Source organism: Thermobia domestica, chromosome 2, assembly GCF_964235325.1.
Source record: "Thermobia domestica chromosome 2, izTheDome1.hap1.1, whole genome shotgun sequence".
NCBI classification, from domain to species: Eukaryota; Metazoa; Arthropoda; class Insecta; order Zygentoma; family Lepismatidae; genus Thermobia; species Thermobia domestica.
Window position 1 is genome coordinate 108,612,270 of NC_137455.1, and position 69,417 is coordinate 108,681,686.

The following is a 69,417-nucleotide window of genomic DNA, read 5'->3' on the forward strand; positions in this document are numbered from 1 at the left end:
TCAGCTAAAATTCATAAAGGATTATTTGATGTCAACTATATCTCAAGAACGATTAAATGGACTAGCTTTGGTAGCCATTGAAAATGACATACTTAATGTAATGGATACGGATGCAATAATAAGAGATTTTGCGAAATTGAAAGCCAGAAAAGTATCAAAGCTTCCAACATGAACTTTTCAGTAACAAAAAGAAACCGAAAAATTAAGTTAATTATCACAATCGTGTCACTAGAAAGTACTATTAAATATACTCTTAATGAAGCATAAAAGCATACCTCTTAGTTAAAATCAAACCTGTGTTAATGGTAGACTTGAAGCTCAAGAGTTTTATTGTGACATCTTAGGTATATATACATCTTAAATGTGTCTTGGGTTTATTTAATAAAAAATGCTATTAATTATTAAAATTGAAACATGGACATTCAACTTAGAACCATTTACTTACAACTATCTTTTGTATAATCGTAATAACAAATTTCACTGAATTACTTTCAGAAGAATATACTAGGACACATAGACATAGATTGTATCTTCAAGTTACAGCTTGCTTGCGGTGCAATATGAATACATAAACAAATACTGAGCTATTTATCGACACTTGAATAAATAACCTGTGAAGTGTGTATCGATTATCACCAATTAGTTTATTTTTCCTTTATTATTAGATAATGAAATTGTCGTTCCAGCTGTTTTCGTAATTACAGGAAGACAAAGCAAAATGTTATTAGGTCTACAGAATATTGAATCTACATCGATCTGGATTCCACAATACACTGTATTACAAATTATGTATTATCTGAATGTTATTTATTACTAGATACTTCATAACTTAATCTGCATATGTCTGTCGTAAAACAGTGTTCTAATAATTTTCTTAGCATTTCATTATCATTACTGGTATTCTGTCACAATGTCTGTCTCATAGGTGCATACTGAATGATTGCGTTGATTAAGTACAAAAAAGTTTTTTATTTTCTACGTTTATGTTACATCTTTACCTCTGTGCTAGTAAATTAAAGATAGGACGCTAATTTCGTATAAAATGGTTCGGCCTATTGAACATTCTGCACATAAGAAATAATGAAAAGCGTTCACATGAGTGTAAGATCGCTAAAATCTTGCATCTTGAAAGAAACGGGGCGTGGGATGGGGCTAAACTTTGAATTGAATCCCAGGAAGATAGTGACTTAAGGCCATCGAAAAAGTTTGTATTTTATAAGATACAATTGTGTTGCTATTATCAATATGATGTTTTCTTTCTCGACAATCTCGACAGTTTCCCATGAGCCTTAAATTATGATCTTGCTGGAATTCAATCCACCACATTTCTCTCCCTGTTTTTTCTTACGACGCGAGATTTTGGCGGTCTTACACTGTACTGTACATGGTACTGAAAGAAAACTTTGAACTACAATCAATCAATGAAAGTATTCAGTTAACAATATATTTGAGAGCTCAGTCTAGTGCTAGGAGTCTTGACTTTGATTCCATGCAGCATTTAATGAGTTTATGTCGTACAATCACAATTTACATAGATTTTATCTGCTTTTTATTATTATTTCCTCTAACTTCTTTCATTCCATCCTTTCTTTCACTACATTTTACTTTCAGTATAATCGTTCCTGAAGGTGAAAGATGACAACCATAAGACACAAATATAAACATTTTAATATACTGTATATCATGACTTGAAAACGCCTTCTTATTCGTCCGTTTTATCTTCGTCTTCAAGTTTATATTCAGTTAAATCTCTTTCTCCCATACGAAGTTTTGATCAAACTTCATGAAACTTGGATATGTTTTCCTGCGTGCATTATTTCTATAAGTATCATATTTCAAACAAGTAAATCCCCATGTTAAGTGGGTTTGCATATCCAGACTCCTAACTATGAAAACATTTACAATCACGCCGACCCCAATCATTTCACGGATTCAACCTGTTTTATATAAGTTATTAGGACGTAAAATCGAGTCTGATTTATTTGGAAAATACTTTTATACATTGCAAGAACTGTAACGTCAAAATGTTCACTGCAAATTCATAGTCGTATCAAAATAAATATGAGCGAGTATGGGGCAGAAAACCCAAAAGGTGATCTGCGAAATCATGCAAAATGGTCGAGCAATTGACGAATTGGGTCAATAGTCTATCAATCAAATGTTATATGTTCAAATCTAGTAGAAAATACATAGTTTTTTTTTTTTTTTTTTTTTTTTTTTTTTAGTTGTGATCCTATTTGCATCCGGAGACTGAGAGAACATTTCTTTGATTAACTCTGGCAACTCCTTTTCTTTCAAATTCGATTAGAACAGAACATTACGTGAATTACAAATCTAATATCCATAACTAAAAACAAAATATAGTATGTTCCATATTTCATTATTATTCTCTGATTTGTAATGAAAAGCTATTTATAAGCAGTGGTGATTTCATAAGATTTTCCCCGAAGGATTGCCAGTATATGAAGGAGGGAGTACTGATAACACTCTGGTAGGGGCTAGTTCACATTGAGTATGATCGAAGGTATGGCCCCGAAGGGAAATCTCTTAGCTTGCAGAGTCTCAAATTCTCCCTCAGGTGACCCTCTGAAATCATAACTGTTTGAAAGAATTTCTTAACAAATAGGAAATTTTTAAGAAACGACAAAATTAAACAGAAACAATCAAATGACAAGTAACAACAATAACGTTTGTTTCTCGATCTTATTTTGAAATGACAAAAATCATAACACATACAAAATTATAATAAAAGCATAAAGAATTATAATACGAATTAAGTCAATATTATCGTGTAAGTTATCGATTTCTAGTCGGATTAAAACTCGAATTTTTTTCGGACTGCACTTTAAAGTAAGTTTTGTGTATAGGACTCACTCAGGGAAGTAATGCTATCGGAAGTAGGAACTAAACACACGGTTCTGATTGGTTGGCGTTATCCGCTTCTTGGCACGTAGTTTACATATAGCAGAAATCAAACGCTTGCTGCTGTCGGTCCTCTTGGCCGAGCGTGCTAGCGCAACGGGCTTGTAGCGAAAATCTCTTCTGGTTTGGATTCAAACCGTGCCCAAGGAAAGTTTTTTTTTTAATTTTCATAACACTTTTTCCATTAAAATAATATGAAAATAATACTCAAAAAAGTAATTTACTTCTTTTTGTGGATAAGTAGTAGTAGTAGTAGTAGTAGGAGTAGGAACGTGTTAGAAGCCCCGCAGCGCTCGTTTTGTTCTACCTTGACCCCATGATATAAATTTAGTGACAAAACAGCTGGCTGGCTAGGGTAGCGCCCGAAAAAAGTTACTTCCGGGAGTATTACTCTCCCGAGCAGATCGTCTTCATCTTTAATCCTTACTGTAAAGGTATATTTAACTTCAATTACTTAATATTTTACTAATAAATTTTATTGTAATATTTTTACTATTGAGTGATGTATATACTTCATTTCCCAAATTGAAATCTCGGAAATGTATATTGGACTAGTCAATATTCTCAAATAAATTATCATTTAGTTTACGTAAATGCTGCATCGCCCCGTTTTGAACTTCGTACTTTAACTAATAATAATAATAATAATAATAATAATAATAATAATAATAATAATAATAATAATAATAATAATAATAATAATAACAATAATAATAATAATAATAATAATAATAATAATAATAATAATAATAATAATAAAATCAGAGTCGATTAATCGTCTTTATCACAAGCTTTCGGGAGTAGTCAATAAATGATTTCAACGAAATCAAATGCTACTCATGCTTTCTATAAATATACCTATATTGGTCTCTATTCGCAACTCTATTTAATAAAATAAGATAGGAACACGAACAGAAATTTCGAGAACAGGTGGGAAAAAAAAGTACTATGGTGAAACTTGAACTAATCTTTAATAGTGACTTATGATCTCTACAAGCAAACGCCTTAGATCACTCGACTACACCAATAGCTTGCTATCGTAGCAATCGTGTTCCGAGTAGCACTTCTTGTTATAGAACTGTATGTACTTTTGTGTTTCTGAAGTTGAGGCCTATTTTACCTTATGTAATATATTTATTGAATTTTTTTGTTTACCGTATTTGTTATTTTGACCGTATTCGTTATTTGGTAAAGTCTACTTACGAGCTGCAAGTATGCCAGCTGCAATCAGCAGTTTTAGAAAGTGTAGGATAATTCCTTCCAATCCACATGTCTTCGACGACAGTAACTTCTTATCTGTTCAAAGTGGTGTCATATCTACTAGTCCTACTCCTGCAAAGTGATCCTCTTTCTTTGCAACACAGCAGTGACACTAGCTCTACCAGGCATAAGACTATCCCTGAACAATCCTGCCATTTTTCACAATGTGACATACGACCTCCTAGAGTATTTCCAGGTCCACCCACAAGTGGTAGTCAAAGTGGACAAGGTCAATAATCACCTCATCTCCATACCAGCACGTATTGTCCACACAAAATCTGCAATTTCTGTCATGAATAAAAGGAAGAAAAAACGAAATACCTTGCGAGGGCACCGAACCCTTCAAAGCAGAAGAAAATGACTAGCCATACACCAAAGATGTATCCATCACCTTGTGTAGAAAGTGCAGACGAAGTGGTATTGTCCACGCTGTTCCTCTCATTTCCACTGACGATGGCGAAAGTGCAGACGAAGAATATGTTTATTGCTCCGTTGTTTGTCGTGCAGACACATCGGAAGAGCAATGGATTTTATGTTTTGGATGCTTGAGATGGGTACATAAACTTTGTGCCGGAACAGATAAAGAAGTGTGACAAACACACAAATACGACTTCTGTGTATACGTAGCTACAACTATACTTTTCTTTCCTTCATTTGCATTTACTATAATTTGTGTAACATAACTAGTGCTAATAAGCCACATTTATCACCTATTATTTGAAATCCTATCCGAAATTGGGAAACCAAAATGATGACTTCTTACTTTTGCATAGTTTCATAAAGCATCATCTACAAGGTTTCAATATCTATCTTTGGAATACATCATGCCCTGCTTACTTTCATTAATGTTTAAACTTTGTTTTTCATACCTGATATCATGAGTTTTGTAAGGGTTATGCACGTGGCATAACTCAATTGCTTAGGTATCCGAATATGTAAACTTTTCATTAGTTGATTCATCGGTCAATCACTATAAGTCTGTTGGCTGTGCACTAAAATCGTGCTTAATACACGCACGCACACGCACACACACACACACACACACACACACATATATATATATATATATATATATATATATATATATATATATATATATATATATTGGCGAATCCAAGGGGGAGCTATAGGGGCTATAGACCCCCCTTGACGCTAAGGTATATACTGGATAAAAGGGCTTCAATTCTGCTTTACACTAGATAAAGCGGCAAATTATGGTTTAGCTCCTCCCTTGATCATATCCTAGATCCGACACTATATATATATATATATATATATATATATATATATATTTGTATACCTTTCGAGTCCTCGTCTAGAGACATAAATGCACCATGTGGCAACGTCGCAGATAAAGTACCATAGATTAAATCTACCAATCTATCAAATATTTATATCGATTCTTTCCAGATGGCAGCTGAAGTCGATATTGATTGACACTAGCATCACTTATTAGTGTAACAATCGCTTCAACTGCTTGTTGTATTCGTAGAGTAATGCTAATAGCTCCAAGTTAATCCGCGACGTTGATCCGCAAATCATCGTATAACATTTTCGTTTTATTTTGGCCTGCATAATAGTGCTTTGTGGTCCGTGGGTGCCATTTTTAGAAAACCCGCTATATATTTATAAAGACTGTCCCATAATTCGTGTCTAACTTTAATTTCATAGTACTCAGAACTGGTAAACGCTAGAACTGTGAAATTTGCAGGCAATTTAGAGGAAGGTCAGAAGATTTGTTTAATAGCAAAACGAGATCGCGGGTATTATTATTTACGGAGTTACAGGATCAAAGGTCAAAATGCGATTTTTTCCTTATGGGATTTCAATGTTAAATAGTAGTCTTACATGCCATTTTTTTGAACATCCATCTCCGGTAGCAAAAATTGGTATATCGACATAAATTCTGATCCGAAACAATGTGATAACGAGAAATTTGGACAATCGTGACCCGGTGACCTCTAGCAGGTCATCTGTGACCCTTGAAGAAAAAGCTCCCTTTTCAACAGCTTATTGTACACAACTAATTCAGTTGAAGATAATATTAAAAACACATATGCACCAAGAATCTACTGAACATCCTTTTTAGCAAAACGAAGAGGTCAGCAATATCATCAGAGGTCAAAGGTCACGTAGTTAAAATGTCATATTTGATATGTTAACAAATAAGAAACTGTGACATTGGAAATAATGCTTTGAAGTGCCATAGAACACATGCATAAAGATCCTTCCAACGAGTGTGTATTGGCATAGGGAAATGGTCATCATAAGAGATCAAAGGTCACGCAGTTAAAATTTCATGTTTGTTGTGTTAGCAACTATGAAACTGTGACGTTTGAAAAATGATTTGAGCTACCATGGAAGACATGCATAAAGGTCCTTCAAATTGGTGTATGTGGGCATAGGAAAAAGGTCAACAATGTCATAAAAGGTCCAAGGTCACGCAGTTAAAATTTCATGTTTGAAGGGTTAACAAGTATGAAACTGCGTTGGAAATAAGGATTTGAGCTGCCACTGGACACATGCAGAAAAGATCTTCCAATTGGTGTGTGTGTCAGGTCAACAATATCGTAAAAGGTCAAAGGTCACACAGGTAAAATTTCATGTTTGATGTGTTAGCAAGTATGAAACTGTGACGTTTGAAAAATGATTTGAGCTACCATGGAACACACGCATAAAGGTCCTTCAAATTGGTGTATATGGGCATAGGAAAAAGGTCAACAATGTCATAAAAGGTCAAAGGTCACGCAGTTAAAATTTCATGTTTGATGGGTTAACAAGTATGAAACTGTGATATTAGAAAGAATGATTTGAGCCTCCACAGGACGCATGCATGCTGCACAAGACACAAGTCTTTCCAATTGGTGTGTATGAGGATAGTAAAAAGTGAAGAAAGTCATAAAAGTTCAAAGTCACGTAGTTAAAATATCACGTTTGATGTGTTAGAAAATATGGAACGGCGACGTTTGAAAAATGATTTGACGTGCCATAGAATACATACAGAAAGGTCCTTCCAACGGATGTGTATGGGCACGGGAAAAAGATCAAAAACGTCCTTAAAAGTCAAAGGTCACGCAGTTAAAATTTCATTTTTGATGTATCAGCAAGTATGAAACTATGATGTTTGAAATAAGGATTTGAGCTGCCATAGAAAATATGCATAAAGGTCTTTCCAATTAGTGTGTATGGGCATAGCAAAAAGCTCAAAAATGTCATAAAACGTCAAAGGTCACTCAGTTAAAATGTCATGTTTGATGTGTTAACAAGTATGATATTGTGACGTTAGAAAGAATAATTGGAGCTCGCGTAGAACACATGGATAAAGGTCCTTCCAAGGGGAGTGCATGGGCTTAGAAAAAGGTTAGCAATGTCATAAAAGGTCAAAGGTTACGCAGTTAAAACATAATAGTTTGTGTTAGCAAATATCAAAGTATGACGTTTGAAAAGTGGTTTGACCTGCCATAGAATACATGCATAATTAATGGTCAACAGTGTCATAAAAGGTCAAAGGTCACGAAATAAGTTTATAGTTCGTATATTGCCAAGTATGAGACGGCAATGTTTGAGAACTAATTTAGTTGGTGTGGTATATAAAATTAAGAATATTTATTTGGGCTCTCGGAAATCTTTTCTTTTAAATAACAAGAATATTTAATTTTAGGAAGCCATTATAGAATGCGCACTATTGTGTGCAGGATACTCTAGGGCATAGTGGGTGCAGGATTTTCTTTCGTCTAGATTCTAAAAAACATTATTTGGGTAGCATTTTCTAATGAAAATATCACATGTAAATGCAAATCAGTCAGGAGTTCTCCAAAAATAAAAAAATAAAAATAAAAATCCTGAGAACAGACTGTACTACAGATTGTTCGTTATTTCTTTGTATTCATATAAAAAAGAATAATGCATTGAAAATAAACTGTATCCAAGCAATGCATTGTGTTGTGAAGTTTGAGGGGAGAACAAAGATGTCCCGTATTCTCATGAAAAATAAATATGGCAGCCTTAATATTTCCTTGATGCTTACCCGGGAAATTGAGAAAATAAAAATAATTCCACTGGAAATAAATTGCTTCCCCATATGTAGGAAGAGACGCACTCTTATCGTTTATTTATACCCTTTCGTGACTGAAACATAAACACGGCCTGTTTGTTTTGAACTCACGTCAAATAATCAGTCTGTTTCGTTCACAAGGGTGGTTTGGTGTTGCTAGAATGATAATCTGGTTGGACAGAGACAGTGAGGCAGTGGAGTGTGGAGTTGAGCTTAAAATTAAATGAGTTTGTGAATCTTGAGTGTTTGGGAATATTGTGTGTCTTGTGAGTGTGTAAGAAAATAAAAGCTGTTGTAGCCTATTTCTTATTTTCCCTATACTCATAGGTCTACGTGTTTGGAAGTGTAATTGTGTTTGGAAGTGTAATTGTGTTTGGAAGTGTACTGTGTATCTGTGTAATTGTGTAAGTCACAGTTGATATTCTAACAAAGGAACAACGTGCCAATTTGCATACAGTTCTTAGTAGGAAGTAGGTTACAAAAACGCGGAGAAAGGCGTTTGCACGGTGGGGTGTGAAAGTAAGCAATACCCAAATTCTTCATCTTTGCAAATAGTTTTGGAATAACTGTTTTAGAAAGGAACATCTTTCTCAGCGACAACGAAAGGCAGAACCACCTGCAAGGATTTCTACCGAGGATACTAAACGCAAAGTGGTTCGTTCTGTGCTTAGTTCACCAAGAAAATCAATCCGTCGCCGGAGTGTTACATCCAACTTTAAAAGAAGTTCACTGAGTAGGATATTGCGTACAGGCGTACAGTATGAAGATTGTAAATAAATTACATGATGATTATTTCGGTGCCAGAATTTTATTTTGTAACTGGTTGATAGACAAATTAAATGAAAATCCCATATTTTTATTTCAACTTATAATGTCAGATGAAGCTGATTTTTTTTAAATGGAACAGTGTCTTCGTCACATGAACGGTTCTTGGGACCCAGTCCACCGGCGGAAAGAATTGAACGCTGTGCAGATCAAAGGGGTATTACGGTGTGGATGGGACTAACAGCAACTGGTGTAATAGGGCCGTTTTTCTTCAAAGGAAACGTTAATCAACTTACATACCAAAATATGTTGCAAGAGTTTCTTTTCCATGAACTTGATCCATTAAATCTTGATCCACACAATAATATGTGGTTTCAACAGGATGGTGCTTCAGCACATCGTACTAGGGCAACATTGTAAATTTTAAGAGGAAGGTTTGGAAACCGTTTAATAAGTATAGTTTCTGATGTTGAATGGCCAGCTGGTATTCCTGATCTAACCCCATGCGACTTCTTTCTATGGGGCTTTCTTAAGCAACAAGTTTATAAAACGCCTTCAGTAACACTTGAAGAACTTCGACGATCGATACAGCGTGCCGTTGAACAGATAACTCCAGACACTCTTGAAAAAATCTTCACAAAGACACTTATACACAGAAAGAACTTAAGTTTAGCACATCACGGAGATCACGTGGAATAAATTGCAAAGTACTAAAAAGATTTACAGTCTACAAGGACGTCAGTGTTTGTTGTAGAGGTAAGACAATATTTCAAATATTTCTGTGCAGTAAATAGCTATTAATATGTTTCAATAAGAAAAAAACATTTAGAATGCAGTTTTGCAAGGCTAAGTAATTAACAAAAGGTGGGAGTCATACTATGTTTAATTCATTGTTTTAAAAATCACAGAAACATACCTACCATTGCCTGCAGCATTTGAATTACAAAATTAGGCTCCTTCACCTTATGGCAATATTGACCTTTTCATTATGGTCATGTGCACCCCTTGGAAGGAGCTTTCTGCATATGTTCTATGGAAGCTCAAATCCGTATTTAAAACGCCACAGTTTTGTACTTGCTAACACATCAAACATGAAATTTTAACTACGTGACCTTTGACCTTTTATGACATTGTTGACCTTTTTCCTATGCCCATATTCACCAATTTGAAGGACCTTTATGCGTGTGTTCCGTGGTAGCTCAAATCATTTTTCAAACGTCACAGTTTCATACTTGCTAACACATCAAACATGAAATTTTACCTGTGTGACCTTTGACCTTTTACTATAGTGTTGACCTGACACACACACCAATTGGAAGATCTTTTCTGCATGTGTCCAGTGGCAGCTCAAATCCTTATTTCCAACGCAGTTTCATACTTGTTAACCCTTCAAACATGAAATTTTAACTGCGTGACCTTGGACCTTTTATGACATTGTTGACCTTTTTCCTATGCCCACATACACCAATTTGAAGGACCTTTATGCATGTCTTCCATGGTAGCTCAAATCATTTTTCAAACGTCACAGTTTCATAGTTGCTAACACATCAAACATGAAATTTTAACTCCGTGACCTTTGACCTCTTAGGATGACCTTTTCCCTATGCCAATACACACTCGTTGGAAGGATCTTTATGCATGTGTTCTATGGCACTTCAAAGCATTATTTCCAATGTCACAGTTTCTTATTTGTTAACATATCAAATATGACATTTTAACTACGTGACCTTTGACCTCTGATGATATTGCTGACCTCTTCGTTTTGCTAAAAAGGATGTTCAGTAGATTCTTGGTGCATATGTGTTTTTAACATTATCTTCAACTGAATTAGTTGTGTACAATAAGCTGTTGAAAAGGGAGCTTTTTCTTCAAGGGTCACAGATGACCTGCTAGAGGTCACCGGGTCACGATTGTCCAAATTTCTCGTTATCACATTGTTTCGGATCAGAATTTATGTCGATATACCAATTTTTGCTACCGGAGATGGATATTCAAAAAAATGGCATGTGAGACTACTATTTAACATTGAAATCCCATAAGGAAAAAATCGCATTTTGACCTTTGACCCTGTAACTCCGTAAATAATAATACCTGCGATCTCGTTTTGCTATCAAACAAATCTTCAGACCTTCCTCTAAATTGCCTGCAAAGTTCACAGTTCTAGCTTTCACCAGTTCTGAGTACTATGAAATTAAAGTTTACACACGAATTATGGACAGTCTGTATATATGTAGGGTGTCCATAAAGTCCTTTGTCACCCCTAAAACTCGAAAACGGTGAAATATATATTTCATCATTCCAAAAGTACCACGTACTGAGGGAAACAAAGTTGCCCCAGGATCCCTCGGGGGGTCCCAGACGGGGTACAACTCAAAATTTTCAAATCGCAAGGGTGGTCAAGTAGTATACCGTTTGACTGCTATTTGCAAAAAAAAAAAAAAAAAAAAAAGATGGAATAAGTTTTGATGCTCTATAGTAAACCTGTACAAAATGGCGACAGGTCAAAATGTTAATATAGTTTGCATTGAAAAGTCTCTCAGTTCACCTAATTCCTGTACTTTCGGACATGTTTCCATAGCCGTTCCGAACTTGTATCATCTTCATTCTTTTACCAATAACTTTCAAACCATATGGTACTTGACCCTTTTCCTATTCGCAAATTTTTAAGTTGGACATCACTTGGGAACCTGCTGGATTCTGGGACAAATATTTGCTGTCCTTTACAAATAAGGAAATACTTCTTTTAGCGTTTTGACATCTTATGTTACCGGTATACTCCGTCATTTACGCAGGGTTGGTATTGAAACATAAGACTTGTTCCATTTTCCTTCTTTTACTAATAGCTTTCAAACGATATATTACTACTACTAAATACTACTTGACCCCCTTGCCATTTGAAAATTTTGAGTTGGACCCCGTCTGGGACCCTCTGAGGAACATTCGAGCAACTTTGTTTCCCTCAATACTTGGTACGTTTGAAATGATGAAATACGTGTTTTTCAGTTTTGATATCTGTTGAGCCATTCCAGATTTCTAGGGGTGGCCAAAGACTTTTCAATGCAAACTGTGTTAACATTTTGACCTGCCGCCATTTTGTACAGGTTTACTATAGAGCATCGAAACTTATTCCAGCTTCCTTCTTTTAACAATAGCTTTTAAATGATATACTATGCTACCTACCGTCTCCCTTGGGTACTGGCTTCCAGAGTAGTCCCTAAAGAAATAGCTGATAACAACCTGGTTCAGAGCCAGGCCCGTATCCAGGGGGGTCTACGGGGGCCGCCCTCCCCCCTAAATTTTTGCTGGCCCCCTCTAAAATTTTCAAGGTAGACTTGCGAATGAACTATAATATGGTGATGAACTATGATATTGTTGGATCGGGCCCCCCCCTAACTTCTGCCGGGCCCCCCTAAATTTTTGGGCTGGCTACCGGCCTGTTCAGAGCTCGTGTCCTATCCAAGCGCAAATTGACAGTAATAAAATAAAATAAGGGATAGGACATATGTAGCCTCAGTGGTTCGGAAACTCAAGTTTAATCGTTCTTACTTTTGTACACACACTTGCGTATATATACCTACAACTGGCAAGCTGATAATCCGTAAACATTCTCACACACACACAAATAAAAAAGAGAATATTACCTTCAGGAAATTCCTATTTATTGAATAGATGTATATATATGTAGTAAACGAGAAGATATTAACACACAAAATTTTCACTTATTATAGCATGAATGCTTGAGCGAATGACACTGCGTACACACTTGAGAAATATAAAACACTTAATATCACGAATATATATATATATATATATATATATATATATATATATATATATATATATATATATATATATATATATATATATATATATATGGTAGATCAAAACGCTGAGAATATAGCCCTTTGGTTATTTTTGTAATCACATTCATTAAATCACTATTCACGTTGAAGTTGGGCTTTCACTGCGAAAAGGGGCCATGAGTGTGGGGATTGGAGGAAACACTAACTTCCGACAAGGCTCTGCAACTTCGTCCACTTTTCCAGTTGATGCTGTAATTATGATTCCACAAAAACTTTAATACTTCTTCATAGCCATTTACATACTAGCACATAAGTAAGTTCGTCTGCATTAGATTTTTCGTTTCTCCTTCTCCTAATACCAAGCGCCAACTCCTCGTTTCTGCCAACACCTGGGAAAATCCCGGTTGTCCTATCTCTGGTTGGCAGTGTATTTTAAAATTCAATAAGAGAAATACAGAAGTTTCTATACCCATACATTATACAAATATAGTTATGATATATTTAATAGCTCTGGCAACACGTGTTTTAGTTTCGTGGGAGCAGAAAATTAGAGATGCAATTAAATAAGTGTTGCAGACCAACTTTAAGAATTCAGTCCATAACTGATGGATTTTTCACCTCATAGTTCGATACAAAATAGTTTAGTAAAAAAGAATGCACATTGGCAATTGCGGAGATTAACCATTTTGTCTGCAGTTCATACAGACCGTGAGCACTGTTCCCACGATAGTTAAGATAACAAAACGTTAGTGCGTGGGACTGTAATGGTACGCTCACCTGCTTGCAATATAACAATTTCGTGTCTAAAAAGATTTCGAAACGTTATACAAATTAGTCTCAGTAGGGAAAATCATGATTTGGTAACTTCACTCAAGAAAAGAAAAAGTTTGCTGCTTCGAAGCACTCTGTTAATGATATAAGCGTATGGTTCAGAAAGAGTGATTTCTTTGTATTATCGACGGCGACAGTGAGTCTGGGGAACACCTGCAAGGAAAGAACAGAGTTTCTCACCAGCTCAAAAGCGTTCAGAGCGAAGCAAGAAAAATAACTTCTCCTTTTACATGAATAAAAGAATACTTTTGCATGATGATTAAAAGTTAAGAAAATTCACAGTCTGTCCAAAAAGATGCGACGTTGTGGTCATGCTGACGGTCATAACTACTTGACTCGCCTTGTCATTTGAAAATTTTGATTGGACCCCGTCTGGGACCCTCCGATGACCCTGGGGCAACTTTGTTTTAATCAATACGTGATACTTTTGAAATGATGAAATGCGTGTTTAGGTGTTTTCTCGTTTTGACATATAGACCCTATTTAACCGTTTTCGAGTTTTAGGGGTGGCAAAGGAATTTATGGCAATCCTGTTTTAGAGATAGATAGATAGATAGATAGATAGATAGATAGATAGATAGATAGATAGATAGATAGATAGATAGATAGATAGATAGATAGATAGAAAGAATACAAAATAAGAATATCATTGTAAAATCGAACCATAATAGATTGATAAGATATATCCAAGATAAATTTCATAAATTGAGTTCAGAACGCACATAAAAAGAGTGATTTTACACGCACGCACAAAATTGATCAGTTTACTCCGTTCTACAAAAAGCACGTATTGTAAATTTAAATACATTTTTCCACACATTAAGAATATTCGGTTCGGTGAGAATGAAATGTCCCCTTTGATGTCTGGTGGGAAACTCACTTCAGCAATACAACACAAAATGGACTAAGAACATACGGCTAACGACACAAACTCAGTATACATTCAGCAAACATACTAAGGTGTATCCGGAGACTCAGGAGATAGTGTGTTGTTGAACAGGTTTTAACATTGCGCCATGAAGAACATTTTTCTTCACGAATTCATGTTTTGACAAGTTTATACTCATGTGTGAGTTGATATCGGCCAACAAGGAGAGCTTCGTGACTAAGCGGTTAGTGTGCGTTCCTTTGGAGTGGGAGATTCGGATTCGATTCCCGGCGGAAGTTATTGTGGTTCGGATTCCACGTTAATCAGTAAGTCCACGTCTCATATTGCATCGCTGCTGAAAACAACGTTAAGTTCAAATCAACCCAATCGACCGGCAAGGACTTCCGCCTAAATATGTAAGAAGTAACTACGAAGGTTTCCTGCATCTTATTGTCACTGTTGATGAAAAATTGGCCTGTTACAAGAATCGTAAACTGGCAGAAAAATGTTTGGATTTATTATCAATTTCCAGGATGGTTTCCAAAACCTGTAGAACGTTTCCTTGCTTGTATCGGTGGTCTATGATGGGGGTAATCCATAATGTGTATCTTCGTTTATGTGAAACTATTACTATGGACTGTTATAGTACAGGATTCGATTAAATACACCGCAAAGTTGTCCTTAAGCACACAGCAATGGTCAATAAATGCTATGTCTTCATGTTTCACAAAAATGCACATCATGTCACTCGAAGGGCGCTGCATTCTCTCCATGATTTGTACTCCTTCATCACCCACCGAATTTCCTCAGTAGCCTAGTTTACTAGTAATTCTGCCTGAATCTTTGGCCAATAGTGTACCATAAGTTAAAAACGTGCTTAATTAAAAGCTCTATTTTTTCTGTTCAGACCGATACTTAATATATTGCAGACTAAAGGGAGACCCTGCCCTTAGAGAAACTAATGTTCAGTAAACCAGAAAACGCCACAGATTCCCCTTTTCTTCATATTTTTAGAGGAATCTTTATAATTTTCAATAATGACTTTAAAAACAACTTTTGCGAATCTTTCCTACGAATATTGACAAAACATTAAACAATCTCCATTTACTGGGAAAAGGAGTTCGTTCGAAAGAAAAAGGAAACATGAAATTAAAACCAAAAACTTAATTTTTAAAACAAAATCTCACCTTATCCCTTAACCAGGCGCGATCTTTTATTTACCGTTAATAGGCGCGTGGGGGTAATTTTTACCCCCAAAGTTATTTTACTTTTTTCATTAAAGTATTGTTTAGATTTATTGACAGACAAATTTATGGCATTACAGAGATTATTACCAGCCACCAGAAATAGGTTTTGATATAAAATATTAGATAACAACGAAATAAAAAGAATAAAAATAAACTTGCTGGCATTTTATCTCCTTCTTCGTATTTTTTGGATGCATTTTTTAAGTTACAACAATAAAAAATAGGCAAATATTAGGATAACGAAGTACGCTTTTTCATCAAATATACACCCTGATATTTGTTTAACTTTAACAGTAGTTCGATTTTAAAACCATAAAATACTTTTTTTTATCACTATTTTCTTTGATAAAATCTAGTTTCTGTATATGCAGTTTATTACAATGTCTTGGCTTTTAGGATTCCAATTGAGATTTTAGCCTTTTTTTTTTATTTTCCTTTATAGCAATAATTTCGGAGTGAATAAAATAAAATATTGTGAAGTGTATATAAATTGAAGTGTATATAAAAATGAAGTGTATATAAATGAAGTGTATAAAAATGAAGTGTATATAAAAATGAAGTGTATATAAATTGAAGTGTATATAAAAATATTGAAACATCTACAAATAAATGTTTTATTTCTTGTAGTTAATTGAATATTGACTAATCGATTTAAGTTTGTAATTAAACAGTAACAACTATTATAATATAATAAATCAATAGGTTTACAAATTGAATTGTTATCACTAATTCGTAAAGGAAAAATTGTTGCTTTGTCATAATCCACATCGTAAACATTAACTGATATTTGTTGATCTGTAAATATTTATAATAGCACTACAGACACCAAAATATATGAAAATATTGTATGGGAATCTCTTAGTATAGTCAAAATTAAAATTTATAACTATTATTCCAGAAAAGAGCGTGCCTACTTATGTTTATTCATTTTTTCAAACTCTGCAAGACATTATTTTCTGTTCTGAAACCAGTATGTGTTAAGCAGAAGGCACTTGGCTTCAGCTAAAATGTTCCTTTTTACTCTGGAGATTGACCACTAAGGCACTGATCACACCCGGGTTTCATGTGAGAAGCACACATGTTGGCTCGACACTTGAAACAGAAACTTTTCACTTGCATGTCCTTTTTCCTTGGGCACCGTACACAGCCTGATCGGCCAGGGATTGTCATGTCATAGGAATCTTTAGGCTGAGGGTGAGGGAGCTCAATTTTTGCAATCTTTGCTGCATTTTCACGCAGACATCTTGGAATGTTTGTAGTAGCAGTTCTTTTTACAAGTTGCGATTTCACCAGGCTCATGCCGATTTCCCGCAAATACAGACGCCTAGCAACATTATTTTCTGGGTTATTGAATAAGAATATTACTTGCCCATTTACTCCAGCTATGTCAAGCAGACGTTAGAATAGAACAAGTGGCCATCTTCTGCATCGTCTTGCAACCGAGTACGTTGAACACATCTCGTCCAGCGTGTCGACTCCCCCTTTCGTGCGATTATAGGTGGTGATGATCTCTGGTTTCTTCTGGTCACCAGTCTCAGGATCGACTGCTCCATCGTAGTGCATGGTGGACAACAAAATAACACTCTTCTTCTGGGTCACTTTGTAAGAAACTATGGTCATATTAGGGCTAAATCCAAATAGACTACTGCTCACTTCTCGAGTTTTCACATTGGTGAGTTCTAAAGGATGTTCTGGTTTATTTTTGCGCAAGGTACCAACATACGTTCTTTCTTTGTAAAAACAATTGTCAACTGTTATATTTCGGCCAGTGTTCTCTATCGGTCTTACCAAGCGCAGAACTATCTCTTGAGGACGATATGACTGCACATACGGTTCTTCAGGTTGACATCCATTGGCATAAGCAAGAGTGAAGATTTTCAGACCATACTTAGCTGGCTTGTTGGACATACATTGCCTGAAACTACAGCGACCTCTGAAGGGAACTAGCTGTTCGTCTATTGTAGTGTACTCTCCAACAGTGTAATATCTTTCACCATTTGCAACAAACACCTCAAACACTTCTCGGAAAGCTGCAAATTTGTCCACTTCACGTCGTTGCGCACGATCGTAAATGTCATCAAACCGTATACACCGTAGCAAGAACAAGAATCGCTTTAGACACATAGTAGTGTAAAAGATTTCGATGTCAAAGCCCTTCTGGTCCCACAGATCTTCGAGATATTGATGACCTCCATGGAGAGATCCAGCTAGAAGTAGTAAACCAAATACACTTCTTATTTCTTCACAAGATGTCACGATGGCATATCTTTCTTTCTCGTAACTTTTCTATGAATTTGTTGGTATTTACTGTTACAATTCTCACAACAGAATCACCTATAAAAAGTGAAAATGTCTCAAGAGCAGATTTCGCGTTCTTAGCTTCTGCACATGGTCCAGGCAACCGTAGAACAATGTTCACACTTCTTGTCCTAATATTAGGGCCAGAATACGGGACTTTCTTCCATCGCGTAGACTTGTCTTTACCAACGTAATAGTTTCCGTCTTCATTTACGAGGATATCGCTCTCATCATTGTCACTGGTCTCAGAGTTGGTATCGTGCTCTGATTCACTCACGTGGTCTTCTTCGTCGTGGTCAGATTCTTGATCAAAGTCTTCAGTTTCGAACACTACTGATGAATTTGGCTCTTCCTCATTCCACGTCTCCAAAAGCTGCCGAATTCGCTCCTGTTCCTTTTCATAGGCCATAATTTCCACGATATCTTACACGAATCATTTCAACTACAACATACCGCTGTTCAACACAGACAATCACTGATGCAGCATAAGATAAGAAGTTCAGGAAATTAAACAGCAGATGTCTCCATTCAACACTGATAAAAATAACTTATTGTTGCAACAATGAATGATAAAAGCAAAAATTTAGATAAGAGAAAAAAAGAAAATGACATAGGCCTACGTTACTAGGCTCGTGGGGGTATATTTTACCCCCAGTGACTTTGGAACGTATTTTCGTCACGATTCTTTTTCAACTACTGAGTTGAATGATTTTGAAGGCAAGCTTATACCTTTCTACAAAGGTACTAGGAGGGCCAGCAATGTGGCCAACCAGCAAATGTCTATATCACAAAATGTTCACACCTGGGAGTAAAATTTAACCCCACGCGCCCAGTTAGGGTTAAGAATGAAGCAAAATGGCTGAGTTAGCGAATGATAACACGAAATCTTCGTAGTCAATCAAGCGATGGTGCAAACACCGACATCTATTAGCATCGTTGCATGCAGGCAAGCTTAGTTGAGGTATCAGGGTCTCCTTGTGTCAACACAGCGCAGAATTTACGTTTTAGTTTGCGTTAATCAGCAGAGCTGTTTTAATTATTATTAACTTTCAGTTGCGTTGTGGTTTGCAAATTTTGCATTGACTGATACGGAATGAGGCCCATATTAATACATGTCGCATTATTTTAAGGCACATAATATTATATTAGCGTGTCACATAAAACGACTGAGACGTTTCCCATTTATAGATCGGATTAGCCTAATTTAATATATTTTCTATTTACTAAAACTACACATTACTATGTATATCTTGCTCAGCACTATCGATATTACTAGAATATATCGAAGATCCATACTTCTTTACAAAGATTTATATGAGTTGCCTCATTTCTTATGGCCTTGCGTCAATGTAAGACATTATTTGCGTTTTAGTTTACGATACTCGACATTTAAGGCCTTATGCTGAGTCGTGTTGACGTATGATTAGCGTCATATTAATGTCCTGACTACTGCTGGAAACATATGTTAGTCGAACTCTTTAGTACTGTACTAATCACGCTTCAGAACGACTGTGCGTAAGGCCCTTAGTTTATAATTATTTGTTATATTATTTGCGGTACGATGCGATCTGCAAATTTTGCGAAGACATTTATAAAATTAAATGCCGAGGTGTGTTTAACTAATATTTTCACAATTATGTTCAAGTAATCCTAAAGTTGACTTTGTTACCCTCAACTAAGCAGAGATTTTCGTAGTGGCAAGTAATCCTCTGAATAGAATAAAGACAGGAAAAATATTAACAAAAGTGTTTAATTATCTAAGAAGAAAAGGAAGAAGAAATACTCGAAAGTGAGACGTACACGAGGAGTTTAATCAACGCGTGTGGTAGGGAGTACTGTCTGACCGGGGAGTGAACAAGAAGAGCACGTGCAACATTTTTATTATAGGTAAGATTATGTACTTATTTGCTTTATGGTATAGACTGTGAGAGAAATTATTGTTGTAAGAAAGATATTAAAATTTATAAATAAATTTAAACGGATTTTTAGCAATTTTAAAGCTATTTTTGTGAGCATACTTGAGACTGCACTTTTGAAATTGAAGAAAATACCTTAAGCATTTTCCTTTTAATCAAAATTATATACGTCCAGATGAAGTATCAAGAGCAGTTAAAGTGAACTTGCATTAATAAATTAGCGTTTTTAATTTTAATTTAGGAGAGCCGGTATTTAATACCGGGACTTCATATGATTCTAATGCTATTTAAAATTCCAGATTCATGTCACGTATCGACTAGTAATACTGGGACAGATTTATATAACGATATAAATCATTTCTTCGTGCTTCTGACTTGTGTGTGCAGGGAGCCGCGGTGAGTCAGTGGTAGAGGAGTTCTGGTTCAATCTCAAATTGCTTGCAAGTGGACTGCGTGAGTTCTCTCGTTTCCTTCCACTTTATTTATTCCACTGGTTCATTCATCATTACCTGCTCCTTTGCCTCATTGCATAAACGTGGGACGGTAAACTAGATTTTGCGTGTGTGTGTGTGTGTGTGTGTGAAGGGGTACTTATATATGTCATTTACGACAGGTATATTACAGTTCGTTCACTAGTTGTTTCCAGCCTTTATGCCACAAAATATGTTTAATATCTTAAAATTTTTACCATTATTAGAAAATTCACTATTAGAAGACCTAATCGTTTGTGGGAAAAATACTGCGTAGCGAAATGTGCCATGAAAGCTACGAACCTACCTGTGCTAGGTGGCCAGTAGAAAGCACAAGTGCTGTCTAACAGTCAGGGCAGGAGCGCAGCAGGAGGTCCGAGCGATATAGAAGGGATGCATCCGTAGGGAACACGCGCGTCAGAGACGATGAGTATGCACACAAACATGAATGTCGTTAAAAAAACGTAGTATTTTGACGTTGTTGTGTTATATTATTTGGCTAGAATGTACTTTATGCCGAATAAGTGATTTTGTCACAGGTTTGGCATTGGAAGAATGGAATCACTGTTATTTGTAACAGGTACGAAATCTGGTTTTTGTTCCTCCTATTGAAAATGTTGTTTTGGAGTTTAGCGGTTGATGGCGCTGATGTCGCCTGTGCTGTGGTTGGTTGATTCTGTAGTTTTGTGTGTGTGTGTGTGAGATTTCATGTATTGGTTTGCAACCCAGCATATATATTTAGACGCAAATGTTTATATTCTCCGTGTACCTCAGTCTCTCCTGTAAACATTCGTTTTTGTTTGTGTTCGTCTGATTCGTACATCCTGAGCAACTGTAATTTTCGTAAACGCTTGCAAATGCAAAAATTGGCACTCCATCGACAACAAAGATGGCCACTATTCAGAAACACTTGTACATACGACAACGTGAATGATGTTATTGACCTTCCCATACACACGGTTCGTCACACTCAATTTTTTATAATTTTCAAAAATGGTCGAGCAACCACCTTTGGACCACTTCGTATGGATTGACCCAGTGGTTAGCCAGCCAACGAGACGGCCGATCTATACCGGGACCCTTCAAATGAAAGCGTTGATCGGTTATCAAAATTCAGTTAATTCTTTTTACAATCTTAAACACCCCGGATCTTTCATTACTTCATTCTATTAACTCATCATCATCTCTTTTGTAATAAAATACAAGATCCAACATATTATCTTTTCTTCATGATATGTGCATCATTCTGATGCGTACTTTAAGTTATTTACTAATTAAAGTAAATAATCTCCTGCGTGACAGCGTAGTCTACTGAGGTGCGGTTTTATAAATCCCCTTATAATAAGGGATTGTTAAAATATTTTGTTGGAATGTGGTGCAAAATTTGTATCTCTGAAAGACACACTGGGATAATTGTTAGAACTTGTATCTTTTCATTATAGGATTCCCACGATTCAGCAGCTGATGCGAATTCAGGTGTTGTCCATTTCATAAGCTAGGCCAAACACAGAATTATCTGGATAGTTCCAGAATGTTCCGGAAGACTTCCATGATTTAGAAGGTTATATGTAAAGAAAATCCAAAGAATAGAAACAAGTTACCAATTCCATCTTAGTTTGATTTATAGTTTTTATTCAATCATTAAGCAAATTGGTCCGAGAGTGGATTTTTTACCAAACCATTATGAAAAACTCCATAACCAAACTGGCGAGTTCTTTTCAGGATATGTAATATCCTTACAGATAAAACTCCAGTAAAAATCTCAATTTTGGATTCGTGTTTGAGACAAAACAAAAATAATAATAATAACAATAAAGAAACAAATGCAATCAAGACATTAACCACGGAAATTAAAACATGAACATTGTTCATAGAACCTATTAAACTCAAAAGTGGAAGTTCTACTTTTCAGGGAATGTTACCGGTCAATAGTAAAAAGAATTAAAAGTTTTAGGGTTGGATTCTTTGTAAAGAAAAACTAATTTTAATTTTGGAAAGAAAAAAAGTTCAGAAGGCTGCAGGACGCAAACTTGAACACATTACCAAATGGAGAATATCATTTGAATCAGTAAATGATTGTCTTTCAAATAACAAATAGCAAGAGCTTATCTGAACCGTTCCAGAGGACGAGCATTTTAATATTTTGACGAAAACCGCACTTAAGAAATGCCGCCCGAAGCGCCATCTTTGGCGACTTGCATCTTTTGATAGTTTTGACTGACAAAACAAGAAAATGGGTTTCTTATTTTGTCCTGAATTTTAACATACGTTAAGTTCAATAACATCTGAGGCTATCAAGGTAACTCCCTGCATGAATTGATATGGGCTCTCATAGCTAATATGCAATTTTCTCATGTTACAATCTGAGTTTGTTATATTCCCACTAATACTTCCAAATTCTCTATGCTAGACGGTATAAAAGAAAAATACATTTCACACTGTATGAAAGAAGTCGTCCGTCAACTCCAGTAGGCCTGGTATGCAGTATTATGTTTACTCCTTTCGTATTTTTGACAACTCCTGTACTATGATCCATCGTCAGATGGACGAAGATACAAGAACATAGAAAAGTTTGTTCTTCAGGAAAGAGTTTATGTGGGCTTTCCATGAGATTTTTGCAAGTTTGGAAACTTAAGAATTACGTGAACTTGGAAATTTATATTTTTTATTTTAATTTTAGGATAAAAAATGTAAACATTACACGAATCCATACAGTACATAAAATTATCCAAAAAAAAAAAAAAAATTGTAAGGAATTTTTGTTGGTAATGTCAAAACTTTTAGTTATTGCCTCAGTTTTTTTTTAATAATAATATCTTCTGTTAATGTTTCAGTTTAACAGTCACCGATTATGGGTGAAGAAAATGGAGTGGTCGAGCCAACGGAGCAAGAGAAGAAAATAATAAGGCAGATAGAGGTAATTGCAAATGGCATGTAAACACCTATAGTTCTTACAAGCATGATAGTTTTGCCTTGAATAAGTGACCTTAAAGTTCCGCAGCAGAAAAAAAATCAAAGGATTTGTTGTGTGTATGCTCTTCTTTCTGCTGAATACTTCTCGAAGGGTGAAAATGCATGTTTCAAAAGATACTAGAAAGTATGGCTACTCAATTACACAACTGTTACTTTCAATCGTATTCATACATGGAACTTGAGGTATCTCCAGTTCCACTGATACACACAAATGCATTCATTGCAGCACTTAATGACAGTGAAGATATATACCTTATTATTTTAATTTATTTTTAGTATTGTATGTATATTTTTACCATTTTAATGTATATATAAATTTTACGGCTTCGCCTTTCTTCTATGAAAAAGACTATGAGAATGGAGAGGGGCTCACGTGGACTCGCAGGGGATCAGGCTCACGCAAGCTCACACTCGGCCAAGCTTGTGCTCGCATCCTATCCTTCATAAGGCTTATGATAGCCCGATATAGCAACCATTTACCTAACGAGACCCCCATTCGCCAAAGGCTTGGTCTCGCCATCGATGGGGATTGCGCTCACTATTATTGGGGCTAACGTTTGCTCACTTTCGTAGCTCGATATTGACTTTGTATATATACGATGTTTATTAAATTCGAAGCCGATTGAGCCTGAGAGCCTGCTCGCAATATTGGATATCCCAGCATCAGTACATTACCATCTGCAAACCCATGATCCTATCGTTATATGATGGAAGGTCAAAATGTAATTATCAGTCTGTGAAAGTTAATATAACTTTCTCAAAGTCTTCGACAAGAATAAGTGTCATAAATACGTCTTACTGGAATACTGGTTTGAGAATTAGCTCTTTCTGTATAAGCATACTACTTTTGGAATACTATTTGACCCATTTTCTCCTCAAGTTCTGTTATAAAAATGTTGAAATGCTGTTTTAATTTTTTTACAGAAATAAGAAAATCATTGAGAACCCAATAACTAGAGACGAAGCTTTTTCGTTAATATGATATGTGCGAAACGTTAAAAAAATGCGTGTTTCAGGAAACCTCAAACTTTTCGTTTCAGTCAGAAATCATGGTTACATTATCGTGAATTTTTGCGAAATTCGGTATTACTTGCGATAAATGCAAATGAAAACGAAAAAGTGGAATTGTTAATTATTGCTAATAACTAAAGAGCGCATATCCAACGAAAAAGCTCTACTAGTTATTTAATCCTGAAACTGTTTCACTTCATAAGGACGTAGACATCAACAAAACTGAATCTTGACTGTTTTGTGGTGAAAATGTTTATGATGTGTTGTTTACTTACCGTGAATTTAAAAGTAAGGTTATTGGAGTTCTCAACAGTGAGGATAAGGGAGTTGACATTGTTAAACAGTTTAAAAGATAACCACACGTCATTATTTCAGGTTTCAGTGTTGACCATAGAAAAAAAAAAACTGTAAATGAACGAAAAATACAGTTTATATGAATTCAGTGATTGAAACATGGGTTTCACTTCAGTCTTTGTCCTATTCAAAACGGAAATGCTGGAAGTCTACGATTTCCTGTTTTAACACTGATCGTCATAGTAGATAAAAACGGGAATAGATAGTGAGAAGTAAACTTTTATGACTTCTGTTCTTACGGATAGATTCCATCCCCGAATTTTATCGGAAATAATAGAAATGAACTACCACTCCCGGTTTCAATATTGATTTCTACAGAGCAAGAAAGATATGATGAGAAATAATATATTCAGGATCTCAGGAATTAATTTCACTTCAGCTATTATTCTTCTAATGCAACAGGAAGTAGTAAAACTAGTACAATAGTTTTGAATTTGTGTATTAGGATTTTTGTGTAATGAAAATGTTTTAACTTCTATTTTCAGTATTACTTCGGCGACTTCAATTTACCTCGTGATAGGTTTCTCCAGGAACAGATAAAATTGGATGATGGCTGGATTCCTCTCGATGTTATGCTTAAATTCAAGCGCTTGGCTAGCATCACAACAGATAAAACTGAAATCACTACAGCATTAGGAAAGTCTCAAGAAAAACTCATAGAGGTAAGATGATTTTGGAGGGAAATATATATAAATATGTGCGTAAAGACAAATTTCTTATGTCAATTTAGGAATAATATTTTCAGTAAGTATTTGTCTAATAGAGCGTATCATGCAGTTGCTTTGTCACCAAGGTTATTACGAGGGCGGGGTGAGAAGTTCTCGGCCTGACCCAGAGATGGCACTCCAATCAGCAAAATTTTATTGTACTTGACTGGGGGCGCTTTTCAGTTGTTCGTATAACAAGTCAACTTGTTCTCTCAAGTAGTTTGTGTGCATGCATTGTTGCAGTTAGACGTCTTGCGTGTTAGTTGTGAAAATGGATAAACTTGAATATCGTGCGATAACCAAATTTTTCGTTTTGGATGGATTAACCCCCACGGAAATTCATCCGAAGTTGACAAAAATTTACGGGGACTATGCTCCTTCCATGTCAACCGTTAAAAAGTAGGCAGCTGAATTTAGACGTGGTCGCACATCCCTCGAAGATGACCCACGTGAAGGAAGGCCGAAAACCGCAACCACACCGGGAACAATCGAAAAAGTGCATATCATGTTGGACGACAGGTGAGTGAGATAGCTGAGAGTGTGGGGATATCGGAGGAAGGGGGTGCGAAACATTTTGCACAAAGAACTAGGGATGTGAAAGCCCTGCGCAAGATGGGTGCCGCATCTGCTGACTGCCGGCCAAAAGCAAATGCGAAAACTGTTTTCCAATCTTTAGACCGATTCAAAAGGGACCCGACCGATTTTGTGCTGCGATTTGTGACAATTGATGAGACATGGGTTCACCACCACAGCCAGAAGTGAAACAGCAGTCCAAGCAGTGGGTGGAAGCCGGTGGTGCATCACCAAAGAAACCGAGGACGATCGTATCGGCCGGAAGAGTCGTGGCCAGTGTGTTTTGGGATGCGAAAGGGATCCTGTTAATTGATTACCTTTCAAAAGGGAGAACAATTACAGGCGAATATTACTCCAACCTTCTTGATCAGGTGGATGCCAAAATTCGCGAGAAGAGTCCTGGCTTGAAGAAGAAAATAATCTTTCACCAGGACAATGCACCTGTGCACAAGGGTGCGTTGGCGATGGAAAAACTACGGGATTTGGGGTACGATTTGCTCGGCCATCCCCCATATTCTCCTGAATTAGCACCATCGGACTTCTGTCTGTTCGAATCTTGATGAAATTTCTTTCTGGAAGCGCTTCACATTGAATGAAGAAGTTGAGAGGGTCGTGGATGTCTATTTTAACAACCTTCCAGACACTCACTTCCGGGAAGGAGTACTGATATTGGAGAAGCGCTGGACCAAGTGTATTAAAGTTAAGGGAGATTATGTCGAAAAATAAAATAATTTTTGAACTGAAATTCGCAGTCTTTCATTATCAGGCCGAAAACTTTTCACCCCGCCCTCGTATGTAAATTAGAGGAATTTTTTCAAAAGTATAATTTGAAATCTAAGCCGAATAAATAAAATACGAAAAGTCGCTAATTATATAAGACAGTATTTTTAAATAAGACCTCAGTCGAAAAAAAAAAAAAAAAAAAAAGTTTGAAGTAATAACAAGTATTCTAGTTATTTTAATTGGCCATGAACACCGTGCAGAAGAAACCTTGAAACTATGGTTACTAACAGGGTGGATTGATTTAAATCAGCCTGATTTAAATCACTTGATTTTTGTAATAAAAATCGTTGATTTAAATCGAATTCCGAAATAAATTAATTTAAAGTGAAAATAAGTAAAATCCCGTTTCTGTTTTGTTATTTCGATTATGGAAATTAATAATCATAATACAATGAGACTCAAATATACAGTATAGTATGAAAACAAATGTCATGCAGAGGATGATTAGGGAAAATCCCGTTTTGAACAGGTAACGGAGCAATCCTGTTTTCTTCTTTTCGTAACATTGGGTTTGGGTTTTAAGATCGTTAACTATTCCAACGGGGAAATTACTATCGATATTTAAGACGAAAATTCTTTTTTGTGCGTGTCTGTTTGTTTGTTCCTAGATAATAGGGTGTATTTAGAGGGGTCCTATCCTCTCTCCATTTTTGTTTTTTGTTTTATAACTTTAAGCGAAATTTATGTATTTCATGCTGCAAGCTAGTTCTGAGTTTTTAAAAATAGGCCCCTGGCAAATATAAGTAACTTCTGTGAAAAAAAGTGTCATTTTGATAAACGTTGCTGTACTTTTTCCTTAATGCTTAACCTTTTAAATTATATAATTAAATTATTCTATTTAAATTATATTATATTTTTAGGTGATAGGGTAGAATCTTCATTATTCGATTAAAAAAGTACCAATAAGGTTTTTTACTTCGTTTTCTTCAAGACTGGAGGCATTCTAGAACATGTTGCATATGCTTTCACGCCTTTCTGCGTTGAGGCATATTGTGTGATGACGTCAAATTTAAAAAAATGATTTTTTTTGTTATGCGTATTATTATTATTATTTGGCATTTTGCGGGTTATATTTTGCATTCAGAAGACTGAAATTTTTCACACTCGTTCAGTGCACCCCTTAATAATTTTCAGATGTTTTCAGATCTCTGTGGAAACAGCGGAGTCCAGAGAGGCAAAAATGTTTAAAAAAAAAAAAATAAATAAATAAATAAAAAAAATATTTTTAACAAAAACAGCTTTTTTCGTGATTTTCCCGTCTCAGGTGGAGACATATGAATGGTACCGTTTCAAAGGCTGTTCTATTCTGAAGAAAATGATGTACGTAGTATGCTCCTAGGATAAATAGGGATGTCGCAGGAAACTGTTATCTGAGATCCTGTTTTATACGGGAATCTGGGGTATTTGAGGAATATTATTTTTCGCGGGCTTACTTTTGCACCTACAAGATTGAAATTTTGCACATGTACTCAGTGCACCACTCAGTAGTTTTCAGATTTGTTTCAGATCTCTGCCTTAAAACAGGGGCAGGGGTCCACAGAGGTATTAGTTTTTTTTAAAAAAAAATATATTTTTAACAGAAAATTCATTTTTTCGTGATTTACCCGCCCCAGATACATGATGGAGACATTTGAAGGGACACGTTTGAAAATTTGTTTTATTCTGAAGAGAATAATGTACAAATCATTATCCTAGGATAAATAGGGATGTCTGAGGAAATTTTTACATTACATCCGGGTCATCGTGGGAATGTTCTTAGCTCATTGTTAAATAATTTCCTCACCCTTACTACTCAAGGTAGAAGCTTGAAATTTTGTACATACATTCAGTACACCCTTTAGTATTTCCCAGTTGATTTTGAGATCTGTGCGTTAACACAGGGGAATAAAGAGGAGATTAAAATTTAAAAAAAAAAAGTAAGAAAAAAATGCCGATTATTCTCAAAATTTCCCGCTTCAGGGACATGATAGGGAAATGTGAATATTACCGTTTCAAAAACTGTTCTATTCTAAGAAGAGTGATGTGTGTACCATGATCCTAGGATAAATAGGGATGATGCTGTAGCTGCTTGACTGAAAGTCTATAATTTACGTTTAAAAAGAGCCATAATTTAAAAGGGTTAAGAAACATTGTTTGGCATTGATATAGGTTAACGATTGGGGATAATTCAAAATTCAACCCCAATACTTTCACTTAAATTGCATAATTAGCATTTAATACTAATTCATAATGCTTTTTCTTCAGTTCGCGACTTGCATTATACGAGGAGAAAGATTTGATTTAAATCAAAAAAGTCGATTTAAATCAAAAAAATCAACAAAAATGATTTTTTTGAAAAAAATCATGATTTTTTTCCACCCTGGTTACTAAGAATATATACAATGATCTATAAAAAGATACGCACAGTCCACTGTACCTCGGTAATGGTAAGCAATAGAGTATTGAAATTTTGTTGGTAGAAAAAATATTGACCCTTTACCATCTAGCATATATGTAATTTTAATTTCCTGTTCCGGTAGTTAAAGCCAACATTGATTATCAACGTAACACCCTACTACAGCAACGTGCAGTGATCGAATATATCTATAAATCAAGTATAACTCAGCAATATCGATTTACAGTAAGCTGTTTTGACTTTCTAAGGACACAATGAATCGAAGTAATGTGTCTTCAGAGGTTTCGCCGTAGTGATTGCAGTATCCGGGATCAGACATATCAACCATTGCAAGTGATGAAAATGAATCAATCATTGAGGAACTCCAAAAGGACGTGAACTACGAGATAGATCATAGGGCACACAAAGGTGACAAAAGTATTTGTGTTAATGCTAACCCAGTGATGGGATACAGAAAAAGTTTGCTGGATTCCATGGCTCTTGACAAGGGAGATGATGCAAATTACGAAGAACATGTTATTATCTTCTGCAAAGTTTTTCTGGTGATTATTCAGAATACTTCCATGCACCTATCCGTTTTGTCTTTTCGAGCGTCTCAAAGCTCATGTGTGTGAGAAATTGTTTCGAGCTGACAATGAGCGCATTGCGTGTAACGTCTGATTATGAACATGCGTTCGTGTTACTGCAACAAGGTGATAGGATGGTTGCAGTGTATCATGTATTGAGCGACATTTGCAAAGGACCTACATAATTAAATTTCTCTAGTGGTTACCATTGCCGAGCTACAGTGGATTGTGAGTTACGTTTTGACTGACCGTTATAGTTAGTAAGGATTTTTTAAAAAAAGAATCAATAAGATTTCGTGTGCCACTAGCCTGCATCTATATAAACATAACATTTAACCCTGCAGTATCCCAACAGTTGTATCTAAACATTGATTTACATCTATATCAAGTAGACGATGCAAAGTAAGTATCGAAAACATGCGAACTGCAAACTTTACTGTTTTCCTATACAGGGTGTCCCAAAAGTAGGGATATAATCCCGTAGCGATCAACTCATTGCTTTTTATATCATTTCTTATGGGTATCAATCAGATGGATTTAGTTTCGTTATTATTTGTTCTTAATATCTTTTTACTAATATCTTAAGCTCGGAACAGCCGAAGCAAATAAACCTATAAGTTAGAATGTTATACTTGATCAATGCAGGGGTGTATACCTACTTATAGGCCATCATGTGTTAATCAGAAAATAAGCGCTTTCACTCTGTGGAAGAATAGGTGAGTGAAGTTTCTAGTTCAGGTATTTTCAATACCTGTTTTACATTATTTACTTGATAAATGTCTAAATCAATATTGAGATGAAATTATTGGAATATGTATAAATAAAAATTGAGACGTTAAAACATTAATAGATAAAAACAGAAAATTGAGACTAAAGAAGCTAGCTAAGCCTGAGAAAATTCCCTCACGTTGGCTATTTTATGAATACTAAATGGAAAATTAAGATATTTTACAGTTTTCGAAACATATGACCAGTTACACTGTTTTGTCTTCGTGTGATGTGAGGCTTGTCTAATAATGTTTTTGGCATGCGATTTTATTAACCCCTTCCGCCTTAGGATACACATTTTAATAGAAGTGACGGTATATAAACCCGGCTTCAACCAATTCATGTCCAATAATTCGAGAAATTTCAGCAATATTTCTGTGATGACACAAACAAACTCGATGTTATTTTTTATACGTATATTAAAAAAAAAGTATTTTACAAGTTGCATCCCTTTCTCTCTTAACAGAGAAATTTTCAAAATTTCTGGAACATGTGTACTTACTTGTAGTGAGTTCGTATATAATGTTCTATCTCCATAATTTTAAGGGATCCTGGGATACTCTGTTTTAACATAAGGAACCAGCCCTTTTTACCCTTACAATACGCATTTTAATCAAAATGGCATAACAACAACCCAATTGAAGGTAGGTACTATTTTCAAAACAGAAACACTCTTGATCCGTTTCTGTGTTGATGTGAGATAGCAGAAGTCTTTCGTCTTTGCACGAGGAGAATAGTTTAATGAATGCTACATTTATATCTCCACTTTTATGGCTATTCCTGGCACACTTCATGCGCTAACGGCAAACTTGTACGGGACAGAGTGATTGAAGATAACAGGGCAGCGCGAGCCGATGTGCCCTCCATTCCTTTCTCTTTAAATGTAAAAAATATCAAGAAACGCAGCAACATTTGTTCAGTTATTTTAATCGGAAAGTCCATACACAAAATTCCATTTCTGTACACCCAAGGGATTCCGAGATATGGACGTCTTAATATGAAAATTGCAAGGCCCATTTCACCTACTTCCAAGTTGAGTTTCCAGTAATAAAGTATCCATATCTTGGAATTCGTCATTAAATGCGTTATTTGAACTTCTCATTTAAAATAATAGACTGTATTTTGGTGTTTGATGGATGTTAGTAAACCACCCTTTCCTCCTCCCCCTTCTAAGTTAGATATCAAAAGACTCTGAAACATGTGTTTAATTATTTTAAATTGAAAATCTAAATAACTAATTTCTTTTTACTAACTGAGATTCCGAAATATGAACATATTATTATAATAATTTCACTTCACCCCTTTTCCTTCCCTCCTGGGTAGAATATCAAGAAACATGCAACCACCTATTCATTTTAAATGAGGAGTCTAAATGCTGAATTCCATTTTTCTAAACTCAAGGTGTTCCTAGATATAAACATATTGATGTAGTAATTGAAGCTCCCAATCCTTTTCCTTCCCACCTCTTTTTTGTTTTGTTTGTTGTAAGTAAACTAGCAAAAAAACGCTCAAACACGTGCCTATTATTTTAAATGAGAAGTCTTTGTCTCTAACATTTGGAAATTCCGGGATATAAAGATTTTAAAATAATTAGCACCTCTATTCCCGCCTTCCCCTCCTCGTCCTTTCCTTAATGATACCGTACATCACAAATCCCATGTACTGTCCAGATTTCAAGTTTGTAGTTTAAACAGTATGGCCTGGACGTTGTTCTGTCAGCTAGGAAATATGTATGTATAGATACAGATATTTTTGATCAGAAGTAAGTATTAGAAACATTGAACATTGTGGAATTAATAAGAATTTTTCATTGAAAATTCTTTTTACGTAGGTTAGTGAAGATAAGGAGAAAATACGGCGTTCTCCAAATAAACCACTTCCAGAATCAAATGAAAGCCTGCAGAAGGAGTTAAGGGATCGTACTATTTATTGTAAAGGATTTCCTAAAGAAGAAACCACTTTGGATATGCTGTTGACGTTTTTCGGCCAATTTGGATCTATAGACAGTGTAATAGTACGTAAATTTAATAATATGAATGACTTCTGATACTCGTTTCGTAAAATACTTTACATTATTATAATAACGTCACATTGAAAACATTATTATATGGAATATATAAAAGCATTGTAAGTCCGTGAAGTTTCTCACTTCAATATCAAAATCCATATTATCCAAAGTCTTCATATTTCATCATAAGTTAAAAAAAGGGAGGGAAGAAGGTTATGGGTGCGTCAACTAATTTCATCATATCCGCCGTTCCCCTAGCGGAAGGTTCTATAAGTCACACTACGTCTGCTAGGTAAGAAAAGCATAGGCTTTTTTTTTTTTATATATATATATATATATATATATATATATATATATATATATATATATATATATATATATATATATATATATATATATATATATATATATATATATATATATATATATAATAAAGCAAGCCACCTGAACATACAGGGTTTCTTAGTTTTTATTATTATTATTATTATTAAATTTCTTTGGAGCATTTTTTTTTTAAATGAGATCTATATATGAAGATTACATTATTGTCATAATTTACAATAATTTTCTAAGACTTCAGGATTTTTTTTTTTTCTGTTCTAATAGTCGAATTCCCTGCTTCTCTGATATTAAGCATTTGTTTGATCATTGAAGTTTAACATCCTTCTTCAGCACCCAGGCTATACGAGACTCGGACCTGCAGTTTAAGATGGAATCTGAACTATTCTAATGCGTTCCCACTAGGAATCGAACCCGTGACCACGTGCATGGCTCACGCGCAAGCCACTGAACCAGCAGGAAGGGCTGTCCAGGTTTGAGTGTATTAGGAAATCAGTATTTGATTTTGTTCATCGTACATATAAAGATATATTCCCAAGCCTAGCCTTCGGCTAAGAATGCTTCACATAGATAACTTCTACATTCTAAGCCACTATGTTCTCGAAATTTTATTACTGGCCTTTGCTTTCATTTCATTATTTAAAATTTAAACATACTCCGTACGTTAATTTGTTCTTTATTCATCTCAGGCTAAGGTGAGAATTGTTTTCATTCAGTACGTTTAGAATTTCACGATGGTTTTAGAATAGTCTTAGTATTAATATGTGAAAGTAATTTAATTCATCCAACGGAAGTCGAAAATTTGTTTAAAACAAAAATGTGATACAGTTTGGGTTATGCCAGTAGTATAGTAATAAAAAAGTTAAAACCCAGATGGGTTTGAAATGGGCTGGGTCCATCTTAGCAAACCCTGAACTCGTGTCTTTGGAACCTACTGGAAACAAATGATGCCGGAAATGCTGGTTGAAATATGCCATGCTTAACTCATCCATTGAAACTGAAATATAAGTAGGAAGAAAAGAGGCTCAAGTGAGCCCTTGTCATTTGTAATGATATGGGTTGTGTAGTGTAAGAATAAGAAAAAGTAAGTGTCATTGTGAATTTGCCTTGATCTTACCGCTTTGGTTCAACTAATGGCTGTGTAAAATCTATAACATTATGCATGCTGAAGGAAGATAATATTTATTTTTACACTTTCTTTAGCGTAGAATGTAAGCATTATTATATGGATATATAATGTATGAGTTCATTGTTTCTTCTTTCATAATGCCTGTCTTATATAAGCCTATTCTCTTCTGAGTTACAGTTGTTTAAAATTGTATGGGGCATATTTCAAATTATATATAACACGTAGTTAAGCGGTTAGCGTACGCGCCTGTGGCGCGGAAGACCCGGGTTCGATTCCCAGCGTTAGCTCAAGTGGTTCGGATTCCACGTTAATCAGTAGGTCTATGTCTCATATAGCCCCGCTGCTGAACGGGACGTTAAACTCAAAATCAACTCATTTTTTGTAGTGATGTTTCCCGTGTTACGAAATATGTAGTAGTAATGTTCTGTCTTGTATAGTATTAGTTTTAATAGAAGTTTTGTACCCTCGTCCGTAGGTAAAATCATTATTATTGTCTGGTGTATTTTTTTTTTTTTTTTTTAAGTAATCACCGGTAAAATTATAGAACACATAAATAGGTTAATGACTTATAATTATTAAGGGGGGGCTGCTAATAATACACATAAAGCATACGAAGTTTTATTTTAATCTATTTATTCTTCATTAGAATAAACATCTTCAGCTCGTATCTTTCTGACCTGTCACTGAAGCTTCACTACTGAAAAACTGACAAATATAAAGGCAAAGATGTAGGAAATATTTTAGAATTTGTGATATGTGATTTTGTTCTGATGTAGCACCGAGGTTATGAAGAATACACTTTACTACTAAAGTGAGATCAGAACTTACTAATCAGACGTATCAAAGGTACTTCAACAGAGTTTGCATTTGAGACAATGTAATCAAGCTAAAACTATACCCCTTAGACATAAAGTATTACAAGTTACAAAACTTCCAAAGTAAGATCTGTTAAATATTTATATATTTTGTGAAACATCAAATTAATACTAATGATTTATTAATTTGCAGATGAGGCGATATAGAGATAAGAATCTTGACAATAAAAGTTTCTTCAAAGGATCAGTTTTTGTTGTCTTCTCTAAGAAGGACGAAGCTGAAGAATTCCTTAAGAAAGAATCAGTAAAATACAAGGACACTGAATTGATTAAAAAGTGGCAGTAAGTGTTCATTGGTAGAAAATTAGCTTATTCGTCATATGAAGTGCGTGAATATTCTGTATTCAGAGTTTGTAAACGGATAATTGTAAGGCGTTTCTGTATGAATGCCTGGTTTCTCTATGGCTAAATGGTGAGCACAGTCGATTCGTGCGCGTGGTCCTTGGTGTGGTTCTCAGTGGGAACACAGGTTCGTGATGTGTAGTCAAGAAATTTGAATCTCCAAGGCAGTGAGAGAGCACTGTAAATGTTTGTTTTAAGAGGAGCATAAATTTTTGCCTGATTTTGGAAGTGGCAGTTTAATTTAGACGGAATTACCAATTACGCGTAACAATTTTCATCGAATTGGATGTGTTCTCATTATTTGAGGAACAAGAAAGCTATTTAGGTTGGTCTCTAACTTGGCACAAGTCGTTAGAAAGTTACGGAGGAAGATAACGAAATCCATAGAGTTAGGAGTTAGTTTTTATATGCAAGAAAATTTAGGTAAAGCTTGATAGTGTGTAGTCACTTGAAGGAATTTACGGAACCTTCAGTGAATTCAAAATTCTGCCAAGTATTCTGAATACATAAGTTTATATATTATATTTAGTATGTATGTTGGTTGGAAAGAAAAGGTTATAAATGATCAAAATTTGAAAAACTTCATTGGTTGCTAAGAAAGGTATATATTTAAACGAGATTTTCATGTACCTCCACATGACTATTAATCCTACACTATTATTTAAGGGTAAGGAAAAAGGAACTACAGAAAAGATTGTTTCGTTATATAAAAGGAAGATAAATAGAGAACATTTTATGGAGCAAAATTAATTCTATAAATAATTAAAAACTGTTAATACTTGCTTTGGATCTATTGTGGATAATTAAATAAATAAAATATGTTGAGCTCTCTCGTTGCTATAAGGTTAGCGTATGCAGATTCGATACCCGTTGAGAGCTCATGTGGTTTGAACCCCACAGTAAGCTGTAGATCCACATCTCGTATAGCTTAGCTGCTGTAAGAAACGTTAAATTCAAGTCAACCCAACAACCAAATCTGCCAAAGCACGAACTGTAAATTAATAATTTGTGTTAAGTTTCAGAAATTTATCAATGCCTGCATCTAACACATTATATTCATCTGTGTGTGTGTGTGCAGGGAGCGGTAAATCGCCAAACCTGTAGCATAAGTTATTAGTTTATAGTTACTGCTTTGGTCAGATTTTTTTCACAGTTCTTTTCAAAGTTTTATTAAGCTCAAAAGGAATTTTTTTTTCCTTGATTAATTTTTCTTTAAGTTTTCGGCAGGAAAGCATACAAAGATTCGTGAATTACTTCACCTATCCCTTTTCTTAGACTTATGCATAAATGTCAGTAAGGCTTATAGAACAGCTTTGTCCGCCTTTCTGTTGACACGTATCAGATATCGGTAAAAGAAATCGAGATGCAGTTCTTTGCAATCGATTCAACGTCCCAAGAATAGGTCCCATCTCCTCCGTGAACGCTATTTAAACCGGAAAGAGTTTGTCACCATAGTACGAAAACGGTAACAGATACCAAGAAGCTTGTTTGCAAATATCCAATGTCTCAAGGAAACATCATGACTATCCACAAGAAACTAGAATGGTTCAGATTTGCTATTCCGGTTTTAATACTGATTTCCGTAGAGCAGAAACTGTAAATGCTATTAAGGTGCTGTTTTTTACAATCGATTCAGCTTTCCAAGAATAGATTACATCTTCGTTAATCCTCTGTTCAACCCGGAAGTGGTTCAAGGTAGCCATTTCCCGTTTCAACTTTCATCACCATAGAACGAAAACTGTAATAGATAGCAAGAAGAGTAAAATTTTCTGGTTTGGTGTCGTAGAATAAAATAATTTAAAGTGTTTCTATTTTAAAAGTATTCCTGAAATTTTTTATTTGCTTTAAGGGAATTTCTAAAAACTACAAAGCTTGCTCTCACAAAAGGTACATAACTTTGTTACACTTAACAATAGGGGATCTTAAATTTGGAGTTTTAAGTTAAGCACAATCGGTTGAGCCTATTGCACCCGATAACTGTCTTACTAACTTGAGAATGGAAGTATTCGTGAAAATTTAAAGTACAGTGGTGAAATAAATCTGTTGATAATCATATACATTAGAATCTTGGTTATCCTGCCCGCGTACTCTTCGTCCTAATTTCAAAAAAGAAAAGGATGAAAAATCTCTTTAATAAAATGAGGAATAGTTTTATTGAACGATCTACTTGACTTGAAATGCCCTCATAAAAACACGACTTTATCAAGAAAGAGCATTCATCTATCAAGGATTTTTTTCAGAAAGTAAAATTGTAGGTTTTGTTCTCTTAGGCTTACCTTTTCACATTTGTGTAATCTTTTATCAATGAATAGTAAAAGGTTAAATCGTTTATTGAAGAACAAGGCATTCATTTTACATTAATATGTTATTTGTACATTGTGGTGTATGTGTAGTGTAAATCTTTTCATCTTTGCTCCAATTATTTATCTTAATGTTTTTAATTAATAAATTTCTAAAACTCAGCTGGTCTATACTGTGAGAGAGGTCAGAAAATATGAATAAGAAAGCATTTTAAATTTTAAAAAAAAAACTTTCAATGGTATGGTTGAGACAGAAGTGAGTAATTCTAGAACTCCCACCTATCCGTCTTTATCTGACCTACTCTTCGTCACATTAAGCCGGATAGTCAGGAATTGACTCCCCCCTAATATTGTTCGAAGCACAATATGTAAAATATGAAACAGTATCTTCGTTGAGATTGCATGGAGAATGATGTCCTGGCATGTAGCGTTCTTATCAGTGAAGACTGACCTAGGAGTGTTTTGCAATTGGTATGTTAATTTCAGATCGATATTTTAATATTCAGCTGTTGTTTTTCTACGAATTTTATAAGGAATGAGTATCTTAGAACTCTTTAATTTCACAAGCTTATTCCTCTTGGAAAGGAAATAAATGTACGAACAAACAATATAGAAAACGTAGATAAAACACTTGTAATAAAAAGCGTTAGTTTTTATAGGCATGTCAACTTGATATGCAATAATTCTTCTATAAGAAGCATTTGACATTGTAATTTACACGTTATAACAATAGTTACCAGCCAGATTTACTAAATTTGTAGGAACATTTGCTCAACCGTAGAACAGGTACCATATTTTCTCCACAGCTCCTTTCATTGGCTTATTTATTATTACACCAAAAATTATTATCCAAACATATTATGTTCTCGAGATATATAAACTTGTACACTAATATCTATCTAACCAAAACTACATACGGGACGTTCAAAAGCACAAAGGAATAAAGTCTAATTACAAGTTCAATTGTAAGAAAGTCGTAGTTTATACTGTACGTTTAAGTTAACTGTGTTACATTGCCAATATAAGAGTTACTTACAATGTCTGGACATGAATGTTTTAAGCTCTGAGAAGAGCTTCAGATAGAGATCTCCAGATGAAATATATCTAAAACTACAGAAAGTGAGTTGATTCTCTTGTGCAGTGTACGCGTCATATACCTGAACTTCGTAGAAGAGTAATAGTAGGTGAATTTTACTGATAGTGCAATTAGTTCAGTGTATACAGTGTGTGTGTGTGTTTATATTTATTACTCTCTCTTTAATGAATGTTTTATTTTCAGAACAGATTATTTCGAAGATAAAAGGAAAGAGTTCAACGAAAGGAAAGAAGCTAAGAAAAACAAGAAAGCTGCCAAGAAAGAAGAAAGCAGCGATCAGGTGAGAGGTACATTACCTAGTTGAATCTACTATGTTACTGGTACTGCGGGATAACCGTGGTTTCTTTGGATGTACCGTAATTTTCTGGTATTCTGATCATCTTCAATTACTAAACATATTATTATATTGGTGCTAATGAAATATCTCTTTCAAGTGCGTGATTTCCAAAGGAAAAAAAACTACAGTGTCTAGTTAATAAAAATTGTCGCAGTCCGCAGCCACAGACTTTGCTATCCCTCAACCAACTATTTGATTCCGTGGCGAAGCAGATCAGAAGTTGATACGAAGTCCTCAGTCGTACGTTTCACCGCCCAATCGTGAGGAAAAATCTTCTCTCCCAAGAAGTGATCAAGATGCCGGAATGTGTAGTAGCCAGTGGGAAAGATCAGAAAAAAAAAAACATGGGCGAGAAAGGGTTTTCATATCAACTGATGGAGAGCCTGCTCCTTCCTTTCCACGACAGCATTGTAAAACACACCATGTCTGTTCAGCATTGCTCAGTGCTTGTAGAGAAGTATGACATGCATTTCATGGAGTTCAGCACTAACGATCAGAATTGATAGTTTCACCTTGCCTGACAAATCTCACTCACTATAGGCCATCATACCAGCAACAACGCCTTCTGTGGGTGGGAAGGTGGTTTAAGAAACTGTCGTGAACGTTAATCACGATCTAACTATTGACAACCCGCTCAATTCGTGCCTAGAAATGGGGATGCAAAAGTTGAATTGAGCAGATCACCTTCCACTCACCATCTAGAATGAGTGGGCAAGTTACTGTTTTGTATGCGAGAGGTTTTGCATAAAGCACGTTTCTGTTGGGGATTAAATCGAAATGACAATTCATGAATTCAATTCTTGACTAACAGTTATATTTCTTATTTGAAAGTGTGTTGCTTGTGTAAATGTTGTGGATAATCGGATATTTAGAAACTTTGCCAGAAGAGCATTGCATACCAAGCATTGAGCATTTGAACTCTGAATTTGAAGTCATACATACCTTGATTGATGTCTTCGGTTGACGATCCCTGATGATGCTCTCCGGGGTTGTTTGGTTGATGTTGATATCGCCAAGTTGATATCAATGCTGACAGGCGTCTCTGGTCAATAAATGGTCCACATTGGAGATGGCATCTCAATCCAATGCTCTGGCATAACTAACATTAACCGTTAGTTGTCGAAAGATCGGATTACTAATTTTGTGATTCACGTCGTACTTTCTATTCACATTCGAAACTTAGTGACGATTAATTTCTCCTTCCAATAACTCAGAACTACTCCCTCGAAAGGCTCAGCACTTCTTTCCTCTAAAGGCTCGGTACTTCTCCCTCCTAGAGACCTCCTGTCCCCTGGTTTTGTTTCAGTGTTGACTCCCGGAATTCGGTGGCGTTGTCTGACGTCAGGCACGTGTGTCCTCCTTTCTTTTGGAAAACAATAGTCCTTCCTCATTTCGAGAACAAAAACTGCAACACTCGACATGCTCTGATTTCCCGATTCTAGGCAATTTCCACATATCCGTGAATGTGTCTCATGTTCACAAACATGTTACAAATGCAACTCGTAATTTTACAGAATGTTATAGCCGACGCATTTCATGAATTTCTTTCCTGCATTCGCAGACTACCAATTATGTGTTATTGTTTATGTTCATTTGCTGACGGCATAAATAATATAATTTTACAAACTTGCATTGACCTGAATTATGACTGTTATTCTCCTTCACCAAACAATTTTAATATTTTACAAAAGCCAATATCCTCAAAAAAAAAAAAAAATAAATAAAATAAAATAAAATAAAATAAAATTAATCATTAAATTATAAATTTTGTTAATTAAAATACTGGCTCTGCCACATGCCCCTTCTTGAAAAATTGGTAGCTACGCTATCAAATTAGATCTCGTTGAAGATCGTGAATCAACAAACACCCTGTAGATATATAACAAAGTATGTGAAAATAAATGAAAACTAAAACATAATACTGACAAAATAAATAAAGAATATATATCTACATAAATAAATATTTATAGATCAATTAAATCATTTCCTACACCCAAAATTTACTTAATATATATATATATATATAATTATTTAATCATTTCATTCGAGATACAACATAGAACATATACATTTTAAAAAGTGTACACTCACTCCATCTCGTGAGTGTAACTGAAAACAGAACAAGAGCATAATCACTCTGTGCTCTGTATTAATTGCAACTCTCTTAGTTTCTCGCAATTAAGCTTTTATCTGTTGCCATGTTAGAAGCTGGAAATTTCCGTTGCTTCATTGTCCATACTTGCCAACTGGGATACTTGTTGACAGTATAAGCAAAGTTTCATTTTCACCTTTCCAGTCGTATTTATTCTTTATTTTTAAAGAAAAACCGAAACCTTTCACTAATAATAGTAACATATTCACTATTGTGACACTACTAACTAAAATATGTCACACCACAGCTTAACTTTATTTTAAAAAAAAAAACTGAACACTGAATTTTCACTGATGAAGAAGAAAATTCTTCTCCAGATCGTTTGCAACACTGTAGGTGACTTTGAGCGGGAACCGCAAAATCAGCAGTTTTTAACCAAGGTTAATCTGCATTTCCGTTGGCACATCCATTTGCGCGTCACCTTGATCCAATGTTAACACGTTGTCGAAAACGCACTTAAAATTAAACTAAATTTTCCAAAAATCTTCCGTTTTACAATACTACGACGTCACAGGGATAAAAATATTCCCTGTTGGTGTCTATCGGGCTTCAGTTTTTCCGTGTTTTGCAGGATTTATCACGAAAACGTTCGATTCCGTGGTCTTAACGTGTCCCTTCTGCGTTTTGTGGTTTTCATCTTTTCCAGTGGTAAATTATTTACTAGTGTAACCCAAATTTCAGCATCAATGCTAGTGTCTAAGTATGTTTTGCTCAATCTGGCTTTTATTACTTATGTAGTGAATCAAAAATAGTGAATTAAAAATAGTGATGTCTTCCGATAACAATAAACAAAAACAATGGATATAAACAATGTGGATAATAATAATCTACTATGGTAAGTACAGTCATTTAAATTCTAAATATGTATATATGTGTATGAAAATATATCTATAACCACTTAACTTATTCTAACTTATACTACAATGAACTATATTATATCTAATACTAGATAACTGAACACAAAACTCGGTTAAGATTCAGGGATAAAATCGATGGAATCTCAAATTTCCTTAAGATTCGGCAGAGCTTTGGTTGTTAAACGGCTGCTCGACTAGCCGTCCATCCTAATCGAGAATTGGTTCCAGCTATCACATTTACAATCAATTAAAATATATATCTACAAAATTATAAAAATCTGACGAAATAATAATATAAATTTAGAAAACTTAGTTCTTCTTCATACTCAATATTTCTCTTCTTTTTTTTTCACTAAAACGACTTGTGACGAAAATATTCTTAATCTACCAACGTAATCAATAATTTCAATACATTTTAACACTTTGATGAACAATACATATTACTTATCCTACCTAATTTCATTGTTTTGGTTGGCCATTCCCAAAAACAAATTCATTAGCTAAAACTAAAATATTTATATATTAATTATGCCTTTTATAACGCGCGCATTAATTATCTTTTATTATTACATATTATATTATTATTACTTACTTATTATATTATATTTATTACTATTTATTCATTATTATTATTAACATATGCCTACAGGGCCTTGCGTGAAATGGAACCTCATAATCAGTCCTCAGACTCCGTTATACTTGTCCATCTCTTAAATGTTCTAACTTGTTTAGGGCCTCATTTGCAGAATCTCCTTGTCTGCTTATCCCCAAATCTATAATCTTCTTTTCTTTTCTGCGCTATATCTATCAACATATTCTATTTTCTTATATTCAATATACCATTACTTAGTATCTTAGCGCTAATAAACTCTTATATACATATATATCTCAACGTTGCATGCACTCTTTCTTTTTTATAATACTTATTTCTGTTAATATTCTTCTTCCAGTATTCTTTAATAACTATTTATCTATTTACTTATTATTAATTATTAAATATCTCCATTCTTCTTTAAATTCATATTGTTCTTATTTTTATGTCTATGTCATATTTATTTATCTACTAATGTTCATTACGTCTATTTTACTCTATTTATCTAATACTTTACTACTTCTCCTATAATCTATTTTATTTACTATTTCCTTCTTCTCACTACTCACATTCCTTCCAACACATCTCTATTTCTCTCTTGCTTCAATCCAATACAAATATGTTAAATTTAAACTAGACTTCTTTACATGATTAGTAATAACACTAAAATAATGAACTATTTTAGTCTTTACTATTTACTCTAGTTTTACTAGGTACTACTAAAACTTCCTGTAATCACTCCTTCTTCGCTATCCTATTCTTACATACTAGGATACTGGATTACCTAATAATTACGCTAATTCTACCTTAATTTCGTATCGCTAGGATCTAGTCTAAAAATGAAGGATATCACCACAAAAAAATATTCACTGCTTTGCGCGTGATATACGAGTCAACTCTTGTGTCTCTTTGAAATTATCACGGAAGACTTATGTGATTCCATAAATAAATTATTCTCATCGACGTTCGGTAATCGCCCAATTTCAACTCGACGAGAATGGGATTTCCTTCCTAATTAGAGTTTCCCCTAATGAAAGGTTTGCCTAATTTCACTGTTTCCTAATTTTAAAATTACTTATCTAGCTTAATTCTACATCATTTGCATCATTCATTGTCTTTTGTTATTTTATTCTTCCTTGCCTTCCTTAATTCTACTTTTCCCTGATTCAATTCTAATTTCAAAAATCATTCAAAATTTTCTCATTCTTCTCCATAGTCATGTCCCTAAAATTGATCTTTTCTTAAAATTAATTACGTCACTATGAACTTACTAAAATCTAATTTTCTAAAATTAACTATATGCCATAAAGACATAGTTAAAATCCTAATAAACACCTGTCAGATTTCTATTTCCTTATTACTATCACTACAATAATATATATATGTATATGCGTATTCTCATATTTCTAACATTCACTTACTTCTTAAAACTAACTCGCTAATTAAAATAATTACTTAACAAAAATATTTATAAATACTAATATTCCTATCCTTACCCTGTATATCTATAACTAATAATAACAATAATATACTATATACAAATTTCTTATGCCTACATGGTCATCATCAACCTGATAACCATGGCGTCCTTTGTTTAAACAATGAGGCGAAGGCCACTAAATCTAGTACTGACTTACCACTACATACCACAATTTTTGCCTGTTTTTCGAACTGCGCTAACGTAGTAACGACATCCGAAATCCTCACTGCCTGACTACACACAAATCTGTTTCTGAAGCGATTTAGCCATTCATTCACCAACTCCTGGCTAGCTCCACAACTAAATAAAGCGCATACCTTATATTTCAGCTGTTCGTCTTTAATCGCAAAAAATACAGAATTGCGTATTAAGGTATTGGCAACTGGAGCTGGAACGAAAAATAATCGTATTCAATTCGACGTAATATTCGACTAAATGCAAAATATCAAGAAACAAAAATGAATTCAAGCTGCAAGAGAAAAATATTTTATATCGAAATACTGGATCATTGTATTAAGTACGCATTATATTATTCTTCAATCCTCCATTTAGTTGATCGCTACACAAAATCTGGGAGGGCAAGAAAATACCTCAAGAGAAGCAAAAGGACTAACCGTTTCCTCTTCCTCAATAGAAATGAATTTCGAGTCACAACCAGACAACAAAGCAATTACACAAGAAAAACGTGACACGACAACTTTATCAACTAGTAAAAATAGACACCTCGTTGTAGATTGCTTATTTTACCTTGACTCGTTAGATCTAATGGAACCATCTGTCTTTCTTATCCTGAACTTCTCAAATCAAGCATTAGGGCAATTTATCGGTTTAGAGCCAGTCAAGGTTTTCGTCAAAAATCCGGTTAAATAAGTAGTTTCAGAAAATGAACAAGAAGCCAAAATATGGACAAATCCAACTAATAGCTGGCAATAAAAAGAAAATGTCCAGCAACGAAGCCATTCACTAAACTCCGACTTGTCCACCACAAAATTTCTACTCTGAAAAATCTTGCAAGAAAATAACACTTTAAATTTAAGGTTATTATCATGACAAATGCTGATTCCAATGCTTTAATTATATTTTCAGAGTTGAAAATCCACTTCAAAAACACAATCCACTTGGACCCCCCGACCCAGCTTTTTTCTCAATATTAGAGATTTCACAATTTTTTTGTTTATATCATTTCGAATCACTCCCTGCTGATTTATAGTGATGATATACTTGCAATCTCACCAATCACTAACGATAATTAACAAAAATTTACACTGGCACGAAACTTCAAACTGCCCCAATGCTGTCCATTTAAACATGCAACAACAGCTTCTACACGTCTACAAAGCGAAGCAACGAACGAGATCCAAACTACCAGACTCTGGACAAAGAACTAGTCAAGGTAACAGGTGTTACGCTGGCTCGTAACCACACCGAGAGATAGGCCACGCCCCCTATTCGCGCAACTCGCTATTTTTCTCTCTCCAGTTGTCAATAGCATACGATTTTTAAGTCAATTTACATTCTTTCATTTTTCTTTTTTTTTTTCTTTTTTTTAAATTTCTATGCGGAAAGACTTTACTTCATAATTATGCACAATTAATAACAAATCAATTAATTTTTGTTTTATACATTATTTTTCTTCCTTTAATTTTATTATTTTTTTGTCGTCTTTTCTTTGAACGAATCCATTCTTCGATGATTAAAAGTTCTCGATGAGATGGATCGTTACACCTCCCAGATGGTCTCTAAGGGGTGCAAACAAATGATAATCACTGGGGGCATCACCTTCGGCTCGAAGCCGATTCAGAAGCTGTTCACAGACCGTCATGCGTGTCCACTTCTGATCAAATGTCATTTGGCGGGGAACCCACCTTGCACAGATTTTGCGGAAGCGTAAGTAGTCGTGAATGATTGTCTCAACACTTGCGACACTGATATTCACCTCGGCAGCAATATCCCGCACTGTTACTCGCTGGTTCTCAAGAATCATTTGCTCAACACGTGCGATATTTACTGGTGTGACTGCAATCGGGCTAATGTGTCCATGCGCTTCATTTGTCATCAGCTCCCGGCCTTCGCGAAACTGTTCACACCATTCGTACATTCTTGTCCGTGACATTGTTTGTTCACCATACTGTGCTTGCAATCTTCTAAAAATCTCAACTAGTTTAACTTTTTCTTTCACAAGAAATTTGATTACACACCGTTGCTCCACAGATACACTGCTTGCCGCCATGTTCGCTGCAACTGCTGCGCATGCGCCAAATATGTCATGCCGGGCGGTAGTTACTCGAGAAGGAATACATTACGTCACCCGCAAGTTTCATCGTGATCCGGCTATTCATCATTATTTACGTAGGAAAATCCCGGTCAACCTTGAATGACTCTTGTAATCTCAATTAATCTTTACTTTCCAATTAATTTACTTCTCACGATAAGCTATATTTCCTAGTTGTATTCTATCCTGTATGCATATGTCAAACCTATTGTTTTTATCTATCACGTTTCCCGGATATCGAAAACTTCCTATACCTTCATATCTTTTGTTCTCAGTTATCAAGTCTTGTATTTTTCTTCCTTCCGATTTTTATTACTACCATATATTTAGTTTTTGTCTCATTCCCTTCTAGAACTTCGTCTGACTTCTTTAAAAGTAGTAATAATAGCAATGTCATCCGTATATGCATATATTTGGCTGAATTTGGAGAATATGGTACCTCTGTGGTCAGTATCCTTTACTGCATAGTATATAGCCAAAATAGATTCGTTGATAATGCATCTTTCTTCAACTCCTTTGTTGAAATTGTTAGTTAGTTTTTTTAAGTATTATTCATGGTCATAACTTCAACAGTACTCTAAATTGACTTGGTGGTTCCAGTGATTTTCTCCTAATAATACTGTCAAAGGCCTGCTGAAAATCTATAAACAAATTTGTCATTCCAGGCCATGCTCGATTTGTTTTTCCAGTATTTGTCTGTCGTACAATGAATATTTGATCCATTGTACTTTTATTAGTTCTAAATCCATATTGGTATTCGCTTATCACTGTTTCCGCTATTTCCTTGAGTCTATTGTTCAGTATTAGAGAAAGTTTTGTACGCTATGCTCAGAAAAGTGATACGTCTATAATTTCTGTATTAATTTGTTCCGTTCCTGTTGGTCCTTCCATTTAGATGACACACACTATTTGATTTTACATTCATTCGCTCTTAAACGTTTCTGATACTCTGATTCTACTTCTTTTTTCTTAAGCTTCCCTATGTTCCACTTAGTTTCTTATTTATTTGAGCTTCTTAATGTTATTCTCTTGGAGTTTAACTTTTACCAGGGAGTGAACAGAATCACATTCGGATCCCCTATAAGTACGAGCTCTATTACTGATAATGTATTTCTTCTCGCTATCAGTACATGATCAGTTTGATTAACCTCACCAGATCCTAGTATTTTCGACGTTCCTAAGGATTTTTTATTTATTTATTTATTTATTTATATGAATGTTGTAGTTCTGATAACCATGTTGTTACTTTGTGTAAATTGGATTAAATGATTTCCATTTCCAGTTGTTTCATTATGTGAAGTATGTTTCCTAGCCACATTTTTAACGTAATCCTCTTTATCGATTTTCACATTCAAATCTTATCACTATAATTAGATTATATTTGGGTACCTTTTGATAAACTGCTTCCAATACATATTTTTATTTCTTTTTGTTCTTTTCCCTGGTCTTCTCTTGGCGCGTGCTTTGTTATAGGCGTTAAGTTCTTGAATTTTTCTTTCAGCCACTGTACATATCCTGTCACTTACTGCTTCGTATTTCATCATACTCTCTCTAATCTTTATCATTTAAACCCAGTTTCAAACTGACAGGTATTGTCTTCAGGTCCCCCACATATTACCGTGTATTCCTTTCTATCTATTTTACCACTCCCTTGACAACGTATTTCTTGTGAAGCTTTTAAGTCTACTTTATATTTTAATATCCGGTTCCCTGTCCCATGCATTCTTCTTAGTTATTTCATTGTCTGTACATTCCACATAGCTATTATGTTTAAATTCTTTACCTTTTTCCTTTGACCTTGGCAATTCGATATCCTTGTTTTATCCGTCTTCCGAGGCAGTTCTTGAGGCTTCAAAACGATAGTGTTGTTATTATTATTATTATTACAGTGTAAGGGTGTTAACCTCACGCCAAACCCCAACCTGGACAACAAGTGATTTTTTTGCCAGGGTAATCCTCCCTTAACCTTTGTGGATCCGTTCACTGACTGCAAGTTAGCAGTGTTGATTTTGATTTTCTACAGGTTTCCTTGGGTGGCCCCACCAATCCGCCACCTGGGGAGGCGCCTGTTAGATCAGCAACTCCCACAGGCGTAAATATGTATGATGAATCATAAATTATCGCTTTTCTTCCGCAGGATCCTTCCGTAATTTTATCCTTGCTTTTATTTCCCCTTTCACATTTAGATCCTCAATAGCAGTGCATTTAAATCTTCATTACGTATCCAAAGCTGCACATCCGTGTTCCTTTTCCCTCTTTAACTCTTCCAGTTAACGAAGTTTCTTGGCAACAGTTACTATTGCCTTCATTTTTTAAACTTTTATTTCCTTCTTACATTTTTCACTGCTTTCGTCTGAAATTTTATAATATCCTTTTAATTTTCTTTTAAATTTTGCTACAAGAACTGTATCATTTAGAAATGAATACAGAATACAACTGTTCTGCCACCTATCAAGTACAGTCTTTAATATCTACTTCTTTAACTATTTCTTAGTAAATACTCCATAATATTGTGAGATAATGACCATAGGAACTTCACTAATAACTTACTAAATACAGAACATACAGTAAAAGACGTTTGTAGTTCATTCTGTGATCCTCTTTCAAGAAAATTATGTTGAAAAAATAGTATCTGTGATATAAAGTGCACGAATAAATTTAAAACCTGTATCAATTAGTTATGAAAGAAAAGGATTTTTTCTTGATAGAATGCTAGCTATGAAATTAAGAAGTTGAAGCAGTATTAAATTTAAAAATCTAATGACATGTTTTATTTATTTAAATTATTTTTTTGAAGATTATTTTGAGGTGTATTGCATTATTAGATGAATCTTAATACTGATGGGAATTACTCATAGTTTTCAAACCTTGGCGTTTAAAATATGATGTGTCGCATTTTTAGCTGTTTATAACTCTGAAAGGGGGATTTTTTTGATCCACGTTTATTTTTTTAATTTTATTTTATTTATATTACCTTTTTTTATTTTTTTTTATTATTTTTTTTATTTATTTATTCTTTCATTTGATATAAGGAATCACCTCCCGGAGTTCGATCATCGAATTTCCTAAACTTACTGATACTAAAGTAGAGAGGATTACCACTTCAGTAGTAGGCATTCGATGCCTAACATACAGATTTTACTTTATTGGCCCTGCTGTTCAAAGTTTTACATTTATTTTTCCTTTTCTTCAGGAATCTGCCGAAGAGGAGGAAGAAAAGAAGAATAAATTGCCGAAAGGTGCTGTCTTTCACTTAAGTGGCCTTTCAAAAGAAACCACACGTGAAGATATTAGAGACGTGTTATCAAAACACGGAGCAGAAATAGCGTTTGTTGATTTCAACAAAGGCGATGAAGTAGCGTATGTGAGATTAGAAGAAGAAAATGCTGCTATTCAGGTGAGCTTAAATCTGTTTATTGTGCTTATTATGAAATTCGTTACTACCTGTATTTATCCAAGCGTTTGACACGCGTTTTGCTTCGGTATGGATGTCGTGAAAGGTTTATTAATACTAGCAGGGCAAGCCTCAGACACCAACAATGGTATCATTTGCCCCTTCTTCCCTAGAAAGAACACATCTTTTTTTTACTACTACGATTTTAAGTACGTTACCTAATCATAATTATCATTAGTGAAAGCATAAAATTCGCCAAATAAGAGCAATAATACTCGTATTTAATAAGAATTGCACATACGGTAGAGTCCTGAACAATAGTGATGCTGTGCATTGTAGAAGCGAATGATCCTTTTTCATCTGATTTCAACCCCGAATTGTACGACTAAGTTTCTAATATCAAACAAAACATTACTTCACAAAAATCGGAATATTGTTAGGAAGTTTTCAAGCAAATACTTTATTTATAAATCGGGGGAGGGACACTCCCTCATTATTGAACCTTTTCATCTAAATACTTGAAACGATTAAGAATCATAAACGCCATATTCCACCAAAATCGAATGATTCTATTATACGAAAGATATTGTAGAACATATTTGATTTTGAATCGTAGTGTGTGTGTGTGGGGGGGGGGGGGGTGCTAACTATTTTTGACTAACTTTATCTCTAAGCATTGGGATTATGTGAGAACCTCAATAAATATACACATTATACTGTACCAAGGTGGAACAACTGATACGTAGAAAATCATGGAACATTTTTTTTTTTTTTTTTTTTTTTTTTTTTCATTAGAAATGGAGAGGGGAAGAGAGGTTCACTGTCCCGTTGTCAATTGATCTTAAATCAGAGTTGTGATAATTGTAAAGCCTCAACAACTTTTTTTTTCTTTTTCTTTTTTTTCTTTTAAGGTTTAAACCAAAAAACTAGAAATGTTCGTAAAAGTGTAAGCGTTCATAAACTTCTGTTGAACACACATTTGTGGGTTATCACGTTTCACTCCTGTATATTATTCGTATTATATTCAGACCTAAATGCCCCATTCATTACTCAAAGATCATGCTACAAAAGCAACTTTTTTAAATAAGTTTGACTATTTCTTCTATGATTTTTTAAAAATAATTTATTATTATGCAACTGCAATCAAAGAAAAATTCTAAATATTGCTTCGCTTTAGTAATGTTTACTATTGATAAAATTCATCGAAATGCCATACTTTTTGCGGGAAGTCATACAAACCCCACGAGAGGCATTTATTGAAATAAGAAATATCTTTGGTAACTATTTATGTATAAATGGGCCAGAGCCAAAGTGGATTGAAATAAATTTGTATCTTTATTCACTTTTCTTACTGACATGCAAATTAAGTCGTCACATTACTTTAACTTGGACTAATAAAAGTCGTAGTGAATTAACTTGGATTAAATTAGTTCTTCTGTACTTTGCAGTATTTTGAAATAGTCCATATGTAATTCTGTATAATGGTTTCACTTGTGCAACTGTTTATCTTTTTGTCCTTCTGAAATAACTCTTGACAATTATATTGACAAGTATGTAAAGATCAGTACAGCGTATTTTTATCAGGAGTCCTTAATGAGGGAGTCGGCAGACGTATTGCATTTGTAGCCAATTAGTCCCGGTTTCGAGTTCAAATGGAGGACAATTTCTCTCAGATGTAAGCCAGTAAGTGGTTTGGATTCCGCTTTAAGCTTATGTGACCCCTTTCAACATAACCCGGTTGTTGCATAATAACACCAAGGCGAAACAAACTTATTTCTGTCCATATGTAATATAAATACAGAGCAAATTATTTAAACCCAAAAAATAAAAGGTTTAAACCACAAAAATCGCGTTTTTTGGGTTTTTGAATAAAAACCATGGTTTTTGCCAACCTTGGTTTTCGTAAATTACTACAATGCTTGTGTAAGAAAAGTTCTTGTATTTATGAAAAAAAAAAAAAAAAAAAGAAAAAAAGAAAATTGCAAATTATATATAGACTGCTTTTCAACTACGAAGACATAGCCTGCACATCTACCGAATTAATACGGTAAAGCTTAGAGCTTGAGACCTTCACTTCGCATGTGAACTTATTTCCCTGATCATATTTTTCGTTTCCTTTTAGTTTTTGAGTTGTTATAATTCTCCTATTTGTGTGCATTAAATAATTATTATTTCCTAATTTTCTAGCTAATGGAAAAGTTGAAAGAAGTCGAGAAACTTGAAATTTGTGGAAAAGAAGTAACATCAAAAGTACTGGAGGGAGAAGAGGAGGAGGAGTTTTTGAAGAAAACTTTGGAATTTATAGAAAAGCGAAGGTCGCAAATAGCCAGACAGAAAAAAGGAAGACGAGGTTTGTTTCACATTTGTTTATATACCAATGAAAATGTAAAGAAAATAATTATCATTATCACGCAATACTAGAAACCTCTTTCGCTAAATGGGTCACGAAATGGAGAGGAAAAAATTAAAGAACAGAAAAGAATTATTATACTCACCGAGCATCAACCCCCCCCCCCCCCAAAAAAAAATGGTCTGTATGGGTGTAAATGTGATCTCTTGGCTAATAGTTGTCATTTTTTATTGCGAACATTGAATTAGTTTCTAGCTGTGAAGAATGTAGGATATTTATATTTCTAGAAGATTGCAGTTAGGAGAAAGTAGAAGAAATTTCAGAACACCTGGATAGATTTCTGTGAGAGAAGCATCAAGTTGATATGGCTGGGTTGACAAGTAATACTGTCAAGATAGATTGGAACAAGGGAAAAGAAGTCGGTATAGTGTTTAGATTGATTAGTTCCGCGTATAAGGAGATTATGAGCTACGGTAAGACTTTTCTCTCTGGTCAGATGAGAGAGCATGAAGAAAGTTTAAGAACCAGTTGAAGAGTTTCTGTTGTAAAGGTGGCGAGTCTGTCTTGTAGAAAGTTGTTCTCGTCGATCGTTTTCCTGCATTCTTAGCGATCCACCTATCACGTTTGTTTTACCTTTCTCCCCAATCTGCTTTCAGCCGGTAACTATCACGTGACCTACATTGCAGCATGATGCTCAGACGCTTCTCAGCTTCTTTTTCTTCAATTCTTTCTTTTACCCTTTTCTCTGTACCTTCCTATCTGTTGATCCGTTTTATCGAAAGAGTAAATACACACACACACACACATATATATATATATATATATATATATATATATATATATATATATATTAACCTATTACGATTGATTTCACTACTTTTTGTTAAGTAATTCATTTTTAGCTCCCGCTGCAGGAAGCCTTTATGATTGTTTCGTGATTTCAACATTGTGTGCATGTATGTGTAGGGCATTATAAAGATATGTATATTCCAACATAACTTTAAAACTCCTCAAGCAATTTCAACAAGTTGATACACTTAACGACTTAAACCTGAGGAAAATACCTTGGAGGTAAGTTGCCCTAGGTGGAGTGGGCGTGAAATCCATTTTTGTGCTTTAAAAATAATAATTTTAAGTCTAACAACTACTGGGAGGTAATCAAACTCGTGCCGAGGTTATGGTTACATACATATAAGGGGAAATTTTACTTGACAGTATAATATTTTTATATTAATCTTTTTAAGCGTTGCTCTTCGTTATTTCACTCATTTATTTATTTCCCAGTATTTGCATAAACTTTATTCTTCTCGTGCGAAGTCAGGCACTTCTGCTAATATAGTGCACAAACGGGAAAAGTGGACGGTTTGCATTTGAGTAATGGGTAATAGAGGAGGGAACTTCCATGATAAACTGCGAAGTTTGCCCACCCTATTGAATTCTGTTCTTTTTTAATCGTACTAGTCATGTGATATGTATTCTAGGGCTAGAACTCGCGCCTTTAAAGCCTGTTGTGTAATATCTGTGATACATTAAAGTTGCGTTTTATAGTATCCAGTAACTTATTTCGTATAGCGTGGTGGATAAAGCGCGACACTGCAAAGCATCAGAAAGAACTAAAACTGTGTTGTGCGTGGTCCCCTTACACTTGGACACGATACAATACTTACGATATGACAATTGCAAAAATCTCGATATTTGCTTATTTCAGATAATTCTCTTTGAATTTTCATGCAACTCACAACTATTTTCAAATAGTCCCAGATAGTCTAGGAATACTAGATTAGGAGATTGGGATGATCACTCATCTGGATTACAATATCCCATCCAACATCCGTGAAATTGCTGATCAAGCTAGGCTCTGTAATTTGTACACAATTAAATCTATATATATAAAAGAGAACGTACAAAATCCTTTGTCCGCTCATCACGCTAATACGGCTGAACCAATTTCTTTCATTTTTGGGGGGTTATTAGGATTTGGACCCTAGATGGTTTTTATCATATCACTTTAATTTTTAATTACCAGTGTCTTGAGATAATTGACCATTCAAGTGTCCATAACGTACAAATCCTTTGTTATTAGTTCATCATAGGTAAAAATAAACGTATTTATATGCAACCCGCATGACCGTGTCACTCGGCGGGTTAACATAAATGACAGGCGATATACAGCGGAAAATAGCTTGAATCTTCTGTTTAAAATTTTTAAATTGATTTGCTTATTTTTACAGACACTTTTACAATATGCCAGCACCGGGATGACCGCAACGAAGCGGGGCGGGTTAACATAAATGACAGGCGATATAATGTTAAGATTTACTGCAATCTTCTATGGTTTTTATCATATCACTTGAAAGCGAAAAAGTAAAAATTATCTAAGTAACAAAGTTTATTGCGTTCCGGGGTGACCGCAGCGAAGCGGGGTGAACGCTGCTAGTAAGAAAAATAACTTGGAAACGTGCACTTTTCATTTAACTCCAAGGACATCATCATCTCATCAAAAATTTTCACTTGATCGGTGGGTTGAGTTTATTTGGAAATACGGCCAATGAGATGAGTAACCCAGATTCCGCATAATGCTCACTTTTGGTATATACAGGAATCAATTCACCTTGGGTTAGAAGACCAGTGCTGTAGGTTTTACATAATTGGACTCTACTATGTTGATTGTCCTCTGCCAAATGTTGCATTTGAATGTATTCTATTTATAGATCCAAGTACTGATATTATAGAAACTGCTCTAAGGAACCGTTCTTGATAGTTTGTGGATTCCTTTGTAGAATTTTATTGAGCATTGCTGTTAAAGTAGATGATGTACTGTCATCAATTATTGAGCATGAACGGCCGGAACACAGTTTACCTTCCACCGAGCATGTGACCTGAAACTTCTGATACCACCATCAGAGACTAGTCCCTATCAGCGTGTTACTCATTGAAGATCACGGCAATGTCCTTGGAACTAAGCCTGTCAGCTAGCAGAATTGTCTTGTGTTTTGTCATCGACTCTGCCATCAAACAAAAAGCACATCTGTAAAAACAGAAAGATAACTTCTAACGGTTTGCACATGAGTTTTCACGAATTACGCACCTTATACGAAAGAAGTTACTGAATATCATAAAATGTAACTTCGTAACTTGACACGTATTACGAAATTGCTTCATAAGCGTTAATTCTAGTCCTAAAACATGCATCATACGACTCCTTGTCCCATTTAAAAACTTGAGCTTATTTCCAGTATGAAATTAATCCCATAGTCCATTCAGATTTGTTTTTCATTAACTCATTACCAGATGTATGTTGTCCCTAACTACTGCTATTTGTAAAATATACTGTATTGCCTGGCCGTGAGTTCTGTGGCACTTCTCTATATATATTAAAAATTGCATCGGTTATTTCGTTTAGGAGCTGTAACGTTGATGATACAAAGAAAAATTGTGACAAACCCTAAACGGAAAATCTAATGTAAACTATACGTACGCTACTCGTTGTACAAGGTACGTGTGATTTCGGAATAAATATAACATTGGATGGTGTGGAAAGAAGGCTTATGCGTATGTGCTAGTAAGAATAATCCTGAATTATTACTCAGATTGACTCCCTCCCTCAGGATCTCCCCATACATAAAGTAGTAAATATATATATATATATACAGGGGCGGATCCAGGATATGATCAAGGGAGGGGCTAAACCATATTTTGCCGTTTTATCCAGTGTAAAGCAGGATTGAAGCTCATTTTATCCAGTGTATACCTGAGCGTCAAGGGGGGCTATAGTCCCTCCCTTGAATCCGCCCTATATATATATATATAATATGTCTAGCTTTGAAAGGCCCAATTATCATTCTTTCAAATTTTAACATGTTCTCAAAGCTTTCCTGCAGTGTCACCAGTTACCTTTGACTGCTAAGCGTTTTAAACTTAATAACAATTGACAATCGCTTATTATGATAATTATATAGTTATCAGTTAGTCGAATATCAAATTAGATTGCTAAGTTTTCAATAATATTTTGGCTTTGCCATGAGATGGAAATCAGTAGTCTTCCATTTATTTTAATTTTTGTAATTCTATTTATTTTTCATATATTAAGAGTTATAAGTTGAACATGTTTAAATATGATTTTAAAAAATTCTCACTATAAAATATAATAAAACAATTATTCGACAAGAGAATTTTACGAGAAATCATATTTCCATAATCTAGTGTTTAGAAAGGTTTGAAAACTAAATACAGAACTTCACATTCGTTCAAGAGAGTTGTAAAATTTCTAGCATATTGTAAGAGAATAGTCACACAGTCCACGAAACCTGAGACTTTCCCTTGGATTTTGCGATTCATTGAGATAAAATCCACACGTTCTTCTTTTGAATTGCCACAAGCAATTGGTCATGCTGTGGTGGTTCAATTTGAAGATTTCTTGCATTCAGTATTATCTCCCTCCAAATACTGAAAATAATGAACCAATAGCGGCAAAAAGGCCCTTCTACGAGGAGAATCAAACTTTAATTTCCAAGAAAAATACGCAGTATTGACCCTGGAATCCTAAAACCAGCACATATTTTGCGTGTATTTGTGCATAAGTGTCCCCAACACTCAAACTACCTACACACTATTGCTCAGTTCGTTGTCGGAATCTGTAGTTGTAACAAGTAATCTGATTTTCGCTTCTATTTTTATGATTTAATTTTATTAAACTACATTTTATTAAATTACATGTTGTTATAAGAGGAATTGGCCCCGAGAATCAACAAGAATCATTGATCTAATCAAAAAAAAAAAAAGTTGCAATGATTATCGAAGCATCTCTTTTGTCAATATCCATAAAATCCTCTCTAACATGGTTAGCAAGATTGACTCCATATGGACATGAAATTATGGGAGATTATCAGTGCGAATTTAGGCGAAATCGACAAACTATCAACCAGATCTTTACCGTTCGCCAAATACTTGGAAAGAAATGAGGAATAAATCACCCCGGAACTTACATTATTTGTTGCTTTCATAAGAGCCGGGACTGTAAGGAAGGAAACATTATACAATATTCTTACCGAATTTAGTATATCAAAAGTGCAAGTTATGTTAATAAAGATGTGTTAAATGAAACTCAAAATAAAATCCGAGTAGCGATATAATTGTCCACAATCTTATCGCCGTTATTCAGTTTTGTTCTGGAATACGCTATAAGGAAAGTTAATAGCAACCATGTTAGGAATGGCGAAAATTTCATAACGATGAACTGCATAATTTATTCAGTTTCCTAACATCATTAGGGTCATTAAATCTAGGAGACTAAGATAGCAGATCATGCATAGAAAGTAGAAACGCTTTCAACTGTAGACCCAATCTGAAAAAGACCATTAGGAAGATCTAGGCTTAGATGGGAGGACAATATTAAGATAAATGTCGCAGAAATAGGAATACAAAGTAGAGGTTGAATCCAGTTGGCTAAGGACAGAAGTCAGTGAATAGTTTTTGTGAATGCGTCATTGCCTTTGGATTTCTTACACCATAGAGTTACTACTGTTAATATTTTCTTAAAACACAGTGTATTGACTGCTAAAATAATTTTGAAAATTAAGTTCTTGGAACCCAAGAACAGATTAATCAAGTTTCTAGTATTTTGTAGGGAGAAAACTCTCTTGGAAAGATTAAGTTCGGATCTGAAGTTATTACTTGATTTCATAAATCATGAAGTACACACTATTAGCAACATATATTTTTAATATTGGAGGACAGCAGGAAGGGAAAGAAACGTCTATCACCATTATAATAACGAAATAGTATATTCGAGTCGTCATTATTATAAGTATTCTGCCATTATTGGCAGTAATCAGGCTTGCTAGAATATTGTTCCTTGTTGTCATATACTCTGTCGAATTGTTCATCTTCACTATCTTCTCTACCTTATGTTGTAAACATCTCTTTCCGTGATATCCCCGTTACCACCATTCGATTCTTCTGCCTTTCTCGACTACTGTATAATTAAAAAAAAAAAAAAAAATTGTAAACTATACAAAAAAAAAAAAAAAGTATTGCAAAAAATGAGGCTGAACAATGGTTTCGTTGCTGGTATACGTGTAGGCACAGCGCTTGCTTTCGATCTTGTCCACATTTAAATATAGACTGGTAATTGTTACGCCATTTCCAAGTTTAGATAATTTCCAGTGACCCGAAATTACAAAAGACAAACTAACTCTGTGACCTTGGAACCCAGAGGTTCAATACAGCGTTCACAAAAACTCTCCACTGACTTCTATCCGTAGCCAACTGAATCCAGTTTATTTGTATTCCTATTTCTGCCATCTTAATATTGTCCTCTCGTCTGCGCCTAGGTCTTCCTAATGGTCGTTTCCCATTGGATTTCCAGTTAAAACTTTAAAAGCGTTCCTACTTTCTTCCATTCTGGCTACATGACCTGCCTACCTAAGCCTGCTAGACTTGACCCTAATAATGTTTGGTAAACAGTATAAGCTGTACAATTCCTCATTATGAAGTTTCCGCTGTTTCCCATTCCCGTTCCTCTTGGGCCGAATAATCGTCTCAGGATTTTATTCTCAAATACTTTGTATAATTTCTTTCTTCAGAGTAAGCGACCTTAAATATTTTCCAATGATGAGCCTAGTGCTCACACATACACCAAAAGAAAATCAACAAAATCCTCCTGTTTATAAAATGATACATGATTATAACTCACATTTTCGAAATCCAATATTAAACAAGGCAGGGTATTGTATTGAAGAATTTTTAAAGTAAATAACAGGGTAAATAACATTTTTATTACTTTGTATTCTCTTACTTTACTTTTTTTTATTTTTTATTTATTTATTTATTTATTTATTTTTAACGATAATACTTCCAAATTACACAAACACTTCCTATAATAACTTTTTGGTTTTATAAACAGGATTCCAGAAGTCGTCCAGAGGATTCCAGAAATCTCGTAAAAGGCGAGGAGATCAGCCGAAGGATTCTCCACCTGCGAAAAAAGAAGCTAAGGAAGAAAAGAAACAAGAAACAGAATCGAAGTGAAAGTTGACAAATCGGACTATTTTTTTGTTAATTGAAAATGTGCATCATAATGCCTACTTTTCTTTTACTGATTCCAGATATCAAAAATGTATTTTTATTTGACAGATCAAAATTTGAATTGTGAACCACTTTCTTTTTTAAAAAAAAAAAAATATATAAGCTTTTGTAAAATAGTAGTGATTGTTGATGGCTGTGTAACAATTGGTACATTGTAAAGAAAGATTTATTCTTGAATTATTATCATTGCTCGGCTCGATTGGATTTCTACTGAAATTGGCGACAATTGTAGCTTTAAAAGAGGAAATAACGTAATCGATGCTGTGATTGAAATAGTGACTAAAGAACGAAGCGAAGTATTAACAATAATTGAAAATCATGTTAAAATTTTTGTAACTACTAGTTTGAAACGTAATGAAATTTGGGTTCTTAAGGTTCTTCGTTACAAGCTGCACATTTCTTCAAATAACGCAATAGCTATGTAAAGGTTATTTTGGGAATTTAGAAAGCAAGCCGGATAGTATTTACTAATTTCTATTAAAGGAACTAAGAACTGCATTCCAATTCAGTTTTTATAGTCCAGAAATTTAGGGGCGCAGGTTAAGGCGTCATAATAATCAGGTCCCGAAATTTCTGAGCTATAATAGAGGATTTTGAAAATAGGTATTAGTTCTTTTTATAGCGTTGTATAAATATTAAATGGCTTTTTTTTTATTCTCATAGAAAGTGGGGGTAACGAAGAGCGTTGAGGAAACAGTTGAAATGTATTATTTGATTTCGTAGAAATCAGTTGGTTACTCGTTAAAGAAGTACTGCGATGTTCTGTTGCGTAATAATGTCAATATATTTTCTAGATCATATAAACAAGGACATAATACTATGTATCGAAATATATGAAGACCTGAATTTTATGTATTTATTTTCTTTAAATGCATTAAATTTATTTTCCAATTATTCTTTCAATACCTTTTCTTGGCATAAACAGACTTCGGTTATAATCGTTCTTTTAACCAAGTTTGTCAGCTTCTTTCTTTGTATGTGAATGACTTTAGAGAAAACAATTGTTAGTAAAGTATAGTTTGCTTCCTACAAAAAGGAGACGCAGTGACTTACTATTAGAGAAGTTACGTGATACAAAGTGTCCCGATTCGCCCTCAGGTAAGGTTAATTTGCTGCACATCGTGTCCGTGGGTTGTTAGGGAATTTCCAGATCATCATTAATTTTCGTTTTATCAGTTCTTTAAAAACTACCCACTGTCATATATCAGCCCCCTATAGTCTCGAATTTTTTTTTTTTTTTTTTTTTCACGAAAACACGTGAAATTATAACTGAGTATTACAAGAATTTCCGCACTATGTAAAACGTTTCCTGATCCCTCCCGTACGCAGCTATAGAAGTTTAATACGAATAATCCAACTTCGTTGCCAGAAGAGGTTCAAAAATTGAAGTGTAATATACGTCCCACATCGAATTCTTTGGACGTCAAAACGGCACGTATTACTCGTGTAATTTTTCTCTGCATGCGACGAAGTTGGGAACTAACTTCCTTGTTTACAAGTGGTAGGAGCAACATGGCAGGGTCGCCAGAGGTACTAGTTTCTTGAGATTTCTTTTATGGTCAGGTTTACGGGAAAATCAAAAGGGTATCACAGAATCAAATTTGCGTGAGAATAGTGTGTACATATTTCAAGTCGTTTTGCGAGGAATATGTAAAACTATTTGATATGGAATCAAACATTAGAATATCTAGATTGCTTCTAACTTAATTTCCACGCATGCATTAACTTAATATGTTTGCAGCAATTGTGGAGACATGGAACTAATAATTGTCATGTCGAAGAAGCGCACAGACTAGTATATACAATAATAGAAGGCGATACACAGACCCCGTATCACCGATGACATTTTGCCTGAAAGTTACACTTCCCTCATTCGTCTTTAGTTAAAGAAGCAATAAAACTCCCCGGGGCTACAGCCCATAAATGGGCTATGGATGGCCATATGCAATATTTTCAACTGGGTGATGCGTGGACAGCGTATCGGTTCAGGTGCCATTGTTGCTGCCTTTCTGGACCAGAGTTTGCTACCTCAATTCACATAGTTCCCCAATTATCTCATGATAATGGGTCAACAGCGGAAAATAGTGATTCCACCCGAAATTAAACCATGAACTACGCATTTAGAAATCGCGTTCGTTTACAGTTCGGCTAAGCAGGAGCTCAATATGTTTTTAAAAAAATCAAATATTTACTTTCATTTTGCGAGCCAAAACACAAGGAATACAGTGCCTAAAAAATGTTGAAACCTTAAGTAGCGTTCAAAGTAGAGCCTCTGAGGGAAATGGAGGGTTTGACGACGGAAGATCTAGCTGAAGTACAAGCCCTGTTACTTTGTAGGAAGACGTCCTGGCAACCCTGTAAACGAATACAAAAACCATTCGTGCCTTCCCTTCCACCACCCCCTTCGCCCAGTACTAAAACATAAACAGAACAGCAGCGCCACTACAAAACAAATGGACAGGCTCGTGCGACGGGTAATACTTTTGGTACAAAAAGAGGGGGGAGCACGGTAGCTCAGGATAGAGCGCTTACCTCGTGTGTGGGGTTCCTGGTTCGATCCTTTTCCAAGTAACCTTGTGGTGAACATAGTGTCCGTGGGTTTTATCGGGGTACTTTTCTTCACACATTCTCATTCCATCCACCGTCGTCTTTAGCCTAAAGAGCATAATCGTAGGGACGGTAAAGTCAGATTTCATTTTGACACACACATCTCGTATATACACTAGTTTTCGCCTGTGACTTAGTAACTTAATCGATATTTTGCAAAACACTGGAAAAATAGACTTGTTACATTTTCACTGTATCACCACAAAAGTATATAATGAATATTTATTAAAAGTTGTATTTTTTTCAACGAATTAAAATTTCAAACACACAATTTCTTGGTGTTACCAATTGATTGCACTTTTACCAATAAGTAGAATTTCACACAATATATTACCACTGGCGCAAATGCCGGGAAGATGAGGGGGACATGTTCCCTCCAATCTTGGAACTGAGGAAACTGTACCCACAATCCGATTATATTTTTTGGGGGGAATGTGATTTGTGTCCGATTGCCACAAAGGAAAGTGAGATGAAATTAATGCCCCCCCCCCCCTTCCCTCAGAATAAGCCTCAAATCTGCCCGTCTCCCAATGTTGAAGACAGCTCTGCTCTCTGATCGTCCACAAGATTGTTTTTCAACTTCACAATTATTTTGAGCATCGCTTAAAAAAAAGAAAACAACAACAAAAAACCTGTCTTACTTGTCTCCCCAATGTTGAAGACAGATTTGCGCCGCTGGATATTACTCTGCCAGTGATATTTGTAAATTAGAGTAAGGCATAACTGAAAAGCTTGTTACTCACAAGAAGTGACATATTTTTCTACACTACCCTGACGTAATAGATATTCGAAAAATGAACCTGTGATCATCGTTACGTACAGGTACACTCATGTCCAAAATTATTGTCGCATGTCTATAAATATGTTGTTGTAGGAATATAATTTGATAATGAATTCGCCCGGTATTATAATGTTAGTATGTGAATAATCGGCAAAGACATGTATGTGACAAATTTCATGTCAAACGAGCGGTAAATAAGAACAATAAAATGAAAATAAAATTTTCTTGTCCATTTAGCAACATTTTGTTTTACTCATTCTAATTTTCGTGCTTATAATTCTTTTCCTATGAAATTTACTACAAATATACATTTCCCGATTATACACATAGTATCAGTATTAAAAGTACCCTACAAAATCATTATCAAATTATACTATTACAAGAAGACAGTTATAGATATGCGACAATCATTTTGGACACGAGTGTACACGTATACAAAGAAATTAGTACTTGGTAGAACCCCTTCGGCATGCGTAAAGCTTAACCCTACATGGCATAATATCCAGTAAGTCATCGATGACGTCCTCTGGCCGTTGACACCATTCGTTATAGAATACTTCGAATAACTGTCGTTTAAGGGTTTCTGGTGCTGTGTGTACAATTTATAGGTGATGCCAAATATTTTCTATGGAAGCCTTGTCTGAGCCAATGTAAAGATAGGAATTGGTATGCAGTGCAAATTTGTTGATTATAATGTCGAAAGAAACTAATTTCGTCATTGCCCGATTTTCTTTTTCCAGTACCTTCGGAGTAAATTGAACAATTTTAATGTTTTTCGATATTGTACAATAAATCCTTTCTTTGTCTGTATTTTTATTTCGATGTAGTATTTTTTTTCGAGGTTATTGATAGAAAGTAATGGGAAATCACTTTCTTTGGACTGTATACCATCAATTTCCAAAATGATGGCTGTATACAGTGTTTGTCCTGAAAGTAACCAGATTGATACTGGCAAATTCAATTTATTGAAGGTACATTTAATAATCTTCAAACAGGCCCCTTGTGCAGCCACACAGCGCTCCCAGCAAGATTTCCATTGTTAATATGCCTTCTCGAAGTCCTGTTGCGGGGATTCCTCGTCACGGTCTCTTGAACACCTTTAACACTCGCAAATCTGTTTCCTATCAGGTCTCCTTTCAGCCGAGTGAACAAAAAGTTGCAGAGAAGCAGATTAGGACTTGTAGGGCAGCTATGAAAGCGTTGGCGCACTGTTAGTGAAACTCCGTCGATGTCAACGCCGTGTGGCTCGACACATCTGGCGAAGAATCCGACTGTCAAAGATCTCTGATTAGACGAGAACGATGTTCTTGGAAGTCTTGCTAGCATTTGTATGTAAAAAGCTGCATTTCCTGTCGTTCCAGGGAGGAAAACTTAGAGGATGACCCATTTGATCTTTGACTTCCTCATTCTCTCTTCTCTTTGTAGGCATTCAGTCCTGAAGGCTGTTTGTAACATGTCGAAAGTCTCGTCCGTCCCGGATTTTCCTAGTCGCATATAAAATTTTATGGTGTACCGCTGCTCGATCAAACGCTGCATTGTTTCTCGTGACATGTCACTTACATAGAGGTTCATTAGATTAATTATCCACTTGTTGCTAAATGCGGTTGTTTGCTAAGACACCTCACTAGATTCCCCTATACGTTTTTTCGTCCACTCAGCGCCTGTGCGCCGCACCAATGCTAGTCGGCTACATTGAGGACAAATCCTTTAGAACTTCAGAACAGTTTATTTTCTCTTGTTCATATCGCCACCACAGATTCTACTTACCGAGGTAGTAGCGAATTAAATTAAACTGATTCTTCTATGGTCGCCCCAATGTTTCATAACTAATGTATAGAACGTGAAAAAAAAAACTGCATTTTGAAATTGAAGTCGTCACTTACTAATCTTTATTTTCATTTAGGAGTTAGATTTTTCTGAAACCACAACGTATTGCATACGGTTGTTGAGGGAGGGCATCTAGAGGGCAGAGTCTTTTTAATTTACACACAGAAAGTGATGGTTACTCTAGTAATCACTTTCCATTTTTCCTTTACTGAAGATAATTTTTAGTATCTATCTGCTTCTATTTACAAGCAGACTCTTTTCTCTGGGTGGGACACAAATGGATCAGGAAATATTTCATAAAAATAGAATAAGACATGTACTATACAGTATGTGGAACCGTGTGGTGTGGTATTTCCACTTCTACAAGATGCATCTCTAAAGAAAATTAAGAATTTTTGCTTTTGGAAGACTTGTGAAGGGATTGATGCAAGGAGGGGGATTGTGGTATTTTCAGCTCGACTAATACACCAAAAATGCTACTTTAGACCAAACACGTGGAATCTAGAAAGCACTAGAATATATTTTGTTTTAGAGGCATCGGAAAGAGAGTAATGTACAAGAACGGCCTGTTTAATGTGTGTTTAAATGAAAATCTTTGAGTCTCACGATTGTGCCGGCTAGGCAGTGGCGGATCTAGGGGGGCAATCGCCCCCCCCCCCCCAAGAAATCCGTCCTGGGTCCGCCCCTGTGGCAAGGCTAAAGGAGACGCTGGTGATGAGAAATGAATGAATAAAGTTGGAGGAAATGGGAGTACCCCGTGGAAACCCACGTACATGGTGTTTGTTCACACAAAATCCACTTTGCGCGAGTTTGGATCGAACCAGGGGCCCCATGCACCAGAGGTGAATGCTCTACAACTGAGCCACCGCGGCTCTTTGTATTTAAACGAAGTATAAGACCTTTGTCTTTACACTCTGGAGAGTGGCGGGTAGTTTAAAAAAAATGGTATGTTTTAGATATACCAAAAACTCATGAAAGCAACTTAATTCCTCGATTCAATTTTTCTTTTATTTTTAGGGGTTAAATGAACAAGGTAATAGTATACAGAAGTCTTCCCTGTATGTTTTGATGGATTTAAAAAAAAAAAAAAACTCAGCGCCACCGACTGAATCTTTAAAAAGTGCTCAAGATTAGCGGTCACCTTACTGGTGTCCACAGACAAGAATGCGACTGTAAAAGCGGCATCAGGCGAAACAAGGGTGATCAGTGTTGAATTCAGACATTTACACCCGGGGGGAATGTCAACTGCTCGGGGGAGGGTTATTTTTCTGTATTTTTTTCAAGAAAGCAGCATATTTAACAATTCCATTCACATACACATCTTACCTAATATTGAGACTAATTGCTGATAAATATTCAATGAGATTATAATTTTAAGAAAACAATCGTTTGATTTCATCTAAAACATTAAATAAAGACTGGCAAAAATAGTTTACACTAAACTTTAACTGCTATTTACAGTAACTATTTTTATTATTTCCTATATTCAGTAATTACTGTTTGTTACTAATGTAAAAATTTTTAAAAAGATTTAAATTAACTGAAATATTTTTTCTCCTAAAACAAACATACTTAGGAATATCTTAATAAAAAGTTATCATTCTTTCTCACACTTCTGATTCTAAATCAAACATATTAGCCTTGGTTTCTTCACTGCATATACATCAATAGTTTAGTTGACGAAATCTTCAGTAGGATTAGTGCCGTGTCGTGGAAAATCAGCGCTTGGCGCGAGAGTATACGACGGCATCCCCGTATATATGAGTGAGGTCGACAGACCAGCCGCCAAAGGTGGGAAAATTTTAAAAAGTAAACCCTGCTTTTCCTTGATTTTGAGCACTTTTCATTACTTTTTTCCTTTCATTTTATATATGTCCACATGTATTTCATTCCTCTGTTTTTCTTTCCTTCTTTTCTTTTCTTTTTCCCTCCCGAATTTTTCACCCCTTACTTCGGCGCCCGGGGCCGTCGCCCCGCTTGCCCCTCCCCCATGGAACGGCACTGAGCAGGATCTTGGCCACCTTCAATAGCAATCTTTCACTTATATACTATTATCATATTGATAAATTCTATATAAGTCTCTAATCAAGGAGGGATAACTGTTCCTCCCTGATCCCTCTAAATGACGCCCACTGAATCTCACCCTTTAACTGAATTATTTTTAATTAAAGAAAGATGTGTTTACTTTAACAATCGTAAAACACATTTACGTCTGTTACTTCCGATGCGAGAAATGGGATTTAGGCGCCCTATTTCAAATAATGTAGGAACTGTATATTTTCAAGAACTGAAGTCTGCTGACATGAGAGATTATATGGAATGATCGAAAGATCTTCCCTATCTTTCCTTTCGTATCTCAACCTGTGCTAGTGCTACCTACTAATATATAATATAGGGCGAGAGTATAGTACCTACTAAAATACAAACCTTTCTTCAACAGTTAACAATTTCATGTTCTGCCAAACTCAGTCATAGCGTTAAGAAATACAAGTTTTATTCACTATTTGGTATTCTATCTTAGATGTTACATGTTAACATTTATATAGAATGGGTCTGCGTCATTTATATGTATATTGAGAGATCGGATTTCGTCTGCACGTACACGGAAAGAAAAGCAAATAATTGGGTGAAGTAATTTCTACATTTTGTGACTGAAATTTTGGGAGTTTCTCCGGGGGGGAATGAATTTTCTTCGGGGGGGAGATTCCCCCCCGGGCTACCCCCTGAATTCAACCCTGAGGGTGATAGTCCGTCGCTACATTGGATGAGGCGTGGGTGTACTTTTCGACTGCGGCAAATCAAGTCATCATGTACAGCTCAAGATTAGCGGTCACCTTACTGGTGTCCACAGACAAGAATGCGACTGTAAAAGCGGCATTAGGCGAAACAAAGGTGATAGTCCGTCGCTACATTGGATGAGGCGTGGGTGTACTTTTCGACTGCGGCAAATCAAGGCATCATGTACAGACGCAAAATCGCGAAGCACTTCATAAAGTGGATTCGAGCATGCGAAGTGGCTTTTGCAGAAGGATAGATGGGTGATTGCCGGTTACAGTCAGCGAGGAAAACAAGATTCACATGGTGAAGAAAAACTGCAAAAGCAACTCCCAGTATTATTAAGAGGAGACGCTGAAGTCAATCTATGAACTGGAGCTACCAGAAATGTATGGATATAAGATCAATATCAAATCAAAGCTTCATCACACACCTCAAGATAATTCCTCGCAGTCTGGTAGAATAAAGGAGGTTACTGGAATATACTTTTCGACGAAATACCTGTAAAGTCTCCAAACGCAAGTCCAATATACTTTTACGAATTTGAGAAGTGGTTTGGGCAAGAGGTGTGTGACTGTGCGTGGACTCGGGAAAGCTATGGAACAAGATCATCCTTGTATTTTTGCAATGGAAACTACGTTGCCAGGTCATTATTCGAAACAGACATCGAGTACAGCCTCTCTAGCCCCAGTCATTCATATAGTTTCATACTTATCATATTACCTAGGTAAATACAACGTAGCTATAGTCTGATTAAAAATTCTTATAAAATGTTGTCAGGGTAGGTGGCGGTGGTCTACCAAGGTCCACTCCTGACGACGACTCTTGTTTACAACTAGTGCTGGTATTTAATATCTAGTCGCTCTGGTCAATCTTTTCCAGTGCAGTCAGTCTGGCCAGCACTGGATGCATGAATATTTAGATAACCAGGCTTTTAGAAAAATCTCTTACACGAATAATGTACTATTGCATTAAAAAAATACATATATAAAACCTCTAATAAAGCACAAGAGAGAATATTTTGACAGGCCTATTGAAAGAGTATGTCAAGATGCTAGAACATGAAAATCAGAGACTATCCGTAAAACTAGGATGCCTAGGAACGATCACTCCAGTTTATCCTTGACAGTCAAAGATAGATCATCTTCGTTTGTGGATTGCCGCGTAAGAGCAACTGATTCTAAAACAGTGCTATCTTTGGTTGCAAATTAGGATTAGTTGCAAAATGATCGTTCGTGAACACATTCTGATTCTTCAATTGCGTTCCTTCAAATGAATGTTGTAATTAATTCGGTGTGTAGAACCGTAGAATAATGGGATAGAATCGATCGAAATTGATAAACTGCCCTGTGAGATAAGCATTTTAAATTTAGGGAAAACCGGGTCAATAGAAGTGGAAGAAAAGTTGGTTGCTAATTCTATATACTACTAGACTAAGCACAGGGAATTTCGTCGTAGACCCTGGTGGAAGCTAAAGCTTTATAGCTGTGTTGCTATTGTCGGTAGTAAACTTCAATGGACCACATTTGTGCAGCATAATGTTGGTACTAACAGTAGTAAACATAGCTAAATGGTCCAGAGTTACAGTGGTGGTTGTTGCCCGGGTGATACCAGTTTTATTCCAGTAAAGGTGTTGCTGTATACAGTGTTGAGTTGATTTTGAGTTTTAAACATCCCCTTCAGCAGTGAGGCTATTATGAGACGTGGACCTACTGATTAACGAAATCCGAACAACAGGAACTCCCACCGGGAATTTAACCCGGGTCTCCCACGCCAAAGGCGCGTACACTAACCGCTTAGCCACGAAGGAGCTCTGTATACAGTGCTTTAAACACACTTTATTCAAAAGTTTCATGTTATAATAAAGTTAAAATTAAGTGCATATTTGATTTACGGTACAGTGAACTTTATGGTGGACAAACACCGTGTGAGTGGGTTTTCACGTTTCCTCCCACTTTCTTCATTTCATTCATTTCTCATCATCACTGTCTCTTTTAGTCTAGCTGTTATAAACATGGGACGTAAAACAAAGATTTCGTTTCATTTTAATTTTTTTGAGCTACGGTAAGGTTTGCATTGAAAGATTGAATTCTTTAAAATAGCGTTTCTCAAACTGTAGTCCGCAGATGATAAGCTTTCTTTGAGGTCTGTAAGAATATTCTGACTTAAGTGTGGTCCCCAATTGAGAAAAGTTTTTAAAAAACTACTTTAGAGGCTTTACTGGTTCTACCAGGAAAGGGCAAATTGAATGAAC

General features: G+C 35.2%; 1 protein-coding gene across 1 annotated transcript; it reads left to right on the forward strand.

Annotated features, from left to right (window-relative positions):
- Positions 1-19,787: 19,787 nt before the first annotated feature.
- La (La autoantigen-like) lies at positions 19,788-60,067 on the forward strand. The gene is made up of 9 exons (XM_081744809.1): positions 19,788-19,935; positions 23,269-23,351; positions 25,258-25,434; positions 32,396-32,578; positions 35,049-35,197; positions 38,837-38,933; positions 49,537-49,740; positions 51,925-52,087; positions 58,992-60,067. Exons 2-9 carry the CDS (start codon positions 23,286-23,288, stop codon positions 59,114-59,116), a joined length of 1,164 nt encoding a protein of 387 aa, XP_081600935.1. The 5' UTR covers positions 19,788-19,935; positions 23,269-23,285; the 3' UTR covers positions 59,117-60,067.
- Positions 60,068-69,417: the final 9,350 nt, after the last annotated feature.

Bases quoted from the DNA above. Each gene is read 5' to 3' on its own strand.
- La (XM_081744809.1), top strand. From the start codon at position 23,286: ATGGGTGAAGAAAATGGAGTGGTCGAGCCAACGGAGCAAGAGAAGAAA. The intron at 32,579-35,048 runs GTACGTAAATTT...ATTAATTTGCAG, and splicing joins GATCTATAGACAGTGTAATA to ATGAGGCGATATAGAGATAA. The intron at 38,934-49,536 runs GTGAGAGGTACA...CCTTTTCTTCAG, and splicing joins AAGAAGAAAGCAGCGATCAG to GAATCTGCCGAAGAGGAGGA.